We start from the raw sequence: 72089 nt of genomic DNA on the forward strand, positions 1-72089 counted from the left end.
AACCGTGTTCATGGGACATCGAAGGTGGCTTCGCGACGATGACCCGTGGAGGAAACGCAAGGATCTGTTTGATGGTGAAACCGAACCCCGAAGACGCCCGCGTACGAGGAGCGGCGAGGAAATAGACGAGCTGTTGAAAAATTGGAAAGATTGCCCACTGCCGGGAAAGAAGCAAAAGGCGCCAGAGCCGGGAAAGAAGCGAAAGGCGCCAGAGCCACTGCTGAAGGTATGGAAAACGAGGTCTGTTTTCTGGGACTTGCCGTACTGGAAGATCCACCGTGTGCCTCACAGCCTTGATGTCATGCATATCACGAAGAATGTGTGCGAGAGTCTGCTTGGTACCCTGCTCAACATGCCAGAGAGGACCAAAGATGGGGCGAAAGTAAGGGCAGACTTGAAATCAATGGGCATCAGGGAGGAGCTTCACGCTAATGATGATGATGATGATGAGGCGAAGCAGGACACGGAAAGTCGTCGCAAAGGCAAAAAGGCCAAGAAGACCGGAAATGACTTCCCTCCCGCGTGCTTCACTCTAAGTCAGGAGGAGATCGATCAGTTTTTCACCTGCCTCGTAGGAGTAAAACTTCCTTACGGTTACGCTGGGAAGATAAGCAGATACCTAGACTCAGTGAAGCAGAAGTTCAGCGGGATGAAGTCTCATGACTGTCACGTGCTGATGACGCAGATACTTCCAGTTGCAATCCGTGGGATCATGGACGCGCACGTCCGTGAAACGCTATTTGGCCTATGCAACTTTTTCGACGTCATCTCTCGGAAGTCGGTTGGCGTGAGGCAACTCAGAAGGCTACAGGAAGAGATCGTGGTGATACTATGCGAGCTTGAGATGTACATGAAGGCAACTCAGAAGTCGGTTGGCATTAAACCATAGGTGGCAATAGAGCCAAGTGATTACGCCCAACTTAGAATTCTCCTTAGCATCGATAAACCCTAGATGATAAACCCAACATAGGTGGCAATAGAGCCAAGTGATTAGTGCCAAGTGATTAGCCCCAACCTAGGGTGCCTCGGCATCGATAAACCCTAAATGATGAAAACTTAACGTAGCATTTAGGGTGCCTCGGCGTCGACAAACCCTAAATGATGAAACCTTGGCTTCTATAGGGTGCCTCGGTGTCGATGAGAACCTAAATGATGTACGCTTAGGCTTTTAGGGTGCCTCGGCGTCGACAAACCCTAAATGATAAAAGATTAGCTTTTAGGATGCCTCGGTGTCGACAAACCCTAAATGATGAGACCATGATCTTGTTCCTTGACAATAACCAACTTTTTGACCAAAGTTTTTTCCTATTTAGAGCGAAACATGGCCCACAACGATGAGGCCGGCGGTTCGGGCGACAAGCAATTCTGGGAGCTGTCCCAAGAGATGGAGGAAGAACCTCACCGCTATCGGGACGATGCCGCGGAAGACACCGATCCTGACTACACAACCCCTAGTGGGGTCGGGGATGACACCACTAATGGTGCCGCCGAGGATGCCACCACTGATGATGGCGGCGCACCCACAGATGGCAGCCAACCGAAGAGGCAACGGAAGGACCGGCGCTCGAACATGCTCGGCACCGTCAAAGGGGAATTTACTGAAGTGAACTCCGACGGGCATCCAACGGCGCCCAAACATGTAGTCAAGGGGTACTCGGTTCAGCTCGGGTGCATTCTCCAGAGCACCGTCTCGATCAACACCGAGAACCTAAGGCATAAGGACCGAGGGAATTTGCGCTGCCTCCTCTTCACGAAGCTGCACAAACGATACAAGTTCCCCAATGAGTTTGCAAACACACGCCTCTCAGGGAATAAAGTGAACAGTGCCGCCCTCACGAGGATGAGCACGGCCCTGTCTACATGGAGAAGCACGGTGAAGGCAATGATTGAAAAAGGTGATAGTTATGAGAAGATCAAGGCGAAATATCCTTTGATGAGCGAAGATGACTACAAGGAGTTCAAGATCAAGTGCGAGAGCAGCGCAACCTCCGAATCAAGTCAGTGGGGGAAAGAAATGCGGCAGTTGAACTTAGGGGTCCACCAACTCGGTCCCGGCGGTTATAGAGTGGCGGAGCCTATATGGGACAAGGAGGACGCGGAGCGTGCCGAGCAAGGCCTACCACCCCGCTTCGAGAAATTCCCTGACAAGCAGACCAGGAACTTTGTCAGGGCCCGATACAAGGAGGACCCAGTAACAAAGGAGCTTACCACGGATCCGAAGACCAAGGCGCTTGAGAAAGTTCTGGTAAGGAATACACCCCCGCGTAATTAGCTACATATATGGTTGCATTCTAGTTAATGAAGCCAAATTTCTAAATGGTTCACATTCCTTCCGCAGGAGGCTGAAAGCAGTAGCGCGGGGTCATCTCAGAGCTCCCCTTTTGACACCCCTTTAAATAGGGCGTTGAACGTAATGAAAAACAAGGATAAGCTCAGTAAGCCGTCGTCAGCTAGTCGTGTGGCCGGCAAAGGCTTGTCCACAAAATGGTCGTCATACTATACCGCTGGTGGGCGAAAGGAGAAAAAGACCAGCTCGGAAAGCCAGTCGCGCGAGGTTCAAGAACTCAAGGCACAAGTGGCGCGGATTCCGGAGATTGTCCAAGAGCAAGTGCAACAACAACTGGGAACGACGCTCACCGCCATTGTGCCTACCTTGATTCAGGGGCTGACGACGTGGATTGCGGGCGGCCAACAGGGGCCTCCCCCGGTTCCCAGCTTCACGGCCAGCAACTCGCACAACGCGCAGGCGGCGCCATTGGTGTCTCCGGCGGAGGCGGTATTCGTGTCTCCGGCGCCGGCACGGGCATTGGAGCTTAATGCACCTGGGTGTACGCCGGCCGGCACCTCGCCAGCAAGCGGCCCCTCCGTCAGTTGCACGCGCACGCCCGCCGTTGGCGGTGCCTCGACATTAGCCGAGCTCGACGGCATCACGGTAACTAAGCCTCTCGGCCGATGACTTCATCTCCTTGCCTTTGACTGGGCATCCCTGACGCCCTACATGTTTTCTCAGGGCGCCACCGATGTTCCTTGCACTCTCCTGCACTTCGTGGGCGGCGAGTTGGTCGATGTCGCCAAGGGCAGAATCGTTCAACCGGGCAACCGCGTGTTCCACGGTAATCTGATGCCACCCACCTTCTATAGGGTTGAACTGGTTCGGGTACTGCCAGGCTGCGACGAGTTGTTACCTCCGATTCGACCCGCTGGGGCCGACGAAGATGATATGATGACCCTCAGCGCCTGTGTAAGCTGGCCCCTGCTTTGGCCGAAGAGCCAGATTCGTTTGGGGGCGGGGGACACCACCCCACAGACAAGACCGCCAGTCGTGCCAGCGCCAAGCCATGGCAAGAATGCCGCAACGCTACCGGACCTGCCGGACATCCCTATGGCACAGGATCTGAACATGCATATGGCACAGGATCCGGACGACTACGACAACGACGACGGTACATTTACCAACGTCGATAAGTACTTTGCTGAGCATGGGTACGGTGACGAGTTCTGCGGGCCTCCTTCTCAAGAACCCAACCCTCAAAAAGACGACCGCGATCTAGCTGGTACGGCGGAGAAACCCAATTGCAACAGGCGCCGTCTGGCGTTCAGTTCTCAGGAGACGCCTCCAGCTGCCGCCTTCACCGAGCCTCAGATAGCTGAGGTGCCAAATATTATCAGCCCCAACACGCTCAAGAAGGCGGTCTGTGAGCAGAACTCGATCCCATTACAGCAGATCAAGAAGAAGGGATGGAAACGAAAGACTAACAAGGGCGCCAGTGCGAGCCAACCGGCACCGAGTACGATCCGTGCTCAGGACGGACCACCTTCACCTAAGGATATCTCGAGGAGGGTGCATGTGGCGGGTAGGCCGATGCTACCGACAAATATGCTCAATGCTGCAACCGGTGCTATGCGGAGTCTGCATGACAGTGTTCTTTCTTTGGAGAAGCGGCGTCTCAGAGAGAATGATGTGGCATACCCGGTTTTCGTGGCCAAGGTGCCAGAGGGCAAGGGCTTTGTGGATAGCGCCGTCGGGGGTACGATCGTCCTGCAATTTGATGACATCTTTGCTATGCTTAACCTTCATCCGCTGCACTACACCTTCGTTCGGCTGTTTTCGCTGAGTATGGAGATGCGGATCATTAGAGACAAGACCCCGGACATTGTGATAGTCGACCCCTTCTACATGCGTGCCAAGATCTTGGGCAGCGCTGGGGACCGGCAAGTCGCGAGTTCACACCTCGAAGGCGTCATTCTGGCAAACCCAGATAAGGATAACTTCCTCGTGCCTTACTTTCCCGAGTAAGTCATCTCCTAACCGCCCCGTAACATATGATTTCTTAGATTTCGATCGTTCTTTTTTTTCTAACATTCCGTGTTCTGTGCAGTGACACACTTTGCACACTCATCCTCTTAAGCCCGAAATATTCCATGGCCACGTATCTCGACCCGGACCGTGACTCCAAGATAGACTACACAAATATCAAGAAAGTTCTTGATGATGCTCTCCCCGGCTACGCCGCATCTGGAGGCACCTTTAAGAGGCCAGTTCGTAGGTACGGCAGGCATGTGTTCACCCACAATACGACGTTCCCCTACGTCAAGCAGCCGCCTGGCGGTCAGAAGGATGCCTACTACGCCCTCCATCACATGCGGGCGATCGTGCGGGACCATAATCACCTTCTGCTACCAAATAATCTCAAAGATTGGGCCGCAAGCTTGGCGGCAATCCAGGACGCGGACATCCGACAAGAATTCTTTCGCATCCAGTCGGAGTTTGCAGAAATCATCCATCAAGATGTCCTTCGTACCTCGGGGCAGTTCTACCTCAAATTTCAACCGTCCAACAGCGAGATAGACACAACGCTACAAATGCAGGCTGACAACGCCCGCGACTTCATGACCATCACGACAGACGGCGGCTTCATCCACGCTCCGGTCCCATGAGTCGAGTCGAAAGTTGTGATGCTATGTGTAGTTCTGAAACATTCATTAGCTCATGTTGTAATTAAACTCGTGAACTTGTATGTCTCTTTGGTTTGGACAGTTGTTCAACTTAGATGTAATCGATGCTATTTGTTAGTAGGACCATGAATCGTGCTATGGATGTCTTGCTTTTCTCTTTCGATCCTTTTGTTGCATACTTATATATTGCTTATGTATTGTCTGTTGTTTGGCTTGTGCATAGAGATGTCGTCGTATGTCATGTACAAGGGTAAGGTTCCCGGAGTCTACGACGGCTGGGAGGAGTGTCGGAGACAGGTTCACCGTTTCAGCGGTAACAGTTACAAAGGGTACACCACTAGGGCGGAGGCGGAATCTAGATACGCGCGCTATCTAGCGGGAGAGAGGATGGAGCGTTGGAGGAACCGGATGAAGACCAGTTTCATCGCGATGATGCTCATCGTGATGACCGCATCTCTCTTCTATGTGATGGTAGTTTAGATGATCGATATCGACTTGTAATGTGAAGACAAACTCGCTACTCGCGGTCTCGAGACTTGTAATGTTCTATCTTCGTTCGGTCTTTTGAATTCGGAGACTAATATGATGAATTGTATTCGGAGACTAATCTTCTATTGTATGCGATGAATCTGCTGTTGCTGTGTCCTGCTGCTTATTTTCTGTCCAATAATATATTTTGTAATCTGTGCAAAAATCAGAAAAGAAAAAAATAATAATCCCTAATATACATACTAATGGCGCATCACGCCAACGTGCGCCATTAGTATGCCAAAGGATACTAATGGCGCATCCCAGAGCAGTGCGCCATTAGTATGCCAGAGGGTACTAATGGCGCATCACCCAGCAGTGCGCCATTAGTATGCCGAAGGATACTAATGGCGCATCACACTGCAGTGCGCCATTAGTATGGCAAAGCACATGGGTATATATGGCCCCCTGGGAGGCATACTAATGGCGCACCGTGGCCTATACTAATGGCGCACTGCTCGGTGCGCCATTAGAGTACCAGATACTAATGGCGCACCAGCGGTGCGCCATTAGTAAAAATTACTAGTGGCGTGATGCTAGTGGCGCACCAGTAGTGCGCCATTAGTAGGCAAAACTGGTGCGCCACTAGTAAGCCTTTTTCTAGTAGTGTCATGACGATGCTTTGGAGATGGAGATCAAAGGCACAAGATGATAATGGCCATATCATGTCACATATTTTGATTGCATGTGATGTTTATCTTATTATGCTTCTTATTTTGCTTAGTATGGCGGTAGCATTATAAGATGATCCCCTACAAAATTTCAAGGTACAAGTGTTCTCCCTGAGTATGCACCATTGCGAAAGTCCGTCGTGCCGAGACACCACGTGAAGATCGGGTGTGCTAAGCTCTGTTCAAATACAACGGGTGTAAGACAGTTTTGCACATGCAGAATACTCGGGTTAAACTTGACGAGCCTAGCATGTATAGACATGGCCTCGGAACACTGGAGACCGAAAGGTCAAGCGTGAATCATATAGTAGATATGGTCAACATAAGATGTTCACCATTGAAAACCACTCCATCTCACGTGATGATTGGACATGGTTTAGTTGATTTCGATCACGTGATCATTTAGATGACTAGAGGGATGTCTATCCAAGTGGGGGTTCTTTAGTAATATGATTAATTGAACTTTAATTTATCATGAACTTAGTCCTGATAGATTTTGCATATCTATGTTGTTGTAGATCAATGGCCCATGCTACCGTTCCCTTGAATTTTAATGCATTCCTAGAGAAAGCTAAGTTGAAAGATGATGGTAGCAACTACACGGATTGGGTCCGTAACTTGAGGATTATCCTCATTGCTGCACAGAAGAATTATGTCCTGGAAGCACCGCTAGGTGACAGGCCTGCTGCAGGAGCAACTCTGGACGTTATGAAACGTTTGGCAAGCTCGTTCTGATGACTACTCGATAGTTCAGTGTGCCATGCTTTACGGCTTAGAGTCGGGACTTCAAAGACGTTTTGAACGTCATGGAGCATATGAGATGTTCCAAGAGTTGAAGTTAATATTTCAAGCAAATGCCCGAATTGAGAGATATGAAGTCTCCAATAAGATCTATAGCTGCAAGATGGAGGAGAACAGTTCTATCAATGAACACTTGCTCAGAATGTCTGGGTACTACAATCATATGACTCAACTTGGTTGCAAAGTTGACGAAGATAGTGTTATTGATAGAGTTCTCTTCAATCACTGCCACCAAGCTATAAAGGCTTCATGATGAACTATAATATGCAAGGGATGCAGAAGACAATTCCCGAGCTCTTCACCATGCTCAAAGCCGCGGAGGTAGAAATCAAAAAGGAGCATCAAGTGTTGATGGTTAATAAGACCACTAGTTTCAAGAAAAAGGGCAAGGGAAAGAAGGGGAACTTCAAGAAGAATAGAAAGACAGTTGCTACTCCCGCGAAGAAACCCAAGTCTGGAGCCAAGCCTGAAACTGAGTGCTTCTACTGCAAAGGAACTGGACACTGGAAGCGGAACTGCCCCAAGTATTTGGCGGATAAGAAGGATGGCAAAGTGAACAAAGGTATATTTGATATACATGTTATTGATGTGTACCTTAATAATGCTCGTAGTAGCACCTGGTTATTTGATACTGGTTCGGTTGCTAATATTTGTAACTCGAAACAGGGGCTACGGATTAAACGAAGATTAGCTAAGGACGAGGTGACGATGCGCGTGGGAAATGGTTCCAAGTCGATGTGATTGCTATCGGCACGCTACCTCTACATCTACCATCGGGATTAGTTTTAGACCTAAATAATTGTTATTTGGTGTCATCGTTGAGCATGAACATTATATCTGGATCTTGTTTATTGCGAGACGGTTATTCATTTAAATCAGAGAATAATGGTTTTTCCATTTATATGAGTAATATCTTTTATGGTCATGCACCCTTGTAGAGTGGTCTATTCTTGTTAGATCTCGATCGTAGTGATACACATATTCATAATATTGAAGCCAAAAGATGCAAGGTTGATAATGATAGTGCAACTTATTTGTGGCACTGCCGTTTAGGTCATATTGGTGTAAAGGCATGAAGAAATTCCATGCTAATGGACTTTTGGAATCACTTGGTGCTTGCAAACCATGCCTCATGGGCAAGATGACTAAAACTCTGTTCTCCGGAATAATGGAGCGAGCAACAGATTTTTTGGAAATCATACATACTGATGTATGTGGACCGATGAGCGTTGAGGCTCGCGGCGGGTATCATTATTTTTTGACCTTCACTGATGATTTGAGCTGATATGTGTATATCTACTTAATGAAGCACAAGTCTGAAACATTTGAAAAGTTCAAAGAATTTCAAAGTGAAGCAGAGAATCATCGTAACAAGATAATAAAGTTTCTACGATATGATCGAGGAGGCGGATATTTGATTTACGAGTTTGGTCTTCATTTGAAACAATGTGGAATAGTTTCATAGCTCACGCCACCCGGAACGCCCCAGCATAATGGTGTGTCCGAACGTCATAACCGTACTTTATTAGATATGGTGCGATCTATGATGTCTCTTACCGATTTACCACTATCGTTTTGGGGTTATCCTTTAGAGACAGTTGCATTCACATTAAATAGGGCACCATCTAAATCCGTTGAGACGACGCCTTGTGAACTGTGGTTTGGCAAGAAACCAAAGTTGTCATTTCTGAAAGTTTGGGGCTGCGATACTTATGTGAAAAAGCTTCAACCTGATAAGCTCGAACCCAAGTCGGAGAAATGTGTCTTCATAGGATACCCAAAGGAAACTGTTGGGTACACCTTCTATCGCAGATCCGAAGGCAAGATATTCGTTGCTAAGAATGGATCCTTTCTAGAGAAGGAGTTTCTCTCGAAAGAAGTGAGTGGGAGGAAAGTGGAACTTGATGAGGTAATTGTACCTTCTCCCGAATTGGAAAGTAGTACATCACAGAAACTAGTTCCAGTGATTCCTACACCAATCAGCGAGGAAGCTAATGATGATGATCATGAAACTTCAGATCAAGTTACTACCGAACCTCGTAGGTCAACCAGAGTGCGTTCCGCGCCAGAGTGTTACGGTAACCCGGTTCTGGAAGTCATGTTACTAGACCATGATGAACCTACGAACTATGAGGAAGCGATGATGAGCTCAGATTCCGCAAAATGGCTAGAGGCCATGAAATCTGAGATGGGATCCATGTATGAGAACAAAGTGTGGACTTTGGTTGACTTGCCTGATGATCGGCAAGCCATTGAAAATAAATGGATCTTTAAGAGGAAGACCGACGCCGATGGTAATGTTACTGTCTACAAAGCTTGACTTGTTGTGAAAGGCTTTCGACAAGTTCGAGGAGTTGACTACGATGAGACTTTCTCACCCGTAGCGATGCTTAAGTCTGTCCGAATCATGTTAGCAATTGCCGCATTTTACGATTATGTAATCTGGAAAATGCATGTCAAAACTGCATTCCTTAATGGATACGTCAAAGAGGAGTTGTATATGATGCAACCAGAAGGTTTTGTCGATACTAAAGGTGCTAACAAAGTGTGCAAGGTCCAGCGATCCATCTATGGACTGGTGCAAGCATCTCGGAGTTGGAATATACGCTTTGAAGAGGTGATCAAAGCATATGGTTTTATAGAGACTTTTGGAGAAGCCTGTATTTACAATAAAGTGAGTGGGAGCTCTGTAGCATTTCTGATATTATATGTGGATGACATATTGTTGATTGGAAATGATATAGATTTTCTGGATGGCATAAAGGGATACTTGAATAAGAATTTTTCAATGAAAGACCTCGGTGAAACTGCTTATATATTAGGCATCAAAATCTATAGAGATAGATCAAGACGCTTAATTGGACTTTCACAAAGCACGTACCTTGATAAAGTTTTGAAGAAGTTCAAAATGGATCAGTCAAAAAAGGGTTCTTGCCTGTGTTACAAGGTGTGAAGTTGAGTAAGACTTAATGCCCGACCACTGCAAAAGGTAGAGAGAAAATGAAAGTCATTCCCTATGCCTCAGCCATAGGATATATCATGTATGCAATGCTGTGTACCAGACCTGATGTGTGCCTTGATATAAGTTTAGCAGGGAGGTACCAAAGTAATCCAGGAGTGGATCACTGGGCAGCGGTCAAGAACATCCTGAAGTACCTGAAAAGGACAAAGGATATATTTCTCGTTTATGGAGGTGACAAAGAGCTCGTCGTAAATGGTTACGTCGATTCAAGCTTTGACACTGATCTGGATGACTCTAAGTCACAAACCAGATATGTATTTTTGTTGAACGGTGGAGCTGTCAGTTGGTGCAGTTCCAAGCAGAGCGTCGTGGCGGGATCTACGTGCGAAGCGGAGTACATAGCTGCTTCAGAAGCAGCAAATGAAGGAGTCTGGATGAAGGAGTTCATATCCGATCTAGGTGTAATACCTAGTGCATCGGGTCCAATGAAAATCTTTTGTGACAACACTGGAGCAATAGTCTTGGCGAAGGAATCCAGGTTTCACAAGAGAACCAAGCACATCAAGAGACGCTTCAATTCCATCCGCGATCAAGTCAAGGAGGGAGACATAGAAATTTGCAAGATACATACGGATCTGAATGTCGCAGACCCGTTGACTAAGCCTCTTCCACGAGCAAAACATGATCAGCACCAAGACTCCATGGGTGTTAAATCATTACTATGTAATCTAGATTATTGACTCTAGTGCAAGTGGGAGACTGAAGGAAATATGCCCTAGAGGCAATAATAAAGTTGTTATTTATATTTCCTTATATATCATGATAAATGTTTATTATTCATGCTAGAATTGTATTTATCGGAAACTTAGTACATGTGTTAATACATAGACAAAACAGAGTGTCCCTAATAAGCCTTTACTAGACTAGCTCGTTAATCAAAGATGGTTGTGTTTCCTGACCATAGACATGAGTTGTCATTTGATCAACGGGATCACATCATTAGGAGAATGATGTGATGGACAATACCCATCCGTTAGCTTAGCAACTTGATCGTTTAGTTTTACTGCTATTGCTTTCTTCATGACTTATACATGTTCCTATGACTATGAGATTATGCAACTCCCGAATACCGGAGGAACACCTTGTGTACTATCAAACGTCACAACGTAACTGGGTGATTATAAAGATGCTCTACAGGTGTCTCCGAAGGTGTTTGTGGTGTTGGCATAGATCGAGAATAGGATTTGTCACTCCGAGTGTCGGAGAGGTATCTCTGGGCCCTCTATGTAATACACATCGTAATAAGCCTTGCAAGCAATCGACTAACGAGTTAGTCACAAGATGATGTATTACGGAATGAGTAAAGAGACTTGTCGTTGACGAGATTAAACTAGGTATGATAATACCGACGATCGAATCTCGGGCAAGTAACATACCGATGACAAAGGGAACAACGTATGCTGTTGTGCGGTTTGACCGATAAAGATCTTCGTAGAATATGTGGGAGCCAATATGAACATCCACATTCCGCTATTGGTTGTTGACCGGAGATGAGTCTCAGTTATGTCTACATAGTTCTCAAACTCGTAGGGTCCGCACGCTTAACGTTCGATGACGATCGGTATTATGAGTTTATGTGTTTTGATGCACTGAAGGTAGTTCGGAGTCCCGGATATGATCACGGACATGACAAGGAGTCTCGAAATAGTTGAGACGTAAAGATTGATAAATTGGACGACTATATTCGGACACCGTAAGTGTTCCAGATGAGTTTCGGATTAAACCGGAGTACCGGAGGGGTATCGGTACCCCCCGCGGGAATTAATGGGCCACTTGGGCCCTTAGTGGAGAGAGAGAGGGCCTGCCAGGGCTGGGCCGCGCGCCCCTCGCCCTTGTTCCGAATTTGACAAGGAGAGGAGGGGGCGGTGCCCCCTTCCTTCTCCCTCTCCCTCTCCTTCCTTCCCCCTCCTTCCCTCTTGGTGGACTCCTACTAGGAATAGGATTCCTATTCCTAGTAGGAGTAGCTCTCCTTGGGCGCGCCATAGGGGCTGGCCAGCCTCCCCCTTGCTCCTTTATATACGGGGGCAGGGAGGCACCCTAGGACACACAAGTAAACATCAGTTTTAGCCGTGTTCGGTGCCCCCCTCCACAGATACGTACACACCTCGGTCATATCGTTGCAGTGCTTATGCGAAGCCCTGCGCCAGTAACTTCATCATCACCGTCACCACGCCGTCATGCTGACGAAACTCTCCCGTGACGCTCAACTGGATCAAGAGCTCGTGGGATGTCATTAAGCTGAACGTGTGCTGAACGCGAAGGTGCCGTACGTTCGGTGCTTGGATCGGTTGGATCGCGAAGACGTTCGACTACATCAACTGCGTCACTAGACGCTTCCGCTTTCGGTCTACAAGGGTACGTAGACACACTCGCCTGCTCGTTGCTATGCTTCTCCTAGATATATCTTGCGTGATCGTAGGTAATTTTTTTGAAATACTACGTTCCCCAACAACAGGGTGTCCCTAGTATGCCTCTACTAGACTAGCTCGTTAATCAAAGATGGTTATGTTGCCTAACCATAGACATGTGTTGTCATTTGATCAAACGGGATCACATCATTAGGCGAATGATGTGATGGACAGGACCCATCCGTTAGCTTAGCACTCTGATCGTTTAGTTTTACTGCTATTGCTTTCTTCATGACTTATACATGTTCCTCTAACTATGAGATGATGCAACTCCCCAATACCGGAGGAACACCTTGTGTGCTATCAAACGTCACAACGTAAGTGGGTGATTATAAAGATGCTCTACAGGTGTTTCCGAAAGTGTTTGTGGTTTTGGCCTAGATGAAGAATAGGATTTGTCACTCCGAATGTCGGAGAGGTATCTCTGGGCCCTCTCGGTAATACTCATCATAATAAGCCTTGCAAGCAAATGACTAATGCGTTAGTCACGAGATGATGTATTACAGAACGAGTAAAGAGACTTGCCGGTAATGAGATTGAACTAGGTATGATGATACCGACGATCGAATCTCGGGCAAGTAACATACCGATGACAAAGGGAGCAACGTATGTTGTTGTGCGGTTTGACCGATAAAGATCTTCGTAGAATATGTAGGAACCAATATGAGCATCCAGGCTCCGCTATTGGTTATTGACCAGAGATGAGTCTCGGTCATGTCTACATAGTTCTCGAACCCGTAGGGTCCGCACGCTTAACGTTCGATGACGATCGGTATTATGAGTTTATGTGTTTTGATGTACCGAAGGTTGTTCGGAGTCCCGGATGTGATCACGGACATGACGAGGAGTCTCGAAACGGTCGATACATAAAGATTGATATATTGGAAGGTTATATTCGGACACCAGAAGGGTTCCGGGGGTCACCGGATAAAAAACCGGAGTACCGAGAGGTTACCGGAACCCCCCGGGGAGTATATGGGCCCTAATGGGATTTAGGGGAGAGAGAGGGCTGGCTAGGGCTGGGCGGCGCCCCCCAAGCCTAGTCCGAATTGGACTAGGGGGGACTGAGGGAGTCCTGTATTCAGGGGTCCTCAGTCCGGGTCGTTGAAGCTGGGCCGCATTGATGGGCCGCACGAAGAAGAAGCAGAAGGCCGTCCCCCGTATTCGGTCAGGACTCCTATGTACGTAGAAAGGCAGGTGTAGAGTCCGGATGTGTCAATTACTTCCTCCCCAAGTCACCCTTGTAACCCTAGGTCCTCTCAGGCGTGTATATAAGCCGAGGGGTTTAGTCTATAGAGGGGATCATCATCACAATATCCTCATAGGCTAGACTTAGGGTTTAGCCATTACGATCTCGAGGTAGATCAACTCTTGTATTCATATTCATCCATACTAATATAGCAGGAAGTAGGGTTTTACCTCGATCGAGAGGGCCTCAACCTGGGTAAACATCGTGTCCCCAGCCTCCTATTACCATCGATCCTCTAAGTGCATAGCTAGGGCCCCTCTACCCGAGATCTGCCGGTTTTGACACCGACAATGGTGCTTTCATTGAGAGCTCCGCTGTGCGTTCGCAATGAGCGATCGATAGCGCGTCTCGTCATCAACGACGGGATCACCCTCGGAAACAACTTGGCTATCGGCTAGGTCCTCCAGCTCGGCGGGTTCGCTATATGCGCCCGCGTGGCCTGTGGGCCGGTCGCACCCCCTGCGGCCGTCGAGCATCACCTCTATGCCGATTCCGGCTATTCTGATGATGCGGCTTTGACAGAACTCTCGCCCTTAAACGAGCTGCTAGATCGCATCGCCGTCCTGGGGCTTTCATCGCCAGGAGATCAGATCGGACTTAAATCTGGCCATGATGAGATCGGCCCTTCTCTGACCACTCAGCTGGTAACAGCAGTGGAGGACGGAGCCATAGAGGTTTCTCCTCTCCAGACGGAGACCGCAACAATCCGGATCTCCGAATCCATCGAGCCGAACACCTCCCAGTCAGGAGACGCGCTATGTTCCTTGAGCTCTGGGACTGACACCAGACCCGAAGGGCAATTAGCTCCCATCGAAACCGGATTGTCACCATCAGAGGTTGTTAAAACCCCGAATATCACTCTGGGTCGGGATTCAAAATTTCCAACACCCACCCACCCTGGGAAAAACTTTTCAAGTAAATCCGGAATCCCGGACATAGATGACCTCGCGAACATACAACAGCAGCCGAGGAAACGGTCAACCACTTCTGGGCCAGATTCCTACTTGTTAAAAACAAGGTCAGGGACTGCTGCGATGACAAAGCGGTCTCCCTATTTCACTGCAATTGCACGGACGAGGGAGTCTTGAACGCCCTCAACCGACGTCGTGTTCTGAGTTTCACAGAATTATCGCAGCTAGTACGGAAGTACTGCGCAATGGAAAATACTTGGAAAGCCCAGAATACACCTCTAGAACAGTCCATATCCGGACAGTACGTTACCAAAGCTAAACGGACTTACCCTAGTTGGTCATCCGGTAGCATTCATATTGGCAAGAAGAACAAGCCTCTTTTAAGGCACAGGTCCGTACTGGATGAACTACTCGATACACCTTGCCAAATACATGCAACCCCGGATAATATCCCAAGCCATCGCCTTAGAGCATGTTGGGTACTCCGGCAGGTAGCAAAGAGCGGTACGGCAATTCTTGCCACCACCGCACCAAGGGAGAAAGACATCAATGTCTTCACTGTCTTCGAGATGTTCTCCTCAAATAACCGTCGCAAGAGAGCAAATCGTGAACTTGCCGAGGTTTACCAAATTAGCTCTGCAAGCCCATGGAGCGACACGGCAATTAGTTTTTCTGCCGAAGACGCACCTCGAGTCCGGCCGATCCGAGCATCAACAGCTCTTGTACTAGACCCAATAGTAGATGGCTTCCGCCTCATTAAAGTACTTATGGATGGAGGAAGCAGACTAAACCTCATATATGAGGAAACGCTTGCAAAAATGCAGGTCGAGAAATCTCGCATTGAGCACACCAACACAACCTTTAGAGGAATTATACCAAGCCGCGAGACCAAGTGTTCGGGAAGCATTAAGCTCGATGTAGTGTTCGGCTCACCCGACAACTATAGGTCGGAGGAACTACTCTTTCACATTGTGCCCTTTCATAGCGGATACCACGCCCTCCTAGGATGGGACGCTTTCTCGCGCTTTCAAGCTATACTCCATTGCGGGTACATGAAGCTTAAAATGCCAGGGCCCAATGGGGTGATCACAATAATAAGTGATCCGGATAGAGCACTCTGCGCCGAAAACAAAATGGCATCCTTAGCCTTAGAGGCATTATCCGAAGCTCTCGCGGCTGAAGAACTAACCACCCTACGATCAAAGGTGGATGCCGATGATGTCATCCTCGCCAAAAGATCGAAATCTACCTCCTTCAAGCCAGCTGACGAAATAATCAAATTCCAAGTGCACCCAACAGACCCTAATAAAACGGCATCCATCGGGGCCCAACTGGATCCGGCGGTAGACAACGCGTTACGCGCCTTCCTTCGGGAAAATTGGGATATATTCGCCTGGCACCCTTCAGACATGCCGGGGATCCCACGTAGGCTGGCCGAACACAGCCTCAATATTATCAAAGAGTTCAAACCAGTCAAGCAGTCACTGCGACAATTTTCCGAACACAAAAGACAAGCAATGGGAGAAGAGTTAGCCAAACTATTGGAAGCCGGATTCATCAGAGAAATTAAACATCCGGATTGGCTAGCCAACCTAGTCATGGTACCGAAGAAGGATAAATCATGGCGCCTCTGTGTCGATTTCACAGACCTGAATAAGGCTTGCCCAAAGGATCCCTTTCCTCTGCCCTGCATTGACCAAATTATCGATGCGACGGCCGGACACGACTCACTGTGCTTCCTAGATGCTTATTTCGGATACCATCAGATAAAGATGAAGGAGTCCGATCAGGCCCCAACGGCATTTATCACCCCGTACGGCCCCTTTTGTTTCAACACTATGCCCTTTGGACTCAAAAACGCTGGCGCCACATATAAACGCATGATTCAAACATGCTTAGAAAAACAAATTGGCAAAACAGTGGAGGCATATGTTGATGACGTAGTCATAAAGACCAAACACGTCGAGACCTTGGTGGATGATCTCCGCCTTACGTTTTCCAACCTCCGAGAATATGACATAAGGCTCAATCCAGAAAAATGTGTCTTCGGTGTTCCAGCCAGAAAGCTATTAGGTTTCATCGTATCCCATAGAGGAATCGAATCTAACCCAGCCAAAATCCGGGCCTTGTCAGAACTTAAAATACCAACCGATCTCAAGCAAGTGCAAAAACTAGCAGGCTGCGTAGCGGCTTTAAGCCGCTTCATCTCCAGGTTAGGAGAAAAAGCATTGCCACTTTACAGATTGCTGTGGCGCACTGACAATTTCGAATGGACAAATGCGGCCACAGCTGGATTGGAAGAAATAAAGGCTCTACTAGCAAGCAACCCAATACTAGCCGCCCCCGGTGTTGGCGAACCAATGTTGCTGTACATATCAGCCACTCACCAGGTGGTGAGTGCCATGCTAGTCATCGAACGAGCCGAAGAGGGACATAAATTCCCCGTTCAAAAGCCCGTATACAATGTATCCGAGGTTCTCACACCGTGTAAGTCACGATACCCCCACTATCAGAAAATTGCCTATGCGGTCTTCATGTCATCTCGGAAACTCCGACACTACTTTCAAGAGTGTTCGATCACAGTGGCATCCGAGGTACCACTCAACGATATTATCAACAATAAAGACGCCACGGGACGCATAGCCAAATGGGCCATTGAGCTCTTACCGTTCGAAATATCCTACAAGCCGCGCCGGACTATTAAATCCCAGGTGTTGGCCGACTTTGTCGTAGAATGGACCGAAGCCGAACTCCATAAGGAGTATGGCTCATACTCCCACTGGACAATGTACTTCGATGGTTCCAAAATGCTAGCCGGGTTGGGGGCCGGCGTAATACTGACATCTCCAACAGGGGATACAGTTCGGTACGTTTTACAGATTATGTATACGGACTCGAACAATGCGGCCGAATATGAGGCCCTACTGCATGGTCTCCGACTAGCGGTATCCATGGGCATACAACGCCTTGAGGTACGGGGAGACTCAAACCTCGCCATCTCCCAAATTAATGGGGATTTTGATGCGAAGGATTCAAAAATGGCAGCTTATCGCAATGCCATATTGAAAATATCGGCTCAATTTGAGGGATTGGAATTCGATCACGTAGCCCGGGATAATAACCAGGCCGCTGATGTACTCGCGCGCATGGGAACTAAACGCGACCCCGTCCCACCGAACACATTTGTGGAGCGGTTGTTCAAGCCATCAGTAACATGGCAAGACGCGAGCGGCGACACAAATACGGACCCGAACACACCCCTAGCCGAACTCAATCACGACGTCATCGGAGATCCAAGCATGGAGATAACTCCTTCGGCTCACGAAATCATGGCTGTCATAGCCCCCTGGACAGAGCCTTTCCTATCTTACCTTAATAGGCAGGAACTCCCCGATGATCAAAATGAGGCCCGCCGCATAGTCCCGCGCTCTAAAGTCTACAAAGTTCACGAAGGTGAACTATACAAGAAAAGCACAACTGGTATTGTCCAAAGGTGCATCTTCGAAGAGGAGGGAAGGCGAATTCTCACTGAAATACACGTTGGAATGGGCGGTCACCATGCCGCAGAAAGGGCGCTCGTAGGCAAAGCTTTTCGTGCTGGTTTTTACTGGCCTACTGCCCGAGCAGACGCCCAAACCTTAGTCCAACATTGCGTTGGCTGCCAGCTCTTCGCAAATCAAAGTCACATGCCTCCCACCACATTGAGAACAATCCCCATTACTTGGCCTTTTGCGCTCTGGGGGCTTGATATGGTCGGACCCCTTAAAGGGGGAAGCCATAAAAGAAAATACTTACTGGTGATGGTAGATAAGTTCACTAAATGGATAGAGGCCAAGCCAGTAAAAACAGCTGAAGCAAGGCCAATGATAGATTTTATATCCAACGTAGTACACCGTTATGGTATCCCGCATAGTATTATCACAGATAATGGCTCCAATTTCACAGCTGACGAGGTAAAATATTGGTGCGCAAAGTTGGGTATAAAACTCGACTACGCTTCCGTATAACATCCTCAAACAAATGGTCAGGTCGAAAGGGCCAATGGTCTGATTATGAGCGGCATTAAACCCCGACTAGTGCGCTCTCTACGGGAGTCTGATAAACACTGGGTCGGAGAGCTTGACTCCGTACTCTGGGGGCTGCGGACCACTCCCAATCGTACGACCGGATATACACCTTGTTTCATGGTGTACGGCGCAGAGGCTGTTCTGCCCTGCGACATTATTCATGACTCTCCTAGAGTGCGCATGTACGAGGAAAGGGAGGCCGAGTTAGATCGGTAGGACTACCTAGATGGACTTGAAGAGGAGCGTGATACAGCGCTAGCACGTTCCGCATTTTACCAACAACAGGCTAGGCGATACCAGAGTAGAGAAGTGCGGGCCAAGACATACAACGTCGGCGAACTCGTTTTACGCCTCCCGGAGAAGAAAAAGGACAAGCTCAAACCTAAATGGGAGGGCCCCTTCATTATTGACGAAGTACTCACCGGTGGATCCTATCGCCTTCGCAATGCACAGGACAACCGCCTTGAGCCGAACCGTTGGAACGCTGCCAGGCTCCGACGATTTAATGGATAGTTCGGTAGCAATTTCTTCCATTTTATAAGTTAGGTCTTGTCCTTTATTTTTTGTTTTCTCTCCTTCTTTCCTATTACATTTTCTTCAATTGACAAGTCTTCGGCCCGCCCGAACTGTCACATGACGAGTACATCCTCAAATGTCCCGCCTCAAATATACCTGGGGGCTTCTTTAACGAAGCCCGTTACCAATAAAGATTATTGCTTAAAAATCTCGCCTGTTTTTACAGTCTATCCTTGCCATTATATGCATCAATATGACTTAAGTTCTGGCCAAGCTGGGTTGCCTGGCTCCTATGCTTACCCCTATGTTTCCGATTGTTCGACTAGGGCGTAACGGGAGCACCTCTGCGATTGTTACAACCGGATAATCCGGATATGTACCTCAGACTAGGTGAAGGCGAAAGCTAGCACTCTTAAGGGAATAATTGGTCAGCGGATACTCGACATATCGCATTCTAAAGCGTATCTTAAACAATAATAGGAGATGGCACCCTACTGTCCTTTTCATAGGATAGAAAGTCTAGGCCTGCATCTTTATGCACGCCGACCCAGGGAAAGGAATCCCTAATGGAACTATTCTCTCTAGAAGATGTTTCTTACGTTAAATAGTAATATAACATAACTCCCCGAACTCAGTTCATCTGTTCAAGCAATTATGACCGGATTGCCTGGTTTCCGAACATATCACGTGCTCGCCACAGATATAGTATTCGGAAACACTCCAGCCTTTGGGTTTATGGAGGTCGAAGCAGATGGTCGGCAATGACAAACTTCATATAAATTCGGCCGGAGATAAGTTTGATGGTAAAAGTACATTGATACAAAGAATCAAATGACTATTCATTTTCTATTCCCTCTATGAGGCTGTTTAGCTTACAGTCCTGTTGGGAAAGTTTGGCAGCTATCCCTACTTGGTCATATACCAAACGCGGAGGAATTTCTTGTCCATCGGACCCTTGAGGTCCCACGCGGGCCATGTGATTTGGATCAAGAGAGTGTAGTGCATCTTCACCATGGCCCATGCTTCTCGCGCACCCATACGGCATGCTGATGCTTTCCATAGTTGAAAGCGGCGCCGAGCCCCTTTGAACAGGTCCGCCAAATCCTCCATAGTTTCTGGAGGAGAGTCGCCAGGCCATAGAGCTCTGGCCATACTCTTCATGGCCTTCCGAGCCCGTTCATGGACCCTGGAAAGCTCTTGCAGCACATCACCCTCAAAACTGGACACTCCGCCTTCAGGCTGCCCATTTAACAAACCTGCAAGAAAAGTTTTATCAGAAACTTTCAATATAAGAGACTATAAGGAGAGCTAGGTATAAGAGACATACTAAGCATGCCACTTTTTAGCCTCCGGTTCTCTTCCAAGGCGCTTGTGAGTTGGGCCTTTATGCCCTTTAGCTCCTGTTCGAGCCTAATATTTCTATCCTGCGCTTGGTTCCTTTTTTCCATAGCTTGCGTTAGTGCACGCTCACTAGCGGCTTTTTTCTCTTCGGCAAATTTCTTGTCCGCTAGGGCAGCTCTTAGCTCCCTCTCCAGTTGGTCGGTCGATCCTGTTGCTGTATTATACATTAGTATATATATCATAGTAATCAACAGAACTGTCATAGCTTCCGGACACAATTATTCTTATCATCAGCATCCTTTCTGGATTCCTTCGAATTTTTCAATTCGGCGAGCTGAGTCCGGCACTCTTCGAGTTCCTTGGATAAAGAGTTATTATTTTCTCGAATGACCTATAAAAACACAACGATCCTCAAATCAGTTGTACCAACTCCTTTAAGTCTCGGGGGCTACTGGCATGAGAATACTCAAACTAAAAACTTACTCTCATATCATTTGAAAGCTGATGACTGGCTCCGGCGAGTCCGTCTTGAGCGGCTCGGATATAGGCATCTGCAGAATTGAGGGCATTAAACACCTCCTCAGAAAAGGCAGGGTCGCGCATGGCTGCTTTCCGCCGCTGATGAATCATCGCGACCTCCACTTCGGAATTGGTAGCTGATACTTCATCTGAATCCTCCTAGAGAGGACAATCCGGCATCGCATTAGCATTCACCATTGACGGGCCTGATGCCGGATTGGCTGGAGCTTGGCCCGCGTCGCCACCGGAGACAGTCCGGCTGGTATTCCTCCTAAAAGGAAGAAATAATGCGGAAGATTATAATAACATTTTCACCACCCAGCACATGATAAAACGAACGTATCTCTTTGAAGGTCCGCTGGTGTTTATGGTCCTTTTCCGCTTCAAGACCTCGCCCGACGCGGGCGCCGCCTCTAGGTTGGCGGCCTACGCACAGTTTGGCATGAGGAGCGTCGTCCCTGTTTTAATATGATACTTCCTCCGTTCCTAAATATAAGTCTTTATAGAGATTCCACTAGATGGACTACATACGAAGCAAAATGAATGAATCTAAACTTAAAATGCATCTATATACATCTGTATATGGTTTATAGTGAAATCTCTAGAAAGACTTACATTTAGGAACGGAGGGAGTAGAATACAGTGGGTAAATGCGCACCGGGAATCTTCTCGTTGGCGAGATATGCCCTAGATTACTTACACTGGAAGAAGGAATAAGGCTTGGGTAATCGGCTACTATAGCCACCAAGGTGCCCCCGCGGTAGGCCTGATAGAAGACTCCCTCTTCTAACTCTATGGCTACATCCGGATCTTCTTCGTATCCGAGGCCCGTTTTTTGGAACGGGTCCTCCGGCTGCGGGGCAGGATTGTTAATCCCCCTGACTACCTTCCTCAACTCCTGTCGGGAGCAACCGAATACAGTTCGGTCAATGCATCATAACAAAGAAAAATTGAGCGGTCAAAGAGAAGGACTCACCCAGTCGGGAAGATTGTACATAGAAAGGCCTTCCCGGCATGTTAAACGGATGAAGTCCTGCTTCTCTCCTTTGTAGAGGCCTTCCAGGACAGCGCCTAGAATGGCAGGGTCATCTAGATCCAGGCGTAAGCGGCGCGAGGCATCATTCTGACCATTAAAATGATATATTGGAAGTCCTCTAGCTTGGAGCGGCTGCACACGTCGCTTCATTGAAATGGCCATCACTTCCATTATAGTTAATCCCGAACTGGCAAGCAATTTGATCTTGCCGGCCAGTCGGCTAACCTCCGCTCTCTCTTCTTCCGAAGGACCGCGGGGACGCCAATTGAAAAGCTTCTTTGGTGGAGCACTGGAATACGTGGGAAGTCCGCGCCGAACTGGATCCATTAAAGCGACATCTTCAATGTAAAACCACTCCGAGGGCCACTCTTCGGATGCCTTCTTCAGAGTACCAGAGAGATGGCCTGTCCCGGCTATGCGCCATACTTCAGCGCTCCCAACTTCAAATATGGATCCTTCTTCCGATCGAGGGACAAGGCAAAAATACCTTCTCCACAGCTCAAAATGAGGCTCGCGGCCCAAGAATAGTTCGCATAAAGCAACAAAACCTGCGATGTGCAGAATTGACCCTGGACTAAGATTGTGTAGCTGGAGGCCGTAGAACTCCAGGAGTCCCCTAAGAAAAGGATGGACAGGGAACCCCATGCCTCTTAGAAGGTAGGGGACGAGACATACCCGCTCTCCATAGGAGGGATTGGGAAAGCTCTCTGCCAGGGCTTGGTTGTCGACAGACGTTAGTCCGGCCCGTACGGGGACTAGATCCTCCGGAGGGAGATACCTCTGCGCTTGCAGTGTCTGCAGATGCACGTGAGACACAGAGCAGCTTTTCCAATCTCCTGCACGAGGGCCATGAGGGCGCGAGGAGGAGCTCGGGGCACTGGCCATGTTTGAAGATTGTTTGCAGGCACTAGGGTTTCTTCCGCGTGGAATGAGATGGAGAGGCAGTTGGATCTATTCTCTTATATAGGCGCCTTCTCTAAACAGTCAAGGGGGTATTTGCAAAAGACGCCCAAATGATCCGCATTCGTTGGACACGTGGAAGACGAGACGACGACGGCGAGGAATCGACGGATTATAATATTTGAACAAGCCGAACTATCATCCAGGAGGACTCACCTTGCAAGACCGAAGACATGAAGCCGGATACAATCTCGTCCTTGAAGGCAAGTCCGGGGGCTACTGAGGGAGTCCTGTATTCAGGGGTCCTCAGTCATCCGGGTCGTTGAAGCTGGGCCGCATTGATGGGCGGCACGAAGAAGAAGTAGAAGGCCCTCCCCCGTATTTGGTTAGGACTCCTATGTACATAGAAAGGCACGTGTATGTTGGAAATATGCCCTAGAGGCAATAATAAAATGGTTATTATTGTATTTCCTTGTTCATGATAATTGTCTATTATTCATGCTATAATTGTATTAACTGGAAACCGTCATGTGTGAATACATAGACCACAACAAGTCCCTAGTAAGCCTCTAGTTGACTAGCTCGTTGATCAATAGATGGTTATGGTTTCCTGACCATGGACATTGGTTGTCATTGATAACGGGATCACATCATTAGGAGAATGATGTGATGGACAAGACCCAATCCTAAGCATAGCACAAGATCGTGTAGTTCGTTTGCTAAGAGCTTTTCTAATGTCAAGTATCATTTCCTTAGACCATGAGATTGTGCAACTCCCGGATACCGTAGTAATGCTTTGGGTGTACCAAATGTCACAACGTAATTGGGTGGCTATAAAGGTACACTACAGGTATCTCCAAAAGTGTCTGTTGGGTTGGTACGAATCGAGACTGGGATTTGTCACTCCGTATGACGGAGAGGTATCTCTGGGCCCACTCGGTAATGCATCATCATAATGAGCTCAATGTGACTAAGTAGTTAGTCACGGGATCATGCATTACGGAACGAGTAAAGTGACTTGCCGGTAACGAGATTGAACGAGGTATTGGGATACCGGCGATCGAATCTCGGGCAAGTAACATACCGATTGACAAAGGGAATTGTATACGGGATTGATTGAATCCCCTAAATCGTGGTTCATCCGATGAGATCATCGTGGAACATGTGGGAGCCAACATGGGTATCCAGATCCCGTTGTTGGTTATTGGCTGGAGAACGTCTCGGTCATGTCTGCATGGTTCCCGAACCCGTAGGGTCTACACACTTAAGGTTCGATGACGCTAGGGTTATAGGGAATAGATATACGTGGTTACCGAATGTTGTTCGGAGTCCCGGATGAGATCCCGGACGTCACGAGGAGTTCCGGAATGGTCCAGAGGTAAAGAATAATATATAGGAAGTGAGGTTTTGGCCACCGGAAGAGTTTCGGGCGTCACAGGTAATGTACCGGGACCACCGGAGGGTTCCCGGGGGTCCACCGGGAGGGGCCACCAGCCCCGGAGGCTTGCATGGGCCAAGACTGGGAAGGGACCAGCCCCTGAGTGGGCTGGTGCGCCTCCCACTAGGGCGCAAGGCGCATCTTGGAAGGGAAAGGGGGAAACCCTAGGCGCAGATGGGCCTAAGGCCCACCCTAGGGTGCGCCCCCTCTCTCCCCCTCTTGGGCGCCCCCTCCATCCAATCTAGGGCTGGCCGCCACCCCTAGGGGTGGGAACCCTAGAGGGGGTGCACCCTCCTCCCCTCCTCCTATAAATAGTGGGGGTTTTGGGGCTGCAGAAGGCACGAGTCTCCCTCTCTCTTGGCGCAGCCCTACCCCTCTCCCTCCTCGTCTCTCGCAGTGCTTGGCGAAGCCCTGCTAGAGTGCCACGCTCCTCCACCACCACCACGCCGTCGTGCTGCTGCTGGACGGAGTCTTCCCCAACCTCTCCCTCTCCCTTGCTGGATCAAGGCGCGGGAGACGTCACCGGGCTGCATGTGTGTTGAACGCGGAGGCACCGTTGTTCGGTGCTTAGATCGGATTCGGCCGCGATCTGAATCGCTTCGTGTACGACTCCACCGACCGCGTTCTTGCAACGCTTCCGCATCGCGATCTTCAAGGGTATGAAGATGCACTCCCCTCTCTCTTGTTGCTAGTTAATCCATAGATTGATCTTGGTGATGCGTAGAAAATTTTGAATTTCTGCTACATTCCCCAACAGTGGCATCATGAGCTAGGTCTATGCGTAGATTCTATGCACGAGTAGAACACAAAGTAGTTGTGGGCGATGATTTGTTCAATTTTCTTGCCGTTACTAGTCTTATCTTGATTCGGCGGCATTGTGGGATGAAGCGGCCCGGACCGACCTTACACGTACACTTACGTGGGACAGGTTCCACCGACTGACATGCACTTGATACATAAGGAGGCTAGCGGGTGTCTGTCTCTCCCACTTTAGTCAGATCGGATTCGATGAAGAGGGTCCTTATGAAGGGTAAATAGCAATTGGCATATCACCGTTGTGGCTTTTGCGTAGGTAAGAAACGTTCTTGCTAGAAACCCATAGCAGCCACGTAAAACATGCAACAACAATTAGAGGACGTCTAACTTGTTTTTGTAGGGTATGCTATGTGATGTGATATGGCCAAAAGGATGTGATGAATTATATATATGTGATGTATGAGATTGATCATGTTCATGTAATAGGAATCACGACTTGTATGTCGATGAGTATGACAACCGGCAGGAGCCATAGGAGTTGTCTTAATTTATTGTATGACCTGCGTGTCAATGAAAAACGCCATGTAATTACTTTACTTTATTGCTAACCGCTAGCCATAGTAGTGGAAGTAATAGTTGGCGAGACAACTTCATGAAGACACGATGATGGAGATCATGGTGTCATGCCGGTGACGAAGGTGATCATGCCGCGCCTCGAAGATGGAGGTCAAAAGGCGCAAGATGATACTGGCCATATCATGTCACTTTATGATTTGCATGTGATGTTTGTCATGTTTACATCTTATTTGCTTAGAACGACGGTAGCATAAATAAGATGATCCCTCACTAAAATTTCAAGAGATGTGTTCCCCCTAACTGTGCACCCTTGCAAAGGTTCGTTGTTTCGAAGCACCACGTGATGATCGGGTGTGATAGATTCTAACGTTCGCATACAACGGGTGTAAGCCAGATTTACACATTCGAAACACTTAGGTTGACATGACGAGCCTAGCATGTACAGACATGGCCTCGGAACACAAGAGACCGAAAGGTCGAACATGAGTCGTATAGTAGATAAGATCAACATGGAGATGTTCACCGTTGATGACTAGTCCGTCTCACGTGATGATCGGACACGGTCTAGTCGATTCGGATCATGTATCACTTAGATGACTAGAGGGATGTCTATCTAAGTGGGGTTCATTAAATAATCAGATGAACTTAATTGTCATGAACATAGTCAAAAGGTTTTTGCAGATTATGTCATAGCTTACGCTTTAGTTCTACGTTTAAGATATGTTTCTAGAGAAAATTTAGTTGAGAGTTGACAGTAGCAATTATGCGGACTGGGTCCGTACACTGAGGATTGTCCTCATTGCTGCGCAGAAGGCTTATGTCCTTAATGCACCGCTCGGTGTGCTGAACCTCGAGCGTCGTCTGTGGATGTTGCGAACATCTGACATACACGTTTTGATGACTACGTGATAGTTCAGTGCGTAATGTTAAACGGTTTAGAATTAAGGCACCGAAGACATTTCGAAACGTCACGGAACATATGAGATGTTCCAAGAGCTGAAATTGGGATTTTAGGCTCGTGCCCACGTCAAGAGGTGTGAGACCTCCGACAAGTTTCTTAAGCCTGCAAACTAAGGGAGAAAAGCTCAATCGTTGAGCATGTGCTCAGATTGTCTGAGTACTACAATCGCTTGAATCGAGTGGGAGTTAATCTTCCAGACGAGATAGTGATGGTTCTCCATAGTCACTGCCACCAAGCTATTAGAGCTTCGTGATGAACTATAACATATCAGGGATAGACATGATGATCCTTGAGCAACTCGCGATGTTTGACACCGCGAAAGTAGAAATCAAGTAGGAGCATCAATTGTTGATGGTTAGTAAAACCACTAGTTTCAAGAAGGGCAAGGAAAGAAGGGATACTTCATGAAACGGCAAATCAGTTGCTGCTCTAGTGAAGAAACCCAAGGTAGAACCCAAACCCGAGACTAAGTGCTTCTGTAATGAGGGGAACAGTCACTGAAGCAGAACTACCCTAGATACTTAGTAGATGAGAAGTGAGGCAAGGTCGACAGAAGTATATTGGATATACATTATATTAATGTGTACTTTACTGGTACTCCTAGTAGCACCAGGGTATTAGATACCGGTTCGGTTGCTAAGTGTTGGTAACTCGAAATAAAAGCTACGGAATAAATGGAGACTAACTAAAGGTGAGATGACAATATGTGTTGGAAGTGTTTCCAAGGTTGATGTGATCAAACATCGCACGCTCCCTCTACCATCGAGATTGGTGTTAAACCTAAATAATTGTTATTTGGTGTTTGCGTTGAGCATAGACTTGATTGGATTATGTTTATCGCAATACGGTAATTCATTTAAGGAGAATAATGGTTACTCTGTTTATTTGAATAATACCTTCAATGGTCTTGCACCTAAAATGAATCTCGATCGTAGTGATACACATGTTCGTGCCAAAAGATATAAAATAGTAATGATAGTACCACATACTTGTGGCACTGCCATTTGAGTCATATTGGTATAAAACGCATGAAGAAGCTCCATGTAGATGGATCTTTGGACTCACTCATTTTTGAAAAGATTGAGACATGCGAACCATGTCTATTGGTATATATGCATGAAGAAACTCCATGCAGATGGATCGTTTGGACTCACTTGATTTTGAATCACTTGAGACATGCAAATCATACCACATGGGCAAGATGACTGAAAGGCCTCGTTTTCAGTAAGATGGAACAAGAAAGCAACTTGTTGGAAGTAATACATTTTGATGTGTGCAGTCCAATGAGTGCTGAGGCATGCAGTGGATATCGTTATGTTCTTACTTCACAGATGATTTGAGTAGATGCCAAGTGTATTTACTTGATGAAACACAAGTCTGAATTATTGAAAGGTTCAAGTGATTTCAGAGTGAAGTTGAAGATCGTCGTGACAAGAGGATAGAATGTCTATGATATGATCATAGAGATGAATATCTGAGTTACGAGTTTGGCACACAATTAAGACATTGCGGAAAGTGTTTCAAAATTAATACCGCCTGGAACACCATAGTGTGATGGTGTGTCCGAACATCATAACTGCACCCTATTGGATATGGTGCATACCATGATGTCTCTTATCGAATTACCACTATCATTTATGGGTTAGGCATTAGAGACAACCGCATTCACTTTAAATAGGGCACCACGCGATTCCGTTGAGATGACACCGTATGAACTATGGTTTAGAGAAACCTAAGCTGTCGTTTCTTAAAAGTTTGGGGCTACGATGCTTATGTGGAAAAGTTTCAGGCTGATAAGCTCGAACCCAAAGCGGATAAATGCATCTTCATAGAATACCCAAAACAGTTGGGTATACCTCCTATTTCAGATCCGGAAGCAAAGTGATTGTTTCTAAGAAACAGGTCCTTTCTCGAGGAAAAGTTTCTCTCAAAGAATTGAGTGGGAGGATGGTGGAGACTTGATGAGGTTATTGAACCGTCACTTCAACTAGTGTGTAGCAGGGCACAAGAAGTTGTTCCTGTGGCACCTACACCAATTGAAGTGGAATCTTATGAGAGTGATCATGAAACTTCGGATCAAGTCACTACCAAACGTCGTAGGTCGACAAGGATGCGTACTACTTCAGAGTGGTACGTAATCCTGTCTTGGAAGTCATGTTGCTAGACAACAATGAACCTACGAGCTATGGAGAAGCGATAGTGGGCCCAGATTCCGACGAATGGCTCGAGGCCATAAAATCCGAGAGAGGATCCATGTATAAAAACAAAGTATAGACTTTGGAAGAACTACTTGATGGTCGTAAGGCTGTTGGGTACAGATGGATTTTAAAGGGAAAACGGACAATGATGGTAAGTATCACCATTAAGAAAGCTCGACTTGTCGTTAAGATGTTTTCTGACAAGTTCAAGGAGTTGACTACGATGAGACTTTCTCACTCATAGCGATGCTAAGAGTCTGTTGGAATTATATTAGCAGTTACTGCATTATTTATGAAATCTTGCAGATAGGATGTCAAAACATTGTTTCCTCGACGATTTTCTTGAGGAAAGGTTGTATGTGATACAACCAGAAGGTTTTGTCAATCCTGAAAGATGCTAACAAGTATGCAAAGATCCAGCAATCTTTCTAAGGACTGGAGTAAGCATCTCGGAGTTGGAATGTACGCTTTGATGAGATGATCAAAGATTTTGGGTTTTTACAAAGTTTATGAGAAACTTGTATTTCCAAAGAAGTGAGTGGGAGCACTATAGAATTTTTGATGAGTATATGTTGTTAACATATTGTTGATCAGAAATGATGTAGAATTTCTGGAAAGCATACAAGGTTATTTGAAAAGTGTTTTTCAATGGAAACCTGGATTAAGCTACTTGAACATTGAGCATCAAGATCTATAAGGATAGATCAAAAATGCTTAATAGTACTTTCAAATGAATACATACCGTGACAAGATTTTGAAGGAGTTCAAAATAGATAAGCAAAGAAGGAGTTCTTGGCTGTGTTACAAGGTGTGAGTATTGAGTAAGACTCAAGACCTGACCACGGCAGAAGAGAGAGAAAGGACGAAGGTCGTCCCCTATGCTTTAGACGTAGGCTCTATAGTATGCTATGCTGTGTACCGCACCTGAAGAGTGCCTTGCCATGAGTCAGTCAAGGGGTACAAGAGTGATCCAGGAATGAATCACATGACAGCGGTCGAACTTATCCTTAGTAACTAGTGGACTAAGGAATTTTCTCGATTATGGAGGTGGTAAAAGAGTTCGTCGTAAAGGGTTACGTCGATGCAAACTTTGACACTAATCCGGATGACTATGAGTAGTAAACCGGATTCGTATAGTAGAGCAGTTATTTGGAATAGCTCCAAGTAGCGCGTGGTAGCTGCATCTACAAGATGACATAGAGATTTGTAAAGCACACACGGATCTGGAAGGTTCAGACCCGTTGACTAAAAATCTCTCTCACAAGCGAGATATGAACAAACCCCATGGGTGTTGGATTCATTACAATCACATAGTGATGTGAACTAGATTATTGACTCTAGTGCAAGTGGGAGACTGTTGGAAATATGCCCTAGAGGCAATAATAAAATGGTTATTATTGTATTTCCTTGTTCATGATAATTGTCTATTATTCATGCTATAATTGTATTAACTGGAAACCGTAATACATGTGTGAATACATAGACCACAACATGTCCCTAGTAAGCCTCTAGTTGACTAGCTCGTTGATCAATAGATGGTTATGGTTTCCTGACCATGGACATTGGATGTCATTGATAACGGGATCACATCATTAGGAGAATGATGTGATGGACAAGACCCAATCCTAAGCATAGCACAAGATCGTGTAGTTCGTTTGCTAAGAGCTTTTCTAATGTCAAGTATCATTTCCTTAGACCATGAGATTGTGCAACTCCCGGATACCGTAGGAATGCTTTGGGTGTACCAAACGTCACAACGTAACTGGGTGGCTATAAAGGTACACTACAGGTATCTCCGAAAGTGTCTGTTGGGTTGGTACGAATCGAGACTGGGATTTGTCACTCCGTATGACGGAGAGGTATCTCTGGGCCCACTCGGTAATGCATCATCATAATGAGCTCAATGTGACTAAGTAGTTAGTCACGGGTGTTGGGAATCGTAGCATAATTTTAAAATTTTCCTACGCTCACCAAGATGCATCTATGGAGTATACTAGCAACGAGGGGAAAGGAGTGCATCTACATACCCTTGTAGATCGCGAGCGGAAGCGTTCCAATGAACGTGGATGACGGAGTCGTACTCGCCGTGATCCAAATCACCGATGACCAGTGCCGAACGGACGGCACCTCCGCGTTCAACACACGTACGGTGCAGCGATGTCTCCTCCTTCTTGATCCAGCAAGGGGGAAGGAGAGGTTGATGGAGATCCAGCAGCACGACGGCGTGGTGGTGGATGTAGCGGGATGCCGGCAGGGCTTCGCCGAGCTTATACGAGAGAGAGAGAGGTGTTGCAGGGGAGGAGGGAGGCGCCCAAGGCTGTAATGTTGCTGCCCTCCCTCCCCCCCTTTATATAGGCCCCCTTGGGAGGGGGGGGGGCGCGGGCCAAACCCATCTAGGGTGGGGGGGCGGCGGCCAGGGGGGGTGCCTTGCCCCCCAAGGCAAGTGGGAAGCCCCCCACCCTAGGGTTCCCAACCCTAGGCGCATGGGGGGAGGCCCATGGGGGGGCGCCCAGCCCACTAGGGGCTGGTTCCCTTCCCACTTCAGCCCACGGGGCCCTCCGAGATAGGTGGCCCCACCCGGTGGACCCCCGGGACCCTTCCGGTGGTCCCGGTACAATACCGGTAACCCCCGAAACTTTCCCGGTGGGCGAAACTTGAGTTCCTATATATAATTCTTCACCTCCGGACCATTCCGGAACTCCTCGTGACGTCCGGGATCTCATCCGGGACTCCGAACAACTTTCGGGTTTCCGCATACACATATCTCTACAACCCTAGCGTCACCGAACCTTAAGTGTGTAGACCCTACGGGTTCGGGAGACATGCAGACATGACCCAGACGCCTCTCCGGTCAATAACCAACAGCGGGATCTGGATACCCATGTTGGTTCCTACATGTTCCACGATGATCTCATCGGATGAACCACGATATCGAGGATTCAATCAATCCCGTATGCAATTCCCTTTGTCAATTGGTATGTTACTTGCCCGAGATTCGATCGTCGGTATCCCAATACCTTGTTCAATCTCGTTACCGGCAAGTCTCTTTACTCATACCGCAATGCATGATCCCGTGACTAACGCCTTAGTCACATTGAGCTCATTATGATGATGCATTACCGAGTGGGCCCAGAGATACCTCTCCGTCACACGGAGTGACAAATCCCAGTCTCGATCCGTGCCAACCCAACAGACACTTTCGGAGATACCCGTAGTGCACCTTTATAGTCACCCAGTTACGTTGTGACGTTTGGCACACCCAAAGCACTCCTACGGTATCCGGGAGTTGCACGATCTCATGGTCTAAGGAAAAGACACTTGACATTGGAAAAGCTCTAGCAAACGAAACTACACGATCTTTTATGCTATGCTTAGGATTGGGTCTTGTCCATCACATCATTCTCCTAATGATGTGATCCCGTTATCAACGACATCCAATGTCCATAGTCAGGAAACCATGACTATCTGTTGATCAACGAGCTAGTCAACTAGAGGCTTACTAGGGACACGTTGTCGTCTATGTATTCACACATGTATTATGATTTCCGGACAATACAATTATAGCATGAACAATAGACAATTACCATGAACAAAGAAATATAATAATAACCATTTATTATTGCCTCTAGGGCATATTTCCAACAACGGGATCATGCATTACGGAACGAGTAAAGTGACTTGCCGGTAACGAGATTGAACGAGGTATTGGGATACCGGCGATCGAATCTCGGGCAAGTAACATACCGATTGACAAAGGGAATTGTATACGGGATTGATTGAATCCCCGACATCGTGGTTCATCCGATGAGATCATCGTGGAACATGTGGGAGCCAACATGGGTATCCAGATCCCGCTGTTGGTTATTGGCCGGAGAACGTCTCGGTCATGTCTGCATGGTTCCCGAACCCGTAGGGTCTACACACTTAAGGTTCGATGACGCTAGGGTTATAGGGAATAGATATACATGGTTATAGAATGTTGTTCGGAGTCACGGATGAGATCCCGGACATCACGAGGAGTTCCGGAATGGTCCGGAGGTAAAGAATAATATATTGGAAGTGAGGTTTTGGCCACCGGAAGAGTTTCGGGCGTTACCGGTAATGTACCGGGACCACCGGAGGGTTCCGGGGGTCCACCGGGAGGGGCCACCAGCCCCGGAGGCTTGCATGGGCCAAGAGTGGGAAGGAACAAGCCCCTGAGTGGGCTGGTGCGCCTCCCACTAGGGCCCAAGGCGCAGCTTGGAAGGGAAAGGGGGAAACCCTAGGCGCAGATGGGCCTAAGGCCCACCCTAGGGCGCGCCCCCCTCTCTCCCCCTCTTGGCCGCCCTCTCCATCCAATCTAGGGCTGGCCGCCACCCCTAGGGGTGGGAACCCTAGAGGGGGCGCACCCTCCTCCCCTCCTCCTATAAATAGTGGGGGTTTTGGGGCTGCAGAAGACACGAGTCTCCCTCTCTCTTGGCGCAGCCCTACCCCTCTCCCTCCTCGTCTCTCGCAGTGCTTGGCGAAGCCCTGCTAGAGTGCCACGCTCCTCCACCACAACCACGCCGTCGTGCTGCTGCTGGACGGAGTCTTCCCCAACCTCTCCCTCTCCCTCTCCCTTGCTGGATCAAGGCGCGGGAGACGTCACCGGGCTGCATGTGTGTTGAACGCGGAGGCACCGTTGTTCGGTGCTTAGATCGGATTCGGCCGTGATCTTAATCGCTTCGTGTACGACTCCACCGACCGTGTTCTTGCAACGCTTCCGCATCGCGATCTTCAAGGGTATGAAGATGCACTCCCCTCTCTCTCGTTGCTCGTTAATCCATAGATTGATCTTGGTGATGCGTAGAAAATTTTGAATTTCTGCTACGTTCCCCAACAGTGTAGAGTCCGGATGTGTCAATTACTTCCTCCCCAAGTCACCCTTGTAACCCTGGGTCCTCTCAGGCGTGTATATAAGCCGAGGGGTTTAGTCTGTAGAGGGGATCATCATCACAATATCCTCATAGGCTAGACTTAGGGTTTAGCCATTACGATCTCGAGGTAGATCAACTCTTGTATTCATATTCATCCATACTAATATAGCAGGAAGTAGGGTTTTACCTCGATCGAGAGGGCCTGAACCTGGGTAAACATCGTGTCCCCAGCCTCCTGTTACCATCGATCCTCTAAGTGCATATCTAGGGGCCCCCTACCCGAGATCTGCCGGTTTTGACACCGACAGGGAGGGGCAGCGCCCCCTCCTTTCCTTCCCTTCCCCCTCTCCTACTCCTACTAGGAAAAGGGGAGTCCTACTCCTAGTGGGAGTAGGACTCCCCCCTTGGCGCACCTCCTCCCTTGGCCGGCCTCCTCCTCCCTCCCTCCTTTATATACGTGGGGAGGGGGCACCCCATAGACACATAAGTTGATTTTCAAGCCGTGTGCGGTGCCCCCCTTCATAGTTACACACCTCGGTCATACCGTTGCAGTGCTTAGGCGAAGCCCTGCGCCGGTAACTTCATCATCATTGTCACCACGCCATCGTGCTGACAAAACTCTCCCGCGACACTCAACAGGATCAAGAGTTCGTGGGACATCATCGAGCTGAACGTGTGCTGAACGCGGAGGTGCCGTACGTTCGGTGCTTGGATCGGTTGGATCGCGAAGGCGTTCGACTACATCAACCGTGTCACTAGACGCTTCCGCTTTCGGTCTACGAGGGTACGTGGACACACTCTCCCCGCTCGTTGCTATGCTTCTCCTAGATAGATCTTGCGTGGTCATAGGAATTTTTTGAAAAACTACGTTCCCCAACAGTATGATACAAGGGCACATTCTCCATCTTATTTTAGGCCATCTCACCAATATTATGCAGCTCCGAGAAGATTAATATTTGAACAATCACATGTTAATGACCGTTTCAATCATAAGGAATCGGTCCAGGGCTCAAGGAAGAAGAAAGAGGTGGTCAAACAAGTTTACCATGTTAAAAGAGATGGTCGTAAGAGTGCAACTTCAGATTTGATCTCAAATGAAAAAGAGCCAATTAAAGTGTTGACTTTCACTACTAAAGGCAATGAGATGAAGCAACCAATTATTGAGAATCAAAGTGCCAAATCTGAAGAAAAAAAGTTGAGAGTGCACAAGGCCAAAAAGGAATTGCCATTGGTCAAGACAGAATCACAGTCGAGATGCCCACTCGGTTTATCATATTGGCAAAAGAAAAAATTACAAAATTTTAGCGCAAAAGAGCTGAGACAGAAGAAAATGGCATGGGTTCCCAAGAGGATCAATCATAACAAAAATGATGTGCATACTTCTATTGCAACAAGTACAATAAAAGTGCAGAAAGAGAAGAATGGAAGCAACAAACAATTAAGCCGAAGGTGTGCATCACAACATCAAAATCTTCGGTTAGCACATCATCCATTTTCTTCAACAATGCCATTGATGCCTTTGCCATGGAATTCATCCATAGGTATGATCAATTACCCTCCATGGATTTATTTTGATCCATGGATGCAACATAATTTTCTATATGATGACATGGTATTACCAAATCACTATACACTTGGTTAGTTCATTTTTGTTGCTAATACAAATGGGCCAAAATATGTTATTGCTATTTCATTTGTTTATTTCGGCTATACATGCTTTGGTGGGTGAATTATACATGGGCCTCATGGTAATGGCCGATATTTATCTATCGCCCTAAGAATATGTCAAAGCATGGCCAGTGTAGTATCCTAACATCGTCCTGAGTTCAATTGGAGACCGAAACAAGGTGCTATTGAGGCTTTCGGTGATTCGTTATGAGTAGTGCAACAAATATCTAAGGTTTTGACGAATCACTTATAGTTTATCTTGAGGTATGTCTAGATATAGAATTTACCTTGGGTTGCTTTAATATTTCTCATATATCTAGACATGAAGATTGAAGAGAAAATGAGTTGGCACAACAAGCATCCGACTACCATCTTGGTCATGGTGTATTGCATACCTATCAAGAGCCGATGCTTGGTCTCACCGACATAGGTAAGGATGAACCAATGCCCACTGCTTCGGCCACTAATGAAATTTGTATGCAGGTGAAAGAAGGGATTGGAGGGAATTCATTCTTGATTGTTTGAAAAATCCCAGCGAAAGGGTGAACAATATGGTTTGGAGGATGGCTTTGAGATACATATGTATGGAACTTTATCATCGGATTCTTAGTGAAATTGAGAAGATTTCACCCAGAGTTTGCATCAAGGATTCAAATAAGTAATGGTCGATATATACTTATCGCCCTAAGCAGATACAGAATGGCCGATGGAGTGTTGACATCGTCCTTAGAACCAACATGGTACAAGTTATTTTTTGGCACGCTAGCTATGCCGAAAAACAGGGGGGGCATGTGTTGACGCCCAAAAGTGGCAAGGTCATAAAATTAGCTTAGGTTATATCAAGACTAATTCATACTTATGATTGGAAGTCACCATGGAATGGCTCTCTTCGACAAGATCAAGATGTGGATATGAAGATGGTCTAAAATGGACCTCGGACACAAAAGTTATGACAAGTTCAGAGATGCTCATGTTGGCACCAGATTAAAGAATGGTTTGAAAATAAATTAATATATCCTCTGATGGAAAAAAATTCAACATGAAAGTTGAGCGTCTCATCGAAACGGTTGATTTTGATATAAAAATCATCTTAATCCGAGGTCGTATGCAACTTGTGGAGGCAAAACAAGGTCAAAAACAGAAGCTGCACAGTCATTTCGGACCGACCGAGTTGATCCGGGAAGGGTACAAAGAGTTGGCAATGTTCACTCGGTGGGACCGAAAAACCCGAATCAGTGAGACCGAGTTGTTCCGGAAAATTGCCAAAGATTCCTGTCCGAGTTAGGTTAGGGTTTTTGATGTTTTGGACGGAAGTTTTAGTCCTTTTCTTGTACGGGAAGTCCAGCCGCCTCATTAATAGATGAGAGGTGATGGCCGATTGAACAACACACAATCGATCAATTCATCTACCACTTTTTATCTTTTATCTTTTCTCCTTAACCCTAGTTCTTCTTCTTCTCGTTCTTCGTTTGCAGGGCGGCGAACCTCAAGGCCCTAGGGGCGGTCAGGCCGACCTAGGGCAGCCCATAGCCGCCGTGCGTCCAGACCGGGTCCCTCCCGGGCGCGTGGGGTTTCGGGTCTATAAAAGTGCCCGCCGGATTGCTTGCGTACCGCGCTTCCGGACGGGTCTCCTTCGACGTGAGTTGCGGTGCATCACCCTCGGCGTTGAAGGTACACGGTGACGTGTTCGTGTGCGAACAAGTTCATCAATTTTGAAACAAATTTCATGAAATTTGAAAAAAGCTCATCGAATTTGAGAAAAAATGTTCATTGGATTTGAAAAAAAGTTCAGCGAATTTGAAACAAAGTTCGTCGGGTTTGAAACAAAGTTAATCGAAAGAGGTTCATCGAATTTGATGTAAAGTTAACCGAATTTTAAAAAAGTTCTTTGAATTTGAAAAAAGTTCATCTATTTTTTTTAAAAAAGGTCGTTGAGTTTGAAAAGGTTCTTCGAACTTGACAAAAAGTTCATCGATTTTGCAGAAAAAAATCATGAAGAATTTTTTTTCTAGGACTTGAAAAAAGAAAGAAAAAAGGAACAAAAAAGGAAAAAGCAGAAGAAAGAACAAAAGGACAAAAACATGTAAGGAAACACAACAACTGAAGTGGTCGGGTGGTTGTCGCGTCCTGCTCTGAACTCGCTCGTCCTGTGATCGACTGACTCACGCACACTTTCCCCCCGTTAGTGAAATGAGTAGTATCGGGTGCTTGCGATTCTTCTAAGCCCACCTGCACCCTCTCATCTCATTAACAATAATGTTGAAGAAACAAACCTCAACAAAAAACTGATAAAAAACAAACCTTAACAGAAAAGCATGATTATTTTTAAAGTAGTAATATCGTAAAAAGTATGAAAAAAACTAAAACATGGCGACATCAATCAATCAAATATACTAGAGGCTAGCACGTTTCACCATGCTGTTCTTCACTTGTCGGATTAAGTATTTTTTTTCTCTAGCAGATAATCATGGTCGATTATTTTTAGTCATGTTATGGTATAATTTTTTCTCATTCGTGCCAGGATGCCACTAGATAAGATATTTGTTCCGGGAGCAGAGTGGGGCTGTCCGGTATGTAGTTGTAGTGTCCTTATACTTTTTCGCCTCGATGTCAACTGGTGGTCCGTGTGTTAATCCCTTGGGAGTTTCTATTTTCATGTTGAAACTGTGAAATTGTTGCTATAGCCTTCATACATTTTTCCACTCGCTCCACTATTATATTATAAAATGCTGGCTATCCTTTTTTATCTGAATCAGTATGTTGAATCAAAATATGTTCACGGGTTTTTGATATCTTGGCAAAAGCATGAATTTTAAAAATATTTTGGAATTTCAAAAATTCATGGATTTCAAGAAATTTGCAAATCTAAAAGGAATTTCACAAATTTTAAAATGTTTGTAAACTTTAAAAATATTATTGGGGTAAAAATATTAATGCATTTTAAAAAATATTCGAATTTTTAAAAAATATATGTGGGGATTAAATATAAACATTTATAAATTAAAATTTCAAAAACCCTCAACCAACTACCAACACCGTTACAGGCGGGCCCAGCGACCCACAACCCTCGATGCACTAGAAGACTCCAAATCTAGAGAGCTTAGAATCAAAATAGACACAAACTTTTCATGTGTTTGCAAAATTTCATCCAAATATAACATTTGAGGTGCTCTCCACATACACACACAAACAAAATCAGTGCTCAAAGTTATTTCTGGGTGAAACTTTGTTAGCATCTAAAACATTTTAGCATATTTGATGTTAAAAAGTTTATATTTTTTTTGGAAATTTTTACTATTGATTTTGAAATTATTGTTCGTCTCGGTGTAGTAAACCCAAGTGTACAACCGAGAATGGGGCATGGCTAGCCCATAGGCCTAGCAAAGAGGAGGACGACCACGATTCGGTTGCAATATATTTTAATGATGCATGGTTGTATGAAAGATGAATATTTAAATTAATAAGATTGATGTATAACTCAAAAATATTTATTAAATACAAGCGGCGTGATATAAATAAGAAAACTTTTTTCATGCATGTTGAGTGAGCCCCTGATGAAATGGCATATGTGGTAAGAGCAACTCCAACAGTTCCCTATATCTAAAATAACCGCAGTTTATGCCAAGTTGGGGCAAAAACCTCTTCGACAGTCCCGTAAACTAGCTTTATCTTTAGAGGATCCCCTAAAGTGGTCTTTTCTCCCTGCTGATTTATGAGAAGATGGTCTTCCCATATCATTTTTGGCGGGATTGCAACCACCTAAAACTTCCGCACGCTGGCCGCGGGAACGCCGCCGCCCCGTCGGAACTTCACCGGAAAGTAAACACACCGCTGTCGCCCGTACAGTAACACCAACCGCTGCCGCCGCCTTGCCCGAGCCGTCGCCCGCCGACGTCACCCACCTCCGCCCCCGCGCCCGCACCACCGCTTGCGCCCGCCGCCATGGCCTCACCGGTGGCCATAGCACCTCCTGCCGGTGTCACGACCGGTGGGTCCCACCAATTATCTACTTTTTTAATTAAAAGTAAACAAATGCATTTATGGGAAGAATATTAGGGAACTGATAAAAGTTACTTTCGAAAAACTTCCTTTATCTTTTACGGGAAGGCCAAAAAACTACTTTCATGGGAAGATTTCTAAGGGACCTGTTGGAGTTGCTCTACGGTGGGATGTGAGATAAATATAAAGGGAAGCACTAGAATGAGATGTAAGATGGCCGTTGGATCTAGTACTAGGCCATGCATGGTTCTTTGATTGCTTCCTAATAACTGCTTCTGGTTAATTAGTATGCACGACACCCTCGCTAATTAATCCTGAAACATGAAGCCCTCAGATTGCACGCAATCAAAGTTTGATTCCAATTTAAATGGAGCTCAATCTGGAAGATCCAATGCCCTGAGAGAGTTAAGCAGTTTTTGTGGAGACTTGCTCACAATAGCCTTCCGCACCGTCTGAGTATTTCTCGGCGGTGCATGGAAGTGGATACACTTTGCCCAGTTTGTGGGCGTAAGGATGATGATGGGGCGCGCATTTTCTTAAGATGTAAACATGTGAACATGGAGGGAGTTGCAGTTGGATCAAACTAGAATTCAGTTTCTTGATGAGGTGGGTGCGAAGGAGCTAGTCACCAGAATCCTAGCACTGCTAGAGGACAAAAGACTCTGGGTGTGGTGGGATACAAGAAACAGTAGAATGCTCTGGGTGTTGTGGGATACAAGAAATTGTAGAACGCCCTAGCAACAGGAGGATGGGGTTTCATTGTCCGTGACAGTCAAGGACATGCGCTTGGGGCAGGCGAGGGATACATGCTGCACGTCTGAGACCCTCTACATGCAGAGGCAATGGCGTGTCTTGAGAGCTTGCAGGCTGCCCAGGCATGGGGTATATCAGAAGTCCACGTTGAAACAGATGCATCCCAACTTGTGCAAGCGCTTCGGTCGGACGACGAAGATATGGCGATAAATGGTGTTATCTTCAAGGAGATTAAATAGTTTACTCGGCTAAATTTTAAATTTTTTTCGTATTACTTTTTGCCCAAGAGCATGTAATAAAGTTGCAGACGCTCTAGCGAAGTATGGTGCAGGGGCAGGGCTATCATTCCGAGCTTTATGGCCAAATGGTGCCCCTGATTTTGTGCAAAACTTGGTAGCCAGCGATGCCGCTGAGCTCTTTGGTTAATGGAATAAATATGATTCCAGTTTCAAAAAATAAATTGATTCCAATTTGCTTCTGATTTAGTGCTTCCATCTATGATACCTTCCAGGATTGATACTTTTGTTTTCTTAACACGATCTATTTCCCACATATGTGCTTCCATAAACTCAATATAATTTTGCTTCAACAATAGCCAAAGTAGTTTTTGTCTAACAGAAATTCATTAGGAAATATGTGCCCACTATAAATGTTTACTCTGTATCTTCAATGAAGCAAGAGTTTGTTTCTGGCGACCAGAAAATTTGTTTCCATTGAAAGGAAATTTGCATCAATGGTCAACAATTAAATATGCTTCCACTCAAGCATAAAATGGTTCCCACGGTACCAACTAGATTGTTTTCAAACGAACAAAAATTTGCTTCTAAAGAAAAAGTAATCTGCTTCCATCCACATAAAAGCCTAATACAATTAAAACAGAAAAAAATAATCTTATCCAAGGTCCATGTCTAGGAAGCGAGGGCATTCTCTTGGGCCGCGGCTGCACAATAGGGAATGTGTAGGCGAAGGATCACCAATGAAAGTTGTCGCCATTGTGGTGACAGCAAGCAGCAGGGCTGCCGATGCAACCGATTGAGCACTTGGTTTCATGGTTGCATGAGCTAGAGCTCACACACTCTAGCATGTGCCGCAATGCGTCCATGTTGTTTAGTCGGTGGAGTACTTAGGAAAACGCCATCCTCAAGGGTGGCCTTAATCGCGGTCTCCACCCTTGTCTCCACCACCTCCTCCACTGCCTTGAGATCGACACCATCAACATAGTGAGGAGGGGACAATACGACATGCTCAAGAAACTAGTGATACGTCACTACACCACAACACTTAATTGGGGGCAATTAACTGCCGGGAGAAGTATGTGAATAAGGGCAAAAGATCTGCCGGGAAGCTCGTTATTGCCGGTAGCAAAACTGCCGGTAGAACTTTAACAACAGGGGCACAGAAACTGCCCGGAAGTGTGTCCACGTACAAGGGCTTATTTTCTGCCGGAAGAAGTAAAGCACGGCCCATTTTCTGCCGGGGACAATGTCTTTGGCGTCAGACCGAAATGTTTTGGGCCGAAGCGCACGCAAGCAAAGGAAAGCCCGCGAGAGGCTAAAATTTCGGCACGTACCCTTCCAAAAAAAACGCGGCCCCAATCTCCCAAATCGACCCATCCTCCAAATCACCCCAAATCGACTCGTCCTGCCCTCACTCGACCGCCATCGCCCCCAATCGCGACGTGCCCTCGCCGCCGCTGCCGCCGCCAACCACCGCATACCCCGCCTGCGCCCCAACCACCCTCCACCCTGGCCACTGCCGCCTTCGCCCCCAACACTCCACTGCAGTCTGCAGCGCCGCCGAGCACCCAACTGACATAGATCTAAGCCGCCGTTGACCGGACCCGTGGCCGAGCCACTCCACCGCCGACCACGCTCCTCTGCAGAATGCTCCATCGCTACAACTGTACTCCGTGATCTTCCTCTCCCAAGAAGGACTTGTCACCCCAGCAGCGAACGGGGCCGCCTCCTCCACGTTCTCTCCCCCATGCAGCGGGAAGTCCGTCCCCTCCCGCGAGAAGCTCTGCCTCCTCAACATCCTCTCCTGATGGTAGACTTCTGTCCTGATTTTTTTTGTTACTGATGTTTACCCTGAACTTGTTTATGATGGTAGCTCTCCCACGTTTTGTCTTACTATCGTTATAATCTTTGATTTATTTACAGTGCATTTTTTAAGGCGATGTTACAATTAGGAATTCCTTTCCAGCCTACTGATCGAACAGGTCCAGTTTACCTCTCAAGAAATTTGGCAACTAGTTGAAGCGTAGTATCTTGATAATCAACTAAAATTGTCCACTAGGATGACTTTTTCTCACCATTTAAAATTGATAATCAACTAGCAATGTACAACTAGAATCGAAGCAATGCTACTTTTACTCACTCCTTCAAAAAATGTTACTTGTACTGAATTTATCGGGTATTATACTGTGTATAAATAAGCGTAGTATCTTGCGGATTGTTATGTAGATGGTTTGAAAACTTCTTTCTGGGTAATTTAGAAAAGTCAAAGCACTGAACGGCATGTCATAGATGATTATAGCGGGCTTTTAGATCCAAGGACAATGACAATTGGTGATTAACAAGTGCATACCTTAGAGTTGTTAACACCTGGCTAAGTTTTTTAGTTGACCTTCAGAGCTCATTTTAATTTGAGATGAAACAAAACTAGTTATTTTAAGCCTTCAGCCCACTTGCTCTGTCCACCTAGCTAAATTGTTTGATGCCTCAAAGAATTAGCTTGTTTTTTTTTGTGAAATCTGATTTGTGGACAGAACAAATGTTATTTTTTATTATATAGATAACTATATTCTCATGGATGATGTAGCACATGGCCATGCAAAGCTTCTGTTCTTAAGATTAAATTTACCTATCATGGTTGATTGCTTAACAATATGCTTCTATGTGTGCAGCTGTAAGTTGATAAGTCTGGCAAAAGAAGCAACGCGACCACAAGCAAGCTGAGGAGGTAATATTCATATTTCTCTTGGCTATTGCTAAGTGATACTATTTCTATGTTTTTGCTGTGTTTATTTGTTCCATTTGATTTGTCTCCTATATGCATATTATTTAGGATGTAACTTTTTTACCTTCAATTGTTTGTTGTACAGTCCCCTGGTTCTTTAGTTTTGATATAATTTGTACTATCTTATAATGGTTCATTTGAACTGTAGTGAAGTAGATAGGTGCTCGCATGTTAGTCGCCTTTGATGACATTTTGACTTGGTCTTTCCTCTACTTCAAGTACCTCTACTTTGAGCACGTTGCTCAATCCAAGGCAAGTTCTTTATCCAATTTTCTCCTTACAAATAATGTCTAATATTTTGAACAATTACACTGTGTTATCTGTTATGTGCATGTGGGGGAGAGGATGTGTACGGATCTGACGAGCAGCAAGATTACAGGGGTGGATATATGTCTGCAGTAGAGTTCCTATTTGAGCCTAATGCACTATGATGCGGTGGCTAGTACTCTGGTCTGAGTCATGTTCAGGTCATATGCATCTCCTTTATTCTTTACTTCACTGTTGTGTTGTCTGGTTCAATTTGAAGCTTGTTCTTCCCCAATGAATTTCTAGAGAGTTCATCTGCCTTGATCTGCCCGGTCCGGCTGCCGGCTGCCACATGGGAGGCCAGACGCCCCCGTCCCCTCGAGTTCTGGTCGCGCCCCCTCGAGCATATCTGTGCCCCCTTGATCTGGCCCATGTAGCCGATCCTCAGCGGCGCCAAAATATTGTAGCGTGCCCATCTGTTCAAGCGAAGGACAACTAGCTAGCCAAGCAGTCAGTATTGGTGCAATTTGCTGATGGCCCGCTGCTTGCACGCGTCGCTCTAAGGCCCTCGTGAAATCAAACAAAAAAAAAACGCATCATTCAGTCTCAGGGTGGAGCAAAAGAAAAACCCGCATCGCTCAGCCATTTTTGCTACCGATTAACTCATGTATAAACAGATAATCCTACAGTAGTAGGTATATAAACGGATAATCCGACAATAGTGAGAACTGGACTGAAAGTTATTGTAATATCTTATATTAGAAAAAAGTTTTATGTTGGCTGTTAAGAGTTACAGAGGACCATTCCATGATTTAGATTTAATATGCTACCGATGGAAAATAGTTGAACTGATAGTGTTTTGCATATCTGAGCCACATACATTGTCCAAAAAATATAGGACAACAAGTCCAAATTATAAGTGACCCGGGGAGGATAAAGTGACATGGATGACTGATTAGAAGATGCAATGGCAGTGGGCGTGATGGATGAAAAAGAGCAGAGTGTTAGAAGAAATAATGAGGTGATAAGGTCTCGAAATGTTCATTATCTCATGGAAGTTATTAATGTGCTATGTAGCCAAAAGGTTAACAAACATATATATGTGCATGTACTCTAGGTTGGCCATTTGAAACATGTTCAAGAACATGTTATTAGTTGGTAATAATTATAGTTCATTGTTTATTAATAAATCTCATTGCTGCAGTGTACTTTTGATGAACTCTGATAGTGATTATTGCCTGTCCACGTACAGATAATTTTAGGGCTTCAGAATTTTGACAGAAGCAATGTTGGATCTGCTGTCACAGATGTACATACAGTGTGGTACATTTTTTTCATGCTCTATTACTGTTTGGCTCTTCCACATATATGAAATAATGTTGAAGTTCTGATTTCGGTTGATGGACGACAAGTGAATGATGTAAATGAAACATTCATGGACATGAGTTTCTTGAAACATATCTGAATTGTAGTTTTGAGTTCTTCGCATGTTACATAGGGAAGTAGAAGAAAAATTGGTTATATCATGTGTTAGGGATGTTCCCTAAATTGGTCCAAGACTTCATTTTCTTCAAGCATGAATAAGAAGAAACAAATAAAATGGCAAGTGGACAGACTGATCCTGTGTTGCTGCTGATGCTACTTCTTTTCCTGTCATCATCTTTGCTGACCCTCCTCTACACGCTATGCTGATGGTGGTGGTGCTGCTGCCGAGCTGCGCCTCCTCTTCTCATAAGAGTCGTTCTTTTGCTGATAGATAGAAGCACTAGATTGTGCCTTTATTAGTCGCATATTTATATTTAGCATGCAGATGCACTTTGGACTAACCTGGAATCTCACTTTACTTTTTTCAGCTCAACATTATAAAGAAAGCCTTGAACACATCTCATGAAGGCTTGACAAGATCTTGAAGTGTTGGAGGTTTGGCAAGATCTGCAAGGCGTCCATACTTGGTTTTTTTCTACCCATTTGGTGTTTGTTTCAGCACATAAGCTGATTTGGATGTGTAGCACATCTAGAAACATGTCCATTTTTTCTTTTGTGGCACAACATCCTTAATGCATCCAGAAACATGTATTTGGTCGCTTATCAAATGAAGCTTAAGGTTTTGGATGTGGCTATTATGTAACTTTGATTGAAAAGTAAGTATATCTGAGCTGTGATATCTGTCCTAATTGTCCAAACATACTGAATGTATATTAAATTAGGGATAAGCTGCGTAGAACTTTTTTTAGTGAAATCAATGTGATGGCATGTTAACTGCCGGGTTAACATGTTTCTGCCGGCAGATTAATTGCCGGTGACTGTAGTTCCCGTGTCATGATCAATCTGCCGGGAGAAACATAACTGCCGGCAAATAAAATAGACAGGGCAGACAAATTGCCGGGAATAGTTTATCTGCCGGGACAAGTAATCCCCGGCAGCCATTCTTGTGGCAGTTCTATCTGCCGGGAGAAACTTCCTCCCGGCAGTTTATCTGCCGTCTTTAGTGCATTCTCCCGGCAGAATACATGTCGTTGCATCCGTGCTGTGGTGTAGTGCGTGGTTGGCATCGTTCGGTGCAAAGCATCTGCACAACACGAAGCAACGATTTGATCTATCACAACATACATGATAGGCAATGGAAGCATAATAATATTGAGATGAAGAGAAAAATATTTGTTGTAGGGAACATATTCACAACATGAAAGTAGGAAGCATGGCTTACACAAAAAGCAATGAGTCAATCTTTCACACCATACATGCAGCTTTCTTTAAATTTAAATGGTGTTTGCTTCGTTACAGTATGTTTCAGTTGTTCTTCTCAACTGAGAATGTCTGCCCATGTCCAGGTTTGGCTACTGGAGTTCTGAATCTTGCCATTGTCGCTCCTCAGGTTGACCCTTATACCTAGAATGATCTCTTGTGTCATGCATCGTCGCTGAACATGTCCTGACCTTTACGACTGTCGACTACTTTGCAGATAATAGTGTCACTCGGAGCAGGCCCATGGGACAAGCTCTTGGGGGGAGGGAACGTCCCTGCCTTCGCCCTGGCCTCGGTCTTCTCGCTGGCAGCCGGAGTGCTCGCGGTGATCAAGCTACCCAAGCTGTCGAACAACTACCAATCCGCCGGCTTACAATCCTCATTTTGACATTCTTGTAATAAGATTAAAGATGAGATAGAGATTAGGATAGAAAGTGTCAGCCCCAAGTTGTAAAAGATGTACACTTTTTTTGTACTGTATATTATTCAAGATTGCAAAACTGAACTGAAAAAAAAAACTCATGAAAACATCAAATTGAATATAGACATCTATCCGTAGATGTGTTCCAATTTTGAAAGCTCAAGCATCACACAACTCAATTGAAACTAATGAAATTTGCCGACATAGTCTAAGTTTGTTCACACGATCAACAGAATTGAAATAAATGCAAGATTACTAAAATCTAATGAAAAAAATCCAATCGAAGCCTTATGCTGAAGCTATTTATCATATCTAGTCGCTGTAGAAGCTACTTGTGTTCTTCTTGCCGTCCTTGTTGGTTTTCTTGTTCCTCCGCCTGCGCCGGTCGGCCTCCTCAACCCGCCGGAAGGCGCGCTCCAGTGTGTCCACCCGCTCAGCCAGGGCCCCGATGAGCTCGCACTGCTGTGCGCTCCGTTCGCACAGCGCCGCCACCATCTCCATCAGTTTCTTCGCGTCCAGCCCGTCGGTGGTCACCGTCTTCTTCTCCTCCTGTGCCTGTTCTTGCTGTTGCTGCTGCGCTTTGGGTGGTGCATGGTCCTCCTCGCCGGTGAAGACGTCGCCGTCCCCCGTCAGCACCATCTCCCACTCACCCTCCGCCTCCGAGGCCTTCTCGCCTTCCGCCACCAGTTCGGTCTCGGTCTGCCCGGCCTCGTCGACGACGACGGGACTCGCTGCATCAACCTCCATCGCTGCCATGTCGGTTGTCTCGGCAGCCAGAAAATCCGACGCAGTATTGTCCTCAACCGGCAGCTCCGGCTCCATCCCGCTCTCTGCTTCTTCCTCTGCATCCTGAACTTCCGGCGCATCGGCGGTCACCACCGCAGGCGCGGCCTCGAGCGCGTCAACAGCGTCCTGGAGCGCGAGCACGCGCCTGGTGACCCGCCTCCGGTACTCCCGGGCGCCGCGCACGCCGTCGAGGCGCAGCAGCAGCCGCATGAGCTCCTCCCCGAGGCCGATCCGTGCAAGGGCGTCCGCGCGGAGCGCCTCCGCCTCGGAGGCCACCCTCGCGGCCACGGCCTCCGCCAGCCGCTCCACCATGCGCACCTCCCGCACCATGCGACGAGCGAGCAGCCCGCGCACCGCCGCCTGCACCCTCACCGCGGCTTCGTCCGCTGAAGGCGCCGGCTTCCTCGGCACAGCTGGCGGAGAGTTGGAGTCGCCCGTGACCTCAATCTCGAAGTAGTCCGGGCAGCTCTTCGGGGACCCGCTGCTGGGCCTGGGACGCGCCGTAGTCCGTGCGGCCGGCTCGGCGGCGCCGAAGCCAGGGAAGAAGGCGTCGTCGTGCCGCGCCGGGGCCCTGCGGCGGGCGGGGCGCAAGCACTCCGTCATCAGCTGCTCGGCGTCGTGGAAGAAGGCATCGGCGGCGGCGGGGTAGCCATAGCCGTAGTCGTACGGGTCATAGCCAAAGAACGCCATTGATCCGCGGCAGAGATTGGGAGAGATCGATCTAGGTGGCTGTTGACCTTTGTCTGGCTATGCGCACGATTATGTTGGGATTCTGTTGTTGACGGCCGAGCAGAGGGTATTTGTAGAGGAGGGACGAACGCGGTTCAAGGAGTCGGAGTATTCTGGATAATGCTTGGGGAAGGGGCTCGAAGCATCGGGAATATAGCGCCGTACCAGGGCCGGCCCATATATAGGAGCGAAAATATTACAGGAGGTTGCGCTGACCCTTTCAAACAAGAAAACTCGAACGTGTCGTTTGGTTCCAAGGGATCAGAAAACCATGTCTTTTGGTCCGCTGTGTACGTGGACCTTGTCCACATCCTTTGTTCATCTCTGTAAATTCATAGATCATAATAGTGTTCATTTACTTACCTCTAGACTCTAGTATTTCCCACATTTTTTGGTTTCAAATATTGGATGCATTTTTCCCACATATATCCCTCGAATCACATCTTCATTTCTATTTTTTAAACAGATCTTTCTAATTTAAATATTTTTTAATGTCCCTAGTTTTTCAGGTTTTAGTTGCATGAGATGTCAAGTTTGGTTTTTCCTGACTTGTCGCCATGCCATCTACTTTTGTGGCTCAAACAACCTTTTTATGTGCGCCGTAGGCAAAACCGCCGTAGCGTATATATGGCTATAAGAGGAAATAAATTAGTGATACCTAAAATGCAAGAAATGCTAACAGGGGAAAGTTTTGGACCAGATCCCAAGCTCAACATGTGGCTATGATTGGTACCTCCACAAGATTGTTGCACAGGACAGCACTATTCTAATCCCAGGATTAGAATAGTTATTTGGATCACAGCAGCCCCTATAAGGGCCCGACAGGGCCCTCCCGAACTCCTGAACTGCCGCCGGCCCGACCAACGGGATCCCGAGGCCGCCCCGACAGGATCTACCGGATCCTCCCCCGATCCCGATCCGAGCCGCCCCAGCCCCCCTCCTCGCGGCTCCTACCTTCGATCCCCGTCCTCCCCCCGTTGTTCGCCGCCCTCTCCAGCTCCTCGCCGGCCGGATCCGGCGCCTCCCCTCCATCTCAAGCTCCTCGCCGACCGGATCCGGTGCCACCCCTCCCCACCTCCTCTCCGACAGCAGGCGCAGGCGAGCGAGCGACGACGGACGCCGGCGCGAGGGAGCCCGCGTCGCCTGGAGCCGGCGAAGCCGCCGGATTTCTGAGACGAACGGTCGCCATGGACTTCCGGAAGCCTCCTCCTCGGTCCATCCTCACTGCCCAACAGATTAGAAGAGCAGATGACGGCCCCGACGCAAGCTGCGGCGAACGTCACGGCCAAGGAAGCATCTCGGCGGCGGAGGCCGCATCAGCAACGCCTTCAAATCTACCAAAGGTAGATGAACTTCCTCACTCTGCTTGCCTTCTCCTTCAATCTTGCCTTGCCTGACCTTCTTTCTTCGTGCAGATGAACTTCGCGCCCTTTGCAAGACAAGGATGCCAAAAGGGCCATATTCCAATCGTAGTAGCAGGTAGTTAACATACTTATATGTCCTAAGTTAATAATATACACATATAATAACTACATATACATCATGATAGTAAAAATTATATAACCGTCTAGGCTGCGCCTAGGGCGGTTAAGCAATGCTTAGGCACTAGGCGAAGGCCAACCGCCTCGCTTACGCCTACCGCTTTTTCCAACCTTGGTGAAAAGCCATGTGAAGTTCTGGCAGTGTGTGAGCCTCAATCCAGGCTACAAAACAATAGAAAATCTACATGCATTCACATGTGAAAAGCCATGTGAAGTTCAACTAGTAAGTGAGCCTTAGTCCAGGCTACAAACAGAAGAACCCTTGCCTGCATTCACATGTGAAAACCCATGTGAAGTTCAACTAGTAAGTGTGCTAGAGTTCAGGTTGGTACGTAGCTGGTTGTGTGCAAAAAATAAAAGGAAAAAACATACATATGATCACATGAAGGTCAGGTTGGTATGCACTAGTGGTTCAAGCATTCAAAGTCATGAAGGTTCAGTCTTTTTCTACTGTAGACAGTATTTCCCCTTTGCAAACAAGAAGTTCAGGGTGTCGACAGTGCTCAGTTCAGGTACATATAAGTAATCAAATAGTGCAGAATTAACAGAATGTGAGGTTCATTCTGTGAAGGGTGCTAAGTTCAGGTACAGAAGTATTGGCAGATGCTCAGCTCAGTTAAGAGTGTGATGCCTGTCCTAGGGGGAAAAATATGTACATGAGCACAACTTTTATATCAGAAGTTCAGGCTGCAAATAATGCTAAGTTCAGTTACAAAGGTATAGGCAGATGTAACTTGTGTGCTAATAAACATTTTTTTCTTTTATGTCAGCAAGACGAGAGACGAATGAAGAAGCTTAGAAGTTCCCAGCACCAAGTACACAGTCCTAAGCCTGTACGCGTTGCACCACCCACTCAATTGGTCACACCACAAATGCACCAACATCATTGCCAACCTACTCCAGTCCAAAAATGGATGACACCCGAAACACATGGAAACTTCCAAGATGCTGGGTCACAGCACTATCCACACAACTTTGTGCCTCCACCTAATTGGGTGACGCCGGAAATCCCCCGCGGATTCTTTGTATCCACCAGCAGACTCCAAAGCACGCCCATGGAGGAGGGGGTTAGCTCAAGTCCTGCGTGTAACTCTGGAGGTTATGCTGGTGTGCCTCATCAATGGCAAAGCGAAGCAACTAAACAGGATCCCAGGACAAATCCAACAGGAACACACACACGGAGGAGAGTGCTCTGCACACTACCACCGTTGGATCCTGCTGCTGCTGCTACAAGTCAGAATTGTACGGGACATAAGGTATATGGATTGCTTCACAAAACAAAAGAGCAAACTAATACCAGGATGGCAATACCTACACAACCACCTCAAGCAAAAAGGACGCAAACAAGAGAGAGGCCTTCTTCAGCCCTCCGTCCTCCTCGTGATCCCCTCATGCATCCTGCTATGATTACTCAATCGTGCCCCATCCCAGAGGGACTGCAGCAGACTCCGGTGGAGTTGTGATCATACACGCACGTAAGTGATATTTATATACGCATCTTGTATTATCTGCAAATTTTCTGCTCCCTCCAGGATAAGAAATTCATAGACTGCATTTTAACGTGCCGTTTGGATTCTTTTTTCTTTTTCTACAGATGCCGGATCTCTCGGATTATCTAATACCAAGACTAAAGATGCGATTCCAAGATGTAGAGAAAGCAAGGGAATTTTATTACAGATACACCATTTTGGACTCAGGAAGACGGGAGGGAATGACAATCACAAGTATTTTGTTTGCGCGTTCCAAGGAAAACACACAACTTCTGTTTCAGAGGCTGACAGGCCGCGAAACAAAACATCGCAGAGGACATGCTGCAAAGCAAGAATGAGGGTGATGGTGCAGGAGGATAACACATGCGTGGCAGTGGACATTGAGTACAATCATAATCACCAACTCATGCAAACTGACGACATGCTGGTATTCTTGCACTCACACAAGAATTATGACCCCAATATTTTGGAGTACGTAAAGCTCCTGCAGTACCATGATGTCAAGCACACAATAATCATGTCCATGTTGTCTGAAAATGAAGATGGGAGCTACTTCCTAAGCATGACCGGACGAGACCTACTAAACCAGTAAGTATTCAAACATTCACATACTGCAATGTACATAGCATCCTAAGTCACAACCCTTTGGTAGCAAAAATAACAAATGCATGTTTGCATGTAATTTGTAGGAAAGCCATGAATTCAAGGAAAGATGATTTGGATGATGTATTGAAACTTTGTTTCATTCTTCAAAGACATGAAGGCAATCAATGATGAGTTTTTCTATGACATACAAGTAGACAAGGACAAGTCAATTAAAAACATTTTCTGGTCCAATGCAAGCTGCCGAGGAGCGGATCAAGACTTTGGCGATTGCGTAACATTCAACACAACTTACAAGACCAACAGGTTTCATATGCCTCTGGGAGTGTTTGTTGGAACAAACCATCACTTGCAGTCAACAATATTTGTTGTTGCCCTGATCAGAGACGAAGATGCAAAGTCATTCAAGTGGCTGTTCGATACATTTGTATGGTGCATGAACAACAAGCACCCAACTTGCATTCTAACAGGTGAGTTCAAAAAAAAAACTCTACAAGTTTCATCATCTTTTCAGCCTATGGGTCTGTACTGGGTATATTTGGTTTTATCTGGAAATAATGTAAAGCAAGCAGTTCAACCAATGTTAGCACAGAAGTCCAAATAACAGTACAAACAAAGCAAAATTATCTATCAAATGTTTAGAAAAAATTAGTTATGAATGTGAAGTTCAAATACAGGAATCATAGAAGTTCAAAGGACAAAAGGTGTAAGAAAAAATATGTGTAACATGTTCAGAAAAATATAGTTATTTATGTGAAGTTCAACCACTGGTACCACGTAAGTTCAAGAACACTGCTTTAAGAAAATTTTGAGTGTGACACTACTAGGTAGTCCTACTGCTACATGTGAAGTTCAAGCACTGGTACCACAGAAGTTCAAGAACACTGTTGTAAGAAAAAATACATGTGGCATTTTTAGATAGTCATACTGCTACATGTGAAGTTCAAGTACTTGTACAACATAAGTTCACCACTAGTGCAAAAAGAAGCAAGTTTCATTTTTTAATTCATGCAGACCAATGCCTGTCGATGGCGAAAGCTATACCACAATCATTTCCAAACACCGTCCCGTTGGCACATCATGAAGAAGTACAGGGAATACCTCGCGTTGCTGTACAAAAAGTATAAAACATTCAAAGAGGAGTTCACAGCTATATTAAATTGGCCGTTGATGCCAACGGAGTTTGAAGCTGCCTGGGCTGAACTCATGCACAAGTACAACCTGGAGAAAGACCAGATGATGATACAGCTGTGGAGTGATTGGAAAATGTGGATTTCAGCATATTACAAGAACATTTTCTGTGCTAGAATGACTTCCACACAACGAAGCGAGAGCATGAACCACGTGCTCAAGAAAGGGTTTGTCAAGGGGACCCAGAACCTGCACAAGTTTGCTAGGCGGGTAAATGCTTGCATACAAACTCGGATGCAGAAGGAGAACGAGCAGACAATGACCAGCATGGTATGAAGACAAAAAAAACCATCATATTGTGTTTTCCTTCAACATGTGCACTTTGAATTTAAAAAAAATGAAACCCATGACTCTGCTTCGACTAAAATCTTAATTTTTGACATGTGCAGACCAATCCTGTGACAAAAACAGCTTACGGCTACGAGGAAGACATGTCTATCAAGTACACAAGAGCCGTGTACACCGAGATGAGGACTAGGATGAGAAAAGCCACGCTATTTCGCGCAAAACCTACAGCAGAGCCCACTAAGTACCTTGTGTACTACCACAACAAGGTTGGTCATGATGATGAAGAAAGATTTTCCTGGTCAAAGCATGAATTCCAGGTTGTAGCTGACCCAGAGAATGAAATATACGAGTGTGAATGCAAGCTTTGGACACACACAGGTCAGCGGAAAAACAAACTCATTAAATAGCTAAACTAGTAGTATCATATCAAAAAACTATTAAACTCATTGCTGGCTCACAAAGATATTTAATTCTGCATTCATCACAAAATGCAGGCATGTTCTGCCTTCACATCATGAACATACTAGACTACCTGAAGCCTGACAAATTTCCACCCAAGTATATCCTAAAAAGGTACACAAAGACTGCAAGATCACAACCAACATTTGATACAAGGGACTACTACACAACTGCATCGGATGGCAGCTCAAGACTATCGAAGCAAGGCACCTTGCTGCAGCTAAATTTGATGGTTAACAAGAAAGCGATGAGATGTGACCAGCAATATGACAAAACCTTCTATGTTCTCAAGAGGCTCGTGGAAGAGCTTGATGCAATACATTCAGCAAATCGAGCGAATGCTGACGAAAGGATGGCTGAAGAAGATGCTGAAATTGAAGATGACCTTCATTATTATGAAGCTGAAAAGCTCCAGACAGCTGCTCAAGCAAACCAATGCAAGCAGGATGTTGACCAATTATTGCAGCAACGGCAGGAGCAGACAATGAAACTGTCGCTCTACTCTGAAACAAAGGGTAGGAAGAAAATTTCTGCAGCTATGAAAAGTGACAAAAGAGCTCAAATAAGGGCACAACCTCAGCCTGTGTCTTCCACTTCATACAAAAACAAAAGTCAACACGTCAGAAAAGAAATGAAGGAACATGGGAACAAAGATATACAAGACAATACCAGAAGTTCAAGTTAAACTACACAGGAAAGAATGATGCATATAAACACTCACAGGCACTCTCCCAAACACCCATTTGGCTGGGTCATCATCACCCTTGTTGACCAAGTCAGCCGCAGCAAGCTCAAGAAGCTTGGCCTGATCCATGAAATTGATGTGAGGGGTCCTCAAGTCAACATTAGGCGTCTTGCCAATGATGAGGCAGTCCAGATACATAAGAAGCGGCGCGATGGCATAGCCTGTGATAGCTTTTCCTCTGCTCGTACCTTGATGATACCTAACAACAGCACTTCAAATATCATCAACAACCAACTGGCAGTAGTCCACATCTGCCATATCCTCAAACACAAGATTCTCAGCCATTGCTGCCTCCCTGGACACTCATGTAGACGTTCCAGGAATAACCACCTTCATGAAGACAATCAGGTAAAACACCTGCAGAGCAAGATCATCCTTCGTCTCGTCCTTCACAAGTTCCTGGAGGATATTCCGCAGATCCTTTGTCTTGATGTCGTCACTCCTAGCGTACCCAAGCTTGCCCTTCAACCTCATAACAACATCATCAAACCCATCATTCGAGGGCCTAGGAGGGGTACGATTACCCTGAGGGAATCCAAACAGATGGTGAATAGCATCACTTGTAATACGGAGAACCTTGTTATCCGCACCCATGTCCAGAATCATGGTTGTAGGGTCAATCCTCGTGTAGATGTTGCCCATCAAAGGACGAGAAATGTTCGAATCAACCTCCAACTCAAACACACATCCAAAACCAGCCTTGATAACCCTCGTCTGGTGCCTAAGTTGTAGCATTTTCGCACACGTCTTGACCTCTTTCAGTGAGCAGCGAACTGTCTTGTTAAAACGTTTCGCCTCATCTCCTCCTTGGCCACCTACTTCGGGGGCTTTGCCTCCTCTCCTCCTCCTCTCAGGCCGCTCCACAAGCTGATACTGAAAAAAAATACAATGACAAGGGAAAAAGGCAGAACAATGAGATAAACAAGCTACACCAAAATTCCACTAATGCCTACATACGCAGTACATTTCAGAAGTCCACCTATATCTACATAGGCAGTACAACCATGTATGACCACAAGTTAACATGCTTTCAAAATGTTGGAAATTTACAAAGCAGAAGTTCAACCATGTATACCAAGGCAGTAATAAAACATGTATACCGGTAAGTTCAGCTAATTTCTACATGTATATATCCAGAAGTCCAACTATGTACACAAAGGCAGTAACACCATAAAAGCAAAGCAGTTCAGCTAATTTATTCGTCCATATGAAGCAGAAGGTCGGCTATGTACGCAAAGGCAGTGCTAAAAACAAAAACTACAACAAATCTACAAATGCTCTCAAAAGCAGTAAACATGAGACATTCATACCTGACTAACATCATCATCGTCACCCTTGTCATCAGCGTTGAAATCAACATCATCCTTGTCCTCTGGATTAAGACGAGGACGATTCTTGACACCCTTGTTGACCTTTGCAGGTGCAACCTTGCGCTTAATGCCGCATTTCTTCCCCTTAAAAGATGCACCAGCACCAAGCGGGGAAGGTGTAGGCTGATACGTCTCCAACGTATCTATAATTTTTTATTGTTCCATGTTATTATATTATCTGTTTTGGATGTTGAATGGGCTTTATTATACACTTTTATATTATTTTTGAGACTAACCTATTAACTAGAGGCCCAGCCCAAATTGCTGTTTTTTTGCCTATTTCAGTGTTTTGAAGGAAAGGAATATCAAACGGAGTCCAAACGGAATGAAACCTTCGGGAACGTGATTTTCGGAACAAACGTGATCCAGAGGACTTGGAGTGGACGTCAAGCAATCAACGAGGAGGCCACGAGGCAAGGAGGCGCGCCTGCCCCCTGGGCGCGCCCCCCACCCTCGTGGGCCCCTCGTAGCTCTCCTAACCGACCTCTTTCGCCTATATATACTCATATACCCTGGAACCATCAAAACAGGAGCCAAAACCCTATTTCCACCGCCGCAACTCTCTCTACCCGTGAGATCCCATCTTGGGGCCTTTTCCGGTGCTCCGCCGGAGGGGGCATTGATCACGGAGGGCTTCTACATCAACACCATAGCCTCTCCGATGATGTGTGAGTAGTTTACCTCAGACCTTCGGGTCCATAGTTATTAGCTAGATGGCTTCTTCTCTCTCTTTGGATCTCAATACAAAGTTCTCCTCGATTCTCTTGGAGATCTATTCGATGTAATCTTCTTTTGCGGTGTGTTTGTCGAGATCCGATGAATTGTGGATTTATGATCAAGATTATCTATGAACAATATTTGAATCTCCTCTGAATTCTTTTATGTATGATTGGTTATCTTTGCAAGTCTCTTCGAATTATCAGTTTGGTTTGGCCTACTAGATTGATCTTTCTTGCAATGGGAGAAGTGCTTAGCTTTGGGTTCAATCTTGCGGTGCTCGATCCCAGTGACAGTAGGGGAAACGACATGTATTGTATTGTTGCCATCAAGGATGAAAAGATGGGGTTTATATCATATTGCTTGAGTTTATCCCTCTCCATCATGTCATCTTACCTAATGCGTTACTCCGTTCTTATGAACTTAATACTCTAGATGCATGCTGGATAGTGGTCGATGTGAGGAGTAATAGTAGTAGATGCAGGTAGGAGTCGGTCTACTTGTCACGGACGTGATGCCTATATACATGATCATACCTAGATATTCTCATAGTTATGCTCAATTCTATCAATTGCTCGACATGAATTTGTTCACCCACCGTAATACTTATGCTATCTTGAGAGAAGCCACTAGTGAAACCTATGGCCCCCGGGTCTATTTTCCGTCATATTAATCTCCCGTCAACAAGCTATTTCTTTCACCATTTATTTTGCAATCTTTACTTTTAATCTTTATCATAGAAATACCAAAAATATTATCTTATCATCTCTATCAGATCTCACTTTTGCAAGTGGCTGTGGAGGGATTGACAACCCCTTTATCGTGTTGGTTGCAAGGTTTTTATTTGTTTGTGTAGGTACAAGGGACTTGAGCGTGGCCTCCTACTGGATTGATACCTTGGTTCTCAAAAACTGAGGGAAATACTTACGCTACTTTGCTGCATCACCCTTTCCTCTTCAAGGGAAAACCAACGCAGTGCTCAAGAGGTAGCAAGAAGGATTTATGGCGCCGTTGTCGGGGAATCTACGCACAATTCAAGACATACCAAGTACCCATCACAAACTCTTATCCCTCGCATTACATTATTTTCCATTTGCCTCTCGTTTTCCTCTCCCCCACTTCACCCTTGCCGTCTTATTCGCCCTCTCTTTCCGTTCGTCTTTTCTTTTGCCTTGATGTCTTACTTGGCTCGTTTGCTCGTTTGGTTGGAATAGTTGTGTATTTATTGCTAAACAGAGAACCTAAGATCTATGGATCCTCATCCGCTTGCCAATCTTTTTAAGAGATCCAATTATGATGAACCAATTCCTAGTGATTTGGGTGCACTAGATTATCTTTATAAGGTTTTGCTTGAAATCCATGAATATGAAAATTGTGATGAAGTGCTTTATGAAGTGATTCACGATAGATCTTTAAATAAAAAGCATGATTGCAATGATGTTATTATAAATTCTATTAATGTCAATTGTGTTAATGATATGCAAAACCCTAAGCTTGGGGATGCTAGTTTTGCTATGACTACTATTTGTTGCAATGATCATGATTGGGGTGATTCTTCTCATGGTCTTGAAAATTTATTTAAGCCCCATCATGAATATGAGATTGATAATAATGTTTGCAATAATATTGAAAGTGGGTTTGGAGAGGTCATGACTTTAGTTAATGTTAATCCCACTATTTTGGAAGAGTGTCAACTTTGCATGCATGTGGATCATGTTGAGAATATTTTATGTGATAGCTATTTTGTTGAATTTGCTTATGATCCCACATGTAATTATTATGAGGGAGGAAAATATGATTGTAGAAATTTTCATGTCACTAAATTACCTCTCGTTATGTTGAGATTGCTATTGTCACTTTCTTCTTCCTTGCATATGCTAGTTTTTGCTTGCCTTGAATTTTTTTTGCTTATAATATGCCTATGCGTAGGAAGTATGTTAGACTTAGATGTGTTTGTCACATGTTTTATGATGCTCTCTTTGCGCTTCAATTCTTGTCTTTCATGTGAGCATCATTAAAATTATCTATGCCTAGCTAAAAGGCTTTAAAGAAAAGCGCTTGTTGGGAGACAACCCAATATTTTTACTTGATGTTATTCAATAAATAATCCATCTAGATTCTGTTTAGATGTGGTTTTGTGTTTTAGTTAGTGTTTGTGCCAACTAGAACCTTTGGCAAGACTTGGGGAAAGTCTTTGTGATCTTGCTGTAAAAAACAGAAACTTTAGCGCTCACGAGATTAGCTACAACTTTTTACTGGAGAGTGCTATTTAGTTTATTCTTTTTGAAGATGATTAGTAGATAAATTCCTCACGTCCAGCAATTTAATTTAGAATTTTTGGAGTTCCAGAAGTTTGCGTTAGTTACAGATTACTACAGACTGTTCTGTTTTTGACAGATTCTGTTTTTCGCGTGTTGTTTGCTTATTTTGATGAATCTATGGCTAGTAATGGAGTTTATGAACCATAGAAAAGTTGGAATAGAGTAGGTTTAACACCAATATAAATAAAGAATGAGTTCATTACAGTACCTTGAAGTGGTGTTTTCTTTTCTTTCGCTAACGGAGCTCACGAGATTTTCTGTTAAGTTTTGTGTTGTGAAGTTTTCAAGTTTTGGGGAAAGATTTGATGGATTATGGAACAAGGATTGGCAAGAGCCTAAGCTTGGGGATGCCTGTCGGTGTCAAAACCAGCGGATCTCGGGTAGGGGGTCCCGAACTGTGCGTCTAAGGCGGATGGTAACAGGAGGCGGGGGACACGATGTTTACCCAGGTTCGAGCCCTCTCGATGGAGGTAATACCCTACTTCCTGCTTTATTGATCTTGATGATATGAGTATTACAAGAGTTGATCTACCACGAGATCGTAGAGGCTAAACCCTAGAAGCTAGCCTATGGTATGATTGTTGTTGTCCTACGGACTAAACCCTCTGGTTTATATAGACACCGGAGGGGGCTAGGGTTACACAGAGTCGGTTACAAGGGAGGAGATCTACATATCTATATTGCCGAGCTTGCCTTCCACGCCAAGGAGAGTCCCATCTGAACACGGGACGAAGTCTTCAATCTTGTATCTTCATAGTCCAACAGTCCGGCTAAAGTATATAGTCCGGCCGTCCGAGGACCCCCTAATCCAGGACTCCCTCAGTAGATTGTCTTCGGCATTGCAAGGTGGGTTCCTCCTCCGAATATCCCATAAAATATTTTGAACACAAGGATAGTGTCCGGCTATGCAAAACAAATTCCACATACCACCGTAGAGAGTACAATATTTCCACAAATCTAATTTGCTGACAACTTTTCATAACGTGACATCACACCACGGCCTGGTCATTATTCGAACCGTTTCTCCCAGCCTTCCACTGCATGTTTCGCGAGGCGGTTTTATTGGCACGTCTTGTCGAAGCAGAGATCATGTTCCCCTTATCATGGGATTCTCATCAATACGGGTATGGGTAACCCAATCGTGCCTGTTGGTATGACTCCTTGATTTTAGGCAAGTTCCAAACGGCCACGCGGAGGACGCTTGATATTCACCCTCTTTAGAAAGGGGCCAAAGCCTGTCCTTTTCTTCTCGCGCTCAATCGAATCCTTCCCCCACCTTGAGTTCCAACACCCAAGGCTCAGGCTAGGCGCTTCGGATCTTCAATCATGTCCGGATCCAACCTTCAAGGTCGGTGGATGCCCTCCTCTGTCATACAGGAGGACATCAAGAAGCTAAGAGAAGCCAGGTATCAGACCGCCGAAATCTCGCATAGGCTGCCTGCTCGAGGGCAGGTCATTCCCACTCCCGAATCCAACGAGAGTGTCGTATTCGTCTCCCACTTCCTCCGAGGGCTAGGCTTTAGTCTAGATCCCTTTGTTAGAGGGCTCATGTTCTATTATGGGCTCGATTTCCATGATCTGGCCCCGGATTCCATCCTTCACATCTCGTCGTTCATCGTCGTGTGTGAGGCCTTCCTCCACGTCACCCCACACTTCGGCTTATGGCTCAAGACCTTTAATGTGAAGCCGAAGATGATTAATGGGCGACACGCATAATGCGGAGGTGCCATAATAAGCAAAGGCGCCGATGCTCCATGGCCAAAGGGTTCCTTCCCGGAGGTGTCCAGCTTATGGCAACGGGAGTGGTTTTACATCACAGCTCCCCGAAGTACTAAGTGGGTAGCCGCCCCTGCCTTCCGCTCGGGCCCCCCGCCACAACTGGCGTCATGGGTCAACAAGGGGCTGGACTGGGGGCCAGTAAATGATGTGCCGACATTGCAGAGTCGCATCCGAGATCTCCTCGAGAGAGATGTCAGCCTTGTCAAGGTAATGGAAGTCATGCTAGTTCGTCGAGTCCTGCCTTGCAAACGTCGACCTCTCCGTATGTGGGAGTTCAACCCGGAAGGACCGCGAACTATTCAGCACTTCTTCGGCGTGACGCTCGAAGAGATGTATAGATTGTTCTTCGGATCACAAATAAAATGTCCGGACACCACCGAGGATGCGGGTCTGAGCTGCAATTGTCCAGATACCCAAGTAAGTAACTCTTCGGCTGAACATGTTGTCTCTTTATTTATCACAACATCATTCTGAAAAGTCGGTCTTCGACCAGGACTGGATAAAAAAGGCGAAGATGATCAGGTGTTCGGCCCCCCTTGCCGAAGGCTCAACGAATCCAGTACTGGCCAGAATGCTTGAGCTTGCGCCTTATCAAGCGCCATCAGGGGAAGATAAAGGGAGGAATAAAGAAGCCGAAAGCGGGCCTCACTCATTATTCATCCAAACCGGGGGAATTGGTGCCTCCACGAAGGAGGATAACCGGGGAGAAGGATCTAAAATCCCCTCTCCCCAAGGAAGGAAGAGGACCGCCTCTGAAGACTTGGAAACAATGGTTTCCAAATGAGGGAAGAAATCTTTGTCAGGGGGCCCTACCCCGGAGGGTATCCTTACCACACAGTGCCCGCAAGGGGATCAGCCCTCCACCGAGCTGTAAGTAAACAAAAGTACTCTATAGTAAATATATCCTGCTTTATTTCTGAGGACAATAACTGAGACGTATGTCTTGTAGTTCGGATCGTAGCCCTTCTCGACAGAGTTTGTCTTCGGGGGATCTTCTTCTGGAGATGATGGAGAGTGAAACACCTCCCCATGCCTCCCCGCCTCATGAGGCGGACGACCCTGAGGTGTCGTCACGAAGGATTTCTCCTGATCCGCCAAGGCCGGAAGGTAACCCTTCGGCCACCCGGAGTCTGGAGTATTCGGCTCCTAAGGGGAGCAACAGAAAGAGTCCGGAACTGTCCGGTGCGCGACCAGACTCACTGAGGAATCTTCTGGAGCATGCGGCTATCTAAGAAGCGCATCGTACGTTAATGGGTACGGTAGTTGAGAGGATTTCATCCGCCGAAAGCGGGTTGCATGAAGCTTTTATGAGCCTGCTGAGAGGCTTTGAGGTACGCAAAGTAATATGTATGTTTTTGACGGTACCGCACACGCTAGGTGTGCCCTGTACAGATAGTAGCCCCTGAGACTCTGGTTGCTATCAAAAAAGGCGGCAAACAGAGGGTCATAGTCCCAGGTAATAATCATGCCGCCTTGATGTGCAGGTGGTTGAGGGTCCGGTGGCTAGCCGGACTGGTGAGTTTTCCGAACTGAAGCGGCAACTTGATACGGCGGATACCGACATCGTCCTTGTAAACAGGCGGCTTGATGAGGCACAGGGTATGTATTCTCCGGTGGTCAACATATATTAAGAGGAGCATAATGCTAGTATCTATAATATGTTGTGACTGCAGATGGAGCTGCCGCCGTGGAGACCCTTCGGGGAGAACTTGCCCGAGCCAAGGAACAAGCCAGGAGGAGTGATGCGGCCGCCCTAAAGGCGGTCGAAGAGTTAAGAGTCGAACAGGCTACGCATTGCCAGAGCAAAGAGAAAATAGCCAAGATGGCTGTTGAGTTGAAAGATGCCGCCGACCGTTATGAGCTTCTCGAAAGGGAAAGTCAAACGAAGACGACGGACCTGGAGAAAGCCATGGTAGCAGCTAAGGAAACCTACTCTAAAATCAGAGCGGTGAAGGAGGATCTACGTCAAGCCAAAAATATCATGGCTGGGAAGCCCTTTTTGTTGCGGACGAAGTTCGGAGATCCTAAGTATGCCCTTCTGGATCAATTATGGAGTTCTGCGGACGCGTACCTAGATTTGGCAGCGAGTGCTGCTAATGCGACTAAGTTTTTCGAAGATCAAAAAGATCACGAAGTGGAAAAGTTATTCTGGTCGCAGTTCAATGCTCCAGCGCGTCCGCTGCTGTTAAATGAGCAAATGGCCGAGTGGGCCAAGCTCCATAGGTTGTCCGGGCTTGCCATGAGGTCTGTCGTGGATCGTCTCTGGCCGGAAGGACCAAGGCCAAATAGTTATTTTGGTCTTGTGCAACGATTCCTTGGTGCTGTGCCGCATATCGACGCTGTAAAGAGGTCGGCGTGCATAGAAGGTGCGCGGATGGCTCTTGCCCGTGTCAAGACATACTGGGCAGAGATGGAGGCCACCGCTATTGCAACCCAGAATCCGGCCGTAGGCCAGGTTTCATCCGAGCACTATTTTGAAGAAGTCCTAGAAGGTGCTCGTTTAATAGAGGCTTAGTGCTCGAAGAGTGTCATGTTCGAGTGACATGTATCCCGATTGTAAAAACAATGCTATTTAAATTATAAAGGTTGTGTTTATACTTTTGCCTGAAAGTATTATGATGCTTCTTGTGCGGCCGTTTATGTATATATGTATATAACCTGAAAGTTTGCAGTCGTCGGCTTCAGCCCCCACGCATATAATGCAGGGGTGTTCACAAAAGCGCGTGTTCACACTTGATCCAACGTCTTGGTCCATTAAGGAGGTTGTAGCGCGGGGAACGAGGCAATCAGATTATATTGCTTTAACACTTTCACTTAGCCATAGGAGTTTGGCAGTGGGGCTACTATATAGCCCCTGGTACTTCCGCGCTCATCCAAGTACGGGGAGCGTACGTACATGACCGGGAAAACCGGACCTTCGTTAATGTGGAGGAATCCCGAAGATTCCGCTAAGTCATTGATTGGTTGACCATTCTCGCGCTTTATCATGACAGTCAGTTTTCGGCTTTCTCTACTGAGGTGCTCATCCGGATGAACCAGGGCACAATCGCAGTAGTTCTCCCGGTGCCACCTTAGCCGATAGAGCGGAACGTAAGGTAGCAAAACACGGGAGCCGGGCAAACCCAACATTTGACCAAAGACATGATTCGGAGCTGATGCATATAAGGCCAAACTCGCGACGCTGAACACTCCCTAAGGTATTCGGTCTTTACAACATATACCGGGCTGAGTAACGCCCTTGATAATGAACCCTGAGTGTCCAGGTACGTGCATCATTCTGACGTGGAGAAATGCCAATAACGCCAGCATCCCTCTCGGTTATGCTGAGTATCCGGAGGATGTGAAGCAACAAGAGACAGTAAAAAAGGTTTACACAGGGTCTTAATCTAAAAAGAAACCTTTGAGCGGGGCCCTGCTGCACGTCTGCGCCTGTGTCTCCGTTGTGCCGTATCCTGGAAGGGTGTAGCATGATTATCATCTATAAAAGAGAAGAACTTAGGTGAAAGTTGTCGTGCTAAAAATTGGTTATTCTCAATAAACCATTAAAATCCAAGATAAGTAAGGTCGAGCCGAACTGTAGTCCTTTTTACATGCGGGAAGCCCCTGGTACCGCCTATGGGGGTATATCCGTCAAACCAATCTCAGGTTTATGTAAGCTGTTACAGCTAGTGGTGCGCCGGACTCGTCTAGCCGTGTCCGCGGTCTTGACGACCGATCATTTACTCTGGTTGGAGAGGCCGTTTAGTGTTTGGCTGCTAAAGCCGCCACACATTCTTCCGCGCGTAAGGAACGCTCAACATTTCCGCTAACTCTGATGGTGCCACGTGGACCGGGCATCTTAAGCTTAAGAGAAGCGTAATGCGGTACTGCATTAAAACGAGTGAAAGCTGTTCTTCCGAGTAGTGCTTGATAGCCGCTTCGGAATGGAGTGATGTCGAAGGTTAACTTTTCACTTCGGAAGTTGTCGGGAGAACTGAATACAACCTCTAGTACTAGAGAGCCCGTACAGCGGGCCTTTGGGCCTGGTATTACCCCTTTAAAGGTAGTATTGCTTTGGCTGATTCTTGTCGAGTCTATCCCCATTTTGCGGACTGTGTCCTGATATATCAGATTAAGACTACTGCCGCCGTCCATGAGGACTTGGGTGAGGTGGTATCCGTCGATAATTGGGTCTAGCACCAAGGCAGCCAATCCTTCGTGCCGGATACTTGTCAGGTGATCCCTGCGATCAAAAGTGATCGGACAGGCCGACCAAGGGTTGAACTTAGGGGTGACGGGCTCTACGGCGCATATGTCTCGGAGTGCATGTTTGCTCCTTCTTTTTGTTACGTGAATCATGTTCACTGTTTTGACCTCTGGTGGGAATTTTTCTGGCCCCCACTGTTTTGCTGGCGAGGCTCATCCTTGTCTTCACTTGGTGTCTCCCTCCCCTTGTGTTCGGCGTTTAGCTTGCCGGCCTGCTTGAAGACCCAGCATTCTCTGTGGGTGTGATTTGCAGGTTTATCGGAGGTGCCATGAATCTGACATAATTTGTCTAGAATCTTGTTTAGGCTGGACGGTCCATCTCTGTTGCCTTTGAAAGGCTTTTTCCGCTGACCGGGTCGAGAGCCCCTAAATCCGGCATTTACCGCCGTGTTGTCTGGGCTGTCTTCGTTATTTCGACGCTTGCTTTTACTGCGTCGTGGTTTTCCATTGCCATCCCTGACTTCAGATGTGCCTGGGTCGCTGGTGCTACTACGGGCCAGCCAGCTATCTTCGCCCGTGCAAAAGCGGGTCATGAGGCTTGTTAGGGCTGCCATTGTCCTCGGTTTTTCTTGGCCGAGGTGTCTGGCGAGCCATTCGTCTCGGACGCTGTGTTTGAAAGCTGCAAAGGCTTCGGCGTCCGGGCAGTCGACGATTTGATTCTTCTTAGTAAGAAATCTGTTCCAAAGCTTTCGGGCTGACTCTCCGGGCTGTTGAATTATATGACTTAAATCGTCTGCGTCCGGAGGTCGGACATAGGTCCCTTGAAAGTTAGCCCTAAACGCATCCTCGAGCTCCTCCCAACTTCCAATTGAATTTTCGGGGAGGCTCTTCAGCCAGTGCCGAGCTGGTCCTTTCAACTTGAGGGGCAAGTATTGTTGGGGAACGTAGTAATTTCAAAAAAATTCCTACGAACACGCAAGATCATGGTGATGCATAGCAACGAGAGGGGAGAGTGTTGTCCACATACCCTCGTAGACCGAAAGCGGAAGCGTCAACACAACGCGGTTGATGTAGTCGTACGTCTTCACGATCTGACCGATCAAGTACCGAACGCACGGCACCTCCGAGTTCAGCACACGTTCAGCTCGATGACGTCCCTCGAACTCCGATCCAGCCGAGTGTCGAGGGAGAGTTTCGTCAGCACGACGGCGTGGTGACGATGATGATGTTCTACCGACGCAGCGCTTCGCCTAAGCACCGCTACGATATTATCGAGGTGTAATATGGTGGAGGGGGGCACCGCACACGGATAAAAGATTGTTGATCAATTGTTGTGTCTATGGGGTGCCCCCCTGCCCCCGTATATAAAGGAGCAAGGGGGGAGGCGGCCGGCCTAGGAGGAGGGCCCGCCAAGGGGGGAGTCCTACTCCCACCGGGAGTAGGACTCCTCCTTTCCTTGTTGGAGTAGGAAACGGGAAGGGAGAAGGAGAAAGAAGGAAGGGGCCGCCCCCCCTCCCTAGTCCAATTCGGACTAGTCCATGGGGAGGGGTGCGGCCACCCTTTGGGCCTTTCTCTCCTTTCCCGTATGGCCCATTAAGGACCAATACGAATTCCCGTAACTCTCCGGTACTCCGAAAAATACCCGAATCACTCGGAACCTTTCCGAAGTCCGAATATAGTCGTCCAATATATCGATCTTTACGTCTCGGCCATTTCGAGACTCCTCGTCATGTCCCCGATCTCATCCAGGACTCCGAACTCCTTCGGTACATCAAAACACACAAACTCATAATATAACCGTCATCGTAACGTTAAGCGTGCGGACACTACGGGTTCGAGAACTATGTAGACATGACCGAGACACCTCTCCGGTCAATAACCAATAGCGGAACCTGGATGCTCATATTGGCTCCCGCATATTCTATGAACATCTTTATCGGTCAGACCGCATAACAACATACGTTGTTTCCTTTGTCATCGGTATGTTACTTGCCCGAGATTCAATCGTCCGTATCTCGATACCTAGTTCAATCTCGTTACCGGCAAGTCTCTTTACTCGTTTCGTAATACATCATCCCGCAACTAACTCATTAGTTACAATGCTTGCAAGGCTTATAGTGATGTGCATTACCGAGTGGGCCCAGAGATACCTCTCCGACAATCGGAGTGACAAATCCTAATCTCGAAATACGCCAACCCAACAAGTACCTTTGGAGACACCTGTAGAGCACCTTTATAATCACCCAGTTACGTTGTGACGTTTGGTAGCACACAAAGTGTTCCTCCGGTAAACGGGAGTTGCATAATCTCATAGTCATAGGAACATGTATAAGTCATGAAGAAAGCAATAGCAACATACTAAACGATCGAGTGCTAAGCTAACGGAATGGGTCAAGTCAATCACATCATTCTCCTAATGATGTGATCTCGTTAATCAAATGACAACCCATGTCAATGACTAGGAAACTTAACCATCTTTGATCAACGAGCTAGTCAAGTAGAGGCATACTAGTGACACTCTGTTTGTCTATGTATTCACACATGTATTATGTTTCCGGTTAATACAATTCTAGCATGAATAATAAACATTTATCATGATATAAGGAAATAAATAATAACTTTATTATTGCCTCTAGGGCATATTTCCTTCAGTCTCCCACTTGCACTAGAGTCAATAATCTAGTTCACATCGCCATGTGATTTAACATCAATAATTCACATCACCATGTGATTAACACCCATAGTTCACATTGTCATGTGACCAACACCCAAAGGGTTTACTAGAGTCAATAATCTAGTTCACATCGCTATGTGATTAACACCCAAAGAGTACTTAAGGTGTGATCATGTTTTGATTGTGAGATAATTTTAGTCAACGGGTCTGTCACATTCAGATCCGTAAGTATTTTGCAAATTTCTATGTCTACAATGCTCTGCACGGAGCTACTCTAGCTAATTGCTCCCACTTTCAATATGTATCTAGACCGAGACTTAGAGTCATCTAGATTAGTGTCAAAACTTGCATCGACGTAACCCTTTACGACGAACCTTTTGGCACTTCCATAATCGAGAAACATATCCTTATTCCACTAAGGATAATTTTGACCGCTGTCCAGTGATCTACTCCTAGATCACTATTGTACTCCCTTGCCAAAATCAGTGTAGGGTATACAATAGATCTGGTACACAGCATGGCATACTTTATAGAACTATGGCCAAGGCATATGGAATGACTTTCATTCTCTTTCTATCTTCTGCCGTGGTCGGGCTTTGAGTCTTACTCAATTTCACACCTTGTAACACAGGCAAGAACTCTTTCTTTGACTGTTCTATTTTGAACTACTTCAAAATCTTGTTAAGGTATGTACTCATTGAAAAAACTTATCAAGCGTCTTGATCTATCTCTATAGATCTTGATGCTCAATATGTAAGCAGCTTCACCGAGGTCTTTCTTTGAAAAAAAAACTCCTTTCAAACACTCCTTTATGCTTTGCAGAATAATTCTACATTATTTCCGATCAACAATATGTCATTCACATATACTTATCAGAAATGTTGTAGTGCTCCCACTCACTTTCTTGTAAATACAGGCTTCACCGCAAGTCTGTATAAAACTATATCATTTGATCAACTTATCAAAGCGTATATTCCAACTCCGAGATGCTTGCACCAGTCCATAGATGGATCGCTGGAGCTTGCATATTTTGTTAGCACTTTTAGGATTGACAAAACCTCCTGGTTGCATCATATACAACTTTTCTTTAATAAAGCCATTAAGGAATGCAGTTTTGTTTATCCATTTGCCATATTTCATTAAATGCGGCAATTGCTAACGACAGACTTAAGCATAGATACGAGTGAGAAACTCTCATCGTAGTCAACACCTTGAACTTGTCGAAAACCTTTTTGCGACAATTCTAGCTTTGTAGACAGTGACACTACTATCACTGTATGTCTTCCTCTTGAAGATCCATTTAATCTCAATGGCTCGCCGATCATTGGGCAAGTCAATCAAAGTCCATACTTTGTTCTCATACATGGATCTCATCTCAGATTTCATGGCCTTAAGCCATTTTGCGGAATCTGGGCTCACCATCGCTTCTTCATAGTTCGTAGGTTCGTCATGGTCTAGTAACATAACCTCTAGAACAGGATTACCATACCACTCTGGTGCGGATCTTACTCTGGTTGACCTACGAGGTTCGGTAATAACTTGATCTGAAGTTCCATGATCATCATCATTAACTTCCTCACTAATTGGTATCGGCGTCACAGAAACTAGTTTCTGCGATGAACTACTTTCCAATAAGGGAGCAGGTACAATTACCTCATCAAGTTCTACTTTCCTCCCACTCACTTCTTTCAAGAGAAAACTCCTTCTCTAGAAAGGATCCATTCTTAGCAATGAATGTCTTGCCTTCGGATCTGTGATAGAAGGTGTACCCAACTGTCTCCTTTGGGTATCCTATGAAGACACATTTCTCCGATTTGGGTTTGAGCTTATCAGGATGAAACCTTTTCACATAAGCATCGCAACCCCAAATTTTAAGAAACGGCAACTTTGGTTTCTTGCCAAACCACAGTTCATAAGATGTCGTCTCAACGGATTTAGATGGTACCCTATTTAACGTGAATGCAGTTGTCTCTAATGCATAACCCCAAAACGATAGTGGTAGATCGGTAAGAGACATCATATATCGCACCATATCTAATAAAGTACGGTTACGATGTTCGGACACACCATTACACCGTGGTGTTCCAGGTGGCGTGAGTAGTGAAACTATTTCACATTGTTTTAACTAAAGGCCAAACTCGTAACTCAAATACTCTTCTCCACGATCAGATCGTAGAAACTTTATTTTCTTGTTACGATGATTTTCCGCTTCACTCTGAAATTATATGAACTTTTCAAATGTTTCAGACTTCTGTTTCATTAAGTAGATATACCCATATCTGCTCAAATCATCTGTGAAGGTCAGAAAATAATGATACCTGCTACGAGCCTCAATATTCATCGGACCACATACATCTGTATGTATGATTTCCAACAAATCTGTTGCTCTCCCCATAGTTTCGGAGAACGGCATTTTAGTCATCTTGCCCATGAGGCACGGTTCGCAAGCATCAAGTGATTCATAATCAAGTGATTCCAAAATCCCATCAGTATGGAGTTTCTTCATGCGCTTTACACCAATATGACCTAAACGGCAGTGTCACAAATAAGTTGCACTATCATTATTAACTTTGCATCTTTTGGCTTCATTATTATGAATATGTGTATCACTACGATCGAGATCCAACAAACCATTTTATTGGGTGTATGACCATAGAAGGTTTTATTCATGTAAACAGAACAACAATTATTCTCTAATATAAATGAATAACCGTATTGCAACAAACATGATCAAATCATATTCATGCTCAACGCAAACACCAAATAACACTTATTTAGTTTCAACACTAATCCCAAAAGTATAGGGAGTGTGCGATGATGATCATATCAATCTTGGAACTACTTCCAACACACATCGTCACCTCGCCTTTTACTAGTCTCTGTTTATTCTGCAACTCCCGTTTCGAGTTACTACTCTTAGCAACTGAACCAGTATCAAATACCGAGGGGTTGCTATAAACACTAGTAAAGTATACATCAATAACATGTATATCCAATATACCTTTGTTCACTTTGCCATCCTTCTTATCCACCAAATAGTTGGGGTAGTTCCGCTTCCAATGACCAGTCCCTTTGCAGTAGAAGCACTTAGTCTCAGGCTTAGGACCAGACTTAGGCTTCTTCACTTGAGCAGCAACTTGCTTGCCATTCTTCTTGAAGTTCCCCTTCTTCCCTTTGCCCTTTTCTTGAAACTAGTAGTCTCGTCAACCATCAACACTTGATGTTTTTCTTGATTTCTACCTTCGTCGATTTCAGCATCACGAAGAGCTCGGGAATTACTTTCGTCATCCCTTGCATACTATAGTTCATCACGAAGTTCTACTAACTTGGTGATGGTGACTAGAGAATTCTGTCAATCACTATTTTATCTGGAAGATTAACTCCCACTTGATTCAAGTGATTGTAGTACCCAGACAATCTGAGCACATGCTCATTGCTTGAGCTATTCTCCTCCATCTTTTAGCTATAGAACTTATTGGAGACTTCATATCTCTCAACTCGGGTATTTGCTTGAAATATTAACTTCAACTCCTGGAACATCTCGTATGGTCCATGACGTTCAAAACGTCTTTGAAGTCCCGATTCTAAGCCGTTAAGCATGGTGCACTAAACTATCAAGTAGTCATCATATTGAGCTAGCCAAACGTTCATAACGTCTGCATCTGCTCCTGCAATAGGTCTGTCACCTAGCGGTGCATCAAGGACATAATTTTTCTGTGCAGCAATGAGGATAATCCTCAGATCACGGATCCAATCCGCATCTTTGCTACTAACATCTTTCAACATAATTTTTCTCTAGGAACATATCAAAAATAAATAGGGAAGCAACAACGCGAGCTATTGATCTACAACATAATTTGCAAAATATTATCAGGACTAAGTTCATGATAAATTCAAGTTCAATTAATCATATTACTTAAGAACTCCCACTTAGATAGACATCCCTCTAATCCTCTAAGTGATCACGTGATCCATATCAACTAAACCATGTCCGATCATCACGTGAGATGGAGTAGTTTCAACGGTGAACATCACTATGTTGATCATATCTACTATATGATTCACGCTCGACCTTTCGGTCTCAGTGTTCCGAGGCCATATCTGCATATGCTAGGCTCGTCAAGTTTAACCTAAGTATTCTGCGTGTGCAACTGTTTTGCACCCGTTGTATTTGAACGTAGAGTCTATCACACCCGATCATCACGTGGTGTCTCAGCACGAAGAACTTTCGCAACGGTGCATACTCAGGGAGAACACTTATACTTTGATAATTTAGTGAGGGATCATCTTATAATGCTACCGTCAATCAAAGCAAGATAAGATGCATAAAAGATAAACATCACATGCAATCAATATAAGTGATATGATATGGCCATCATCATCTTGTGCTTGTGATCTCCATCTCCGGAGCACCGTCATGATCACCATCGTCACCGGCGCGACACCTTGATCTCCATCGTAGCATCGTTGTCGTCTCGCCAACTATTGCTTTTACGACTATCGCTACCGCTTAGTGATAAAGTAAAACAATTACATGGCGATTGCATTGCATACAATAAAGCGACAACCATATGGCTCCTGCCAGTTGCCGATAACTCGGTTACAAAACATG

The 72089-nt window shown here is 46.0% G+C and overlaps 2 protein-coding genes and 1 long non-coding RNA gene across 3 annotated transcripts; 2 read left to right on the forward strand and 1 right to left on the reverse strand.

Annotated features, from left to right (window-relative positions):
* Positions 1-41786: 41786 nt before the first annotated feature.
* On the forward strand, positions 41787-45599 carry LOC109758910 (uncharacterized). The gene is made up of 5 exons (XR_002231943.4): positions 41787-42215; positions 43075-43130; positions 43336-43654; positions 44686-44756; positions 45287-45599. It is a non-coding gene; the product is annotated as an uncharacterized lncRNA (long non-coding RNA).
* Positions 45600-46748: 1149 nt separating this feature from the next.
* On the reverse strand, positions 46749-48156 carry LOC109758917 (uncharacterized). Its single transcript, XM_020317778.3, has one exon. The coding sequence runs from the start codon at positions 48073-48075 to the stop codon at positions 46912-46914; it is 1164 nt and encodes a 387-aa protein (XP_020173367.1). The 5' UTR covers positions 48076-48156; the 3' UTR covers positions 46749-46911.
* A 4672-nt stretch (positions 48157-52828) lies between these two features.
* On the forward strand, positions 52829-54371 carry LOC109758916 (protein FAR1-RELATED SEQUENCE 5-like). The gene is made up of 3 exons (XM_020317777.1): positions 52829-53209; positions 53329-53605; positions 53722-54371. Exons 1-3 carry the CDS (start codon positions 52829-52831, stop codon positions 54369-54371), a joined length of 1308 nt encoding a protein of 435 aa, XP_020173366.1.
* The last annotated feature ends 17718 nt before the right edge of the window (positions 54372-72089 follow it).

This window comes from Aegilops tauschii, chromosome 6, assembly GCF_002575655.3.
Source record: "Aegilops tauschii subsp. strangulata cultivar AL8/78 chromosome 6, Aet v6.0, whole genome shotgun sequence".
NCBI lineage: Eukaryota > Viridiplantae > Streptophyta > Magnoliopsida > Poales > Poaceae > Aegilops > Aegilops tauschii.

Excerpts from the sequence above, each read along its gene's own strand:
- LOC109758917 (XM_020317778.3), bottom strand. The coding sequence starts at position 48,075 with ATGGCGTTCTTTGGCTATGACCCGTACGACTACGGCTATGGCTACCCC.
- LOC109758916 (XM_020317777.1), top strand. The coding sequence starts at position 52,829 with ATGAAGAAGTACAGGGAATACCTCGCGTTGCTGTACAAAAAGTATAAA. Across the intron at positions 53,210-53,328 it reads AGCAGACAATGACCAGCATG|ACCAATCCTGTGACAAAAAC; the intron begins GTATGAAGACAA and ends TGACATGTGCAG. Across the intron at positions 53,606-53,721 it reads CAAGCTTTGGACACACACAG|GCATGTTCTGCCTTCACATC; the intron begins GTCAGCGGAAAA and ends CACAAAATGCAG.